The sequence below is a fragment of the Rutilus rutilus genome, assembly GCF_951802725.1.
Source record: "Rutilus rutilus genome assembly, chromosome: 3".
Classification (NCBI taxonomy): domain Eukaryota; kingdom Metazoa; phylum Chordata; class Actinopteri; order Cypriniformes; family Leuciscidae; genus Rutilus; species Rutilus rutilus.
Genome location: NC_140211.1, coordinates 12,792,206 through 12,864,294, shown reverse-complemented (window position 1 = coordinate 12,864,294; position 72,089 = coordinate 12,792,206). Strand labels below are relative to the sequence as shown.

At 36.7% G+C, this 72,089-nt stretch overlaps 5 protein-coding genes across 10 annotated transcripts in view; 3 read left to right on the top strand and 2 right to left on the bottom strand.

Annotated features, from left to right (window-relative positions):
• The window catches only part of mpped2a (metallophosphoesterase domain containing 2a), a 55,748-nt gene extending 54,251 nt beyond the window's left edge, over positions 1-1,497 (top strand). The window contains exon 7 of the mRNA XM_084404415.1: positions 247-1,497. Within this exon, the coding sequence (XP_084260541.1) occupies positions 247-365 (119 nt within the window). The 3' untranslated portion in view covers positions 366-1,497. The remainder of the gene's footprint in view (positions 1-246) is intronic.
• Positions 1,498-24,200: 22,703 nt separating this feature from the next.
• On the top strand, positions 24,201-43,728 carry zdhhc13 (zDHHC palmitoyltransferase 13). Its single transcript, XM_084405539.1, has 17 exons — positions 24,201-24,363; positions 25,066-25,277; positions 26,459-26,581; positions 28,560-28,637; positions 28,877-29,021; positions 29,128-29,192; positions 29,833-29,995; positions 30,476-30,601; positions 34,062-34,195; positions 35,698-35,798; positions 36,228-36,352; positions 36,713-36,775; positions 37,980-38,073; positions 38,172-38,255; positions 39,090-39,247; positions 41,305-41,402; positions 42,735-43,728. Exons 1-17 carry the CDS (start codon positions 24,340-24,342, stop codon positions 42,877-42,879), a joined length of 1,938 nt encoding a protein of 645 aa, XP_084261665.1. The 5' UTR covers positions 24,201-24,339; the 3' UTR covers positions 42,880-43,728.
• csrp3 (cysteine and glycine-rich protein 3 (cardiac LIM protein)) lies at positions 43,216-50,679 on the bottom strand. 4 transcript variants are annotated; one of them, XR_014626905.1, is made up of 7 exons: positions 50,543-50,604; positions 49,575-49,706; positions 47,361-47,529; positions 46,260-46,389; positions 45,930-46,023; positions 44,295-44,718; positions 43,228-44,107 (listed from the first exon to the last, which is right to left on the bottom strand). XR_014626905.1 is itself a non-coding variant. In XM_084405540.1 (6 exons), the coding sequence occupies exons 2-6, from the start codon at positions 49,684-49,686 to the stop codon at positions 44,645-44,647; spliced, it is 579 nt and encodes a 192-aa protein (XP_084261666.1). In that variant the 5' UTR covers positions 49,687-49,706; positions 50,543-50,679; the 3' UTR covers positions 43,216-44,644. The 4 variants fall into 4 exon arrangements, 2 of the variants coding, with proteins under 2 accessions (XP_084261666.1, XP_084261667.1); XR_014626904.1 differs by having other exon boundaries at positions 43,976-44,107; positions 49,575-49,747; positions 50,543-50,618; XM_084405540.1 differs by having other exon boundaries at positions 43,216-44,718; positions 50,543-50,679.
• Positions 50,680-53,969: 3,290 nt separating this feature from the next.
• Positions 53,970-67,656, bottom strand: e2f8 (E2F transcription factor 8). 3 transcript variants are annotated; one of them, XM_084404019.1, is made up of 15 exons: positions 66,441-66,504; positions 66,261-66,351; positions 65,863-66,114; positions 65,587-65,743; positions 65,178-65,489; positions 63,664-63,828; positions 61,115-61,252; positions 60,794-60,997; positions 59,169-59,253; positions 58,621-59,083; positions 57,481-57,798; positions 57,222-57,357; positions 56,328-56,650; positions 54,640-54,768; positions 53,970-54,484 (listed from the first exon to the last, which is right to left on the bottom strand). In XM_084404019.1, exons 1-15 carry the CDS (start codon positions 66,476-66,478, stop codon positions 54,473-54,475), a joined length of 2,823 nt encoding a protein of 940 aa, XP_084260145.1. In that variant the 5' UTR covers positions 66,479-66,504; the 3' UTR covers positions 53,970-54,472. The 3 variants fall into 3 exon arrangements, with proteins under 3 accessions (XP_084260145.1, XP_084260146.1, XP_084260147.1); XM_084404020.1 differs by lacking the exon at positions 66,441-66,504 and adding an exon at positions 67,376-67,656 and having other exon boundaries at positions 53,970-54,768; XM_084404021.1 differs by lacking the exon at positions 66,441-66,504 and adding an exon at positions 67,394-67,656 and having other exon boundaries at positions 53,970-54,768.
• Positions 67,657-70,159: 2,503 nt separating this feature from the next.
• nav2a (neuron navigator 2a) overlaps positions 70,160-72,089 on the top strand; it is a gene marked incomplete at its 5' end in the record, with an annotated part of 219,686 nt that continues 217,756 nt past the window's right edge. Inside the window, one exon of the mRNA XM_084405293.1 lies at positions 70,160-70,396. Coding sequence (XP_084261419.1) covers positions 70,160-70,396 — 237 coding nt within the window. The remainder of the gene's footprint in view (positions 70,397-72,089) is intronic.

Here is a 72,089-nt window from a genome sequence, read left to right as displayed (position 1 = left end):
GACAACCTAGGTATGCGGGGAAGGTCTCGTTTTTTAAGTTTCCTAACAAGCTGTTCACACATTGGCAATAAAAAAAAGCGATTAATACATGAAAATCCTTAGCCCCTTTAAAAATGAGGGAAAACACTAAAAATGTGTGTTTAGTGTAAGAAAAGTGCTCTTGTTTTGTTTAACACAACAAGTTAATTTATGGAAGAATTGTTCCTTTAAGTTTGGCATTTAAATGTTGCCTCTCCTTTTCTCTAGGTTACGGCATTATGACAGACGGGTACACGACATTCATCAACGCCTCTACCTGTACAGTCAGCTTTCAGCCCACCAACCCTCCCATCGTGTTCGACCTCCCAAACCCCCCAAGCTCTTGAGGCGCCTGTGCGCTATGCCATATTCTCCTTTTCTTTCCTTATGTTTTCTAACAGTACTTTGAAAAAAAAATAAAAAAATAGTTGAATGTTTCTTTGGAAATCGCCAGTCTTTTGCTAAAAGATTCAGTGGAAGTTTCTGATGACGGACGGGATCATGCGGGGTGTTTTGCGTACAGAAGTGGTGAACAATCTTATGAAAAGATCTGATTAAATCTGTAAGATAATAAGCTTTGTGAATTTGTAAAATTGTCTCTTTTTTTGTCAATATTCGAATTATGTTGGTATGCAATGCCATTGTTCATTTTGTATATTCTTTTTTTCAGAATAATTAAGCTTTCTTTTAGCTGACAGGGATATAATGCCTTAAACTAGCTTTAAGTTCCCCCGGCTGGAGCCCCTTCTTTCTGCTAGCGATGAGAAAGCGTCATATTTATTGTTTTTATCCAAAACTAAGGGGATTTATTTTTTTTTGCATTCAAAGAACACTTTCTTACAAGCGCAGGGAAGACATGGATGCATTTTAAATCATGTATATTCTGGAGCGCCTCATTCTGCATAGAAATTGGAAAATGTCTTAAAATATGAGTATATCTATATGTATGTGTGTAAACTGTAAAATCTCTAACTAAAATTGTGTTTGTTCTAAGCCTCTTGAAGAATATCATTTTGCCTGTAAGTGATGACTTAAATGTGCGTAAAGCGCACACATGCTCTTTTCTGTTTTCATGAAATGTTCCTACTTTACGGCGTATTGTTCCATACAATAAACGAGTACTCAAGTTGAAATTATGTACAATCTCAAAGGTTGTTTTGTTTTTTTCGAACCTGCCGAACCCAGGTTTAGTTGTCCTTTGATATCTTGCGTATAATAGTTTGTTTTTCTCTTTTTCTTTTTGTAATTTTGCACTGTGTAAATGCAGTCTTGCTAGCACAAAAAAAATGGTTGCCAATAGTTGTTTCATCTCTTGCCACTGTAAATGCCTTTCTGCTTTTCTTTCAGTTACAGTTACAGTCTCATTCCTGGAAAGGTTTAGATACAATTATTTTTTTTTTTTTTTTTTTTTCTTCAGGTTTCATTGTGATATATTTAGCTGCCTTTATATGCAAATAAAATTGCAAGATTTTTACTTCTAAATGTTTTGTCTGGTTCATTCTAGCCTCAAGTCTGGCTTTGTGCAATTGATGTCTACAGGTTTGTACTAAAAACAGAAATGTTTTTACTTTGCATTTTTGCGCACATGCGACAAAGTAGTCAAAAAGATCCCTGTTCACACGGATCCACGAAAACGACTAAAAACGCTGTATTATTCATGCCAGGCCAGTAGTTGGCAATGTCACTTTGTAAACAAACACTACGCGTCTATAGACTAAACACGTGATGCGCATGACATAAACGTTTTCACAAATTCGCATTTTTGTAGTTTACACGGAGGCGATAACGGTATCGTTTTCAAAAACTTTGCACTTTGAAACCTATTTTCAAAAGTTTGGGTTTTTAGGCTCCCAAACAGCAGTTTTTGTGTAAATAATTAGTCAAAATGCATAAAAGGTTTTATGGTTTTAGTTGAAAACAGTGTTGTGTAAACGGCTCCTTTGTGACATAAAATTAATTTAAGTTTAAGTCATTTATATCTAAATAAATGCAATTCAAAGAATTACATTTTATTCTCTTTGAGTTGCTTTTTTCCTGTCACCTACGAACTACATCATGTATCAAATTGTTGACGTTTTCAACCACTTTCCTCAATACGAAGCCTCAAAAGATTTTTCCTCCATGCAGTTGTCTTCCAAAAAAGACCTCCAGTGAATGTAAGTTTTCACGCTGACAGAAACATCATTCACATTTATCTCTTTGTAATCCAATTTGAGATACACATGAGCCAGTGGAATGTTAGGAGAAAGAAATCCAGCAGCGCTCTGGCCTTGGAGTCAAAGTGGGATCTCTTTTCGTCAATTTGAATCCCTCCAAGGCCAAAAAAAAAACTGAGAATACGCACTTTTCCACACTCTTAATATAACCCTCCCCCATCCGGCTTACCAGCAGTCACATCAAAGGCTCCAAACCAATTAACACTTCCCCCAAACGAGAGCATGAAATATAGCCCCGGACCAGCTCGTTGGCATAATCCACATAATCATATTAGTGTAACCCTGTGAGCTGGCAACCTGGCACTGACACTTTGTTTTCTCAAACCCATTTACAGAAGCACCTACAGTATCTGTGCTTTAGCCTAAATGGACAATGCGGATATACTACTTTTTACATTTTCTTTAGAAATTGCAGTACTACCAGTGCAAAACTCGCCACCACAATGCCGGTGTGTTTTTATCAGGTTATGAATAAATTCTAGCATTTTGCTATGTTGTTGCTAACGTGTTCTGTGGGGATTTTAGCATATGCAGTTTCTTAGACACCTAATTCAAAATATATTTTTGTAGAATTGTTGCTGGAAGTAAAAATCCTCAAACAAACACCCTCAAAAATAGTGGAGGACAACTAGCTGAAAGTAACGGTGTTAGCATTTAGCTGCATTAGCTTAGCTGCAATCAAAATAGTGTATTTTATTCGGTAGCAATGCTATTGGTGTTTTTTGCCTAATTATTTTTCTCACACAACCTTACATCTAAATGCGATGAGCTCTAAAACATTTCTCTTCTGTGTTCATCAGGTGTTTTGTCCTAACCAGCCATGATAGCAACAAGCAATGATCAGCATTTCATTTTGTTGGTTGTTTAGTTTCTGTAGAGTGCAACAGTCAATCCCATTCATCTTCTCTAAAGGTTAATTGATTTTTAATGATAACTTACGAACCTTAAAGACAGGCCTGTGAGCTATGAGGTTGTAAATCGATGGTATATGCTTTTAAGCAGTCAGTCACATTATCATGTTTAACAGTGGAATTCCTGGTCTAAATCTACATGACCCATGATTCTGCAAAGAAATCTCCACCAATATAACAATCAAATGAACAGCAACGGCTGTGTTCTGTAAGTAAAAATCCCATTAAATTTCTCCAAAGGGAAATACAGACCTAATGTAAGCTCTGAGGTCGTTGGTTTATGCTTTTCTTTAAAGCCATCATCTTTAAGCCGTATTTTTTAAATAATTGTGTTTTATAGTGGAATTCAAAAATACATTACCCATGATTCTGCAAAGAAATCTCCACCAATCGAAACAAGGGATGCATTTAAGTAACTTTTTTTCCCTTTTTTGCTTCAAATCAAAGTTGTAATGTTGTGATTCACCTCATAGCTGGTTGATTTGGTTCATGAGATGTAACTATTTAACGAAGACTTTTTAAAAATCCCTATGGGAATAATACTTCTGGAACCAAGGCCACGGAAAAAGGAGGGCATGCACTGTTGCTTTACACCGGGTAGCCACACCCCACAATAAATTCTCATTGGACTGATGCCACTCCTCATGTTTATTAATCAAACTTCCTGCTTTCAAATGTATAGCTTTAATGTAGCCATAACTACATTAGCTACAGCAACGGTTTCAAAGTAGCTTCTAGACACACCAAAGCATCAAGCTTTCTGCCTGCTGTCCCTGCCTCAAATGAAGGTGAAAGTGTGTAGGCTTTGTCAATCTAAATTGTGTTGGGAGCATGTGTGAGTATATTAATTACCTCGTCCTGCAGCAGGAGCCGGGCCTTAATAGGTGCCCGTGCCCGTGACAGGGACAGCTATAACCCTACGACGCCCCGACAGCTTCTATTAATATTGGAAATTTGTCAACTTAGCCTTCGTGCCACTGTGATGGATGACGCGCACCTCTGAAGGCTAATACAAACCGTCCCTACATGAGAGAGAGAGAGTGTGTGTGTGTGTGCGTGTGTGCATATAGCTGTATTAAACAGGTGTTGATGCCATGTTTATTACAAAAAGTTTTCACATGGTTATTTTTTCCTATTACCTCTAATATAGACTACATGTTTACAGGAAAAACCTCTTGTGGATTCTCAATTTTTTTTTTTTTTTTTTTTCAATTCCTGTGGATTTGGTGGGAAATTTGGTATAGATTTAAAGACACAATATGTTATATTTTTGGATTAAAATATCCCAAAAAAACAGAGGAATAATGTTATATTTGGTGACTTGTGTACTTATATCCCAATTGTTTCCAACAGTGTTTAAATCCAGAGAAATCCGCAATTTTTAACCAGTGTAACGGCCCATGTCTCTCGATTTCCGGTTTAACTTCCGTAGAAACCATGGAAACACGCTTTAATATGATATTCTAATATCGATCAAACTTACTGCAATGTGCAACAAGTAGAGTAATTTTTACCAAGTAAAACAGTGCTGTGTTGCCCGGGAAAAGATGGATGCATCTGTAGACTGCTTTCGAAGGAGCCTTCGAATTGGGACAGCCTTCGTTGCACCGCTGTGACACTATGAATTGGTGACCTCTAGTGGCAAAAACTTACATACTATGCCTTTCAATGGATAGTTCATCCAAAAAAAAAATCTAAAAGAAATGTTGTGTGTCGAAAAAACAAAAGGCAAAATTGTAAAGACTGCTGATTGAAAGGTTTCGCAAAAGATTCGTCCAAATAAAACATCCAACTAAAAGAAGTTACCTAATTCATTCATGAATATGACACTGCTATTTCTCTAAATATCAGTTAATGTAAACGTGTACAAGTCTGACTATGCTGCCGGGAGCCCAGTATGGAGTGTTTACACTCTCCTAATTGAACCCAGCCCTGCTGTTATTGTAATCTGGATTTCATTTGGGCCGCACTTGAATCACCCATAGAATAATGAAGTAAAATCTAGGGTAAGAAGAGAAGTGTTGAGTCCTTTTGTTACCCATTTCCTCGTTGTCCATGTGTTGCGAATTATCAAAGAAATCACTGTAATATTATTTTATTGTTTCAATTATGATTAAAAGATTATTCCATAGCTGGGCTGGAGAAACGAAAACAACACCAGCTCAGAAATGTCCTGTTCACTTATAAACACACACCCTCTCTGATGCTAGGAGACATTACGTGTCCTCATTACATTCGAAAAGTGACTCTCCGTGGATTTCTGTGATGAATGCTTCACTATTTTGAGCGACAGTATTTTTCTTGTCTTGATGTGTCAAGATGAACTATTCGCCCTCTTTTCCTCATGCACTTATCCACACACAACAAAGTGAATAGAGCTGAATTCCTTTCACTCAGTCTTTGCAGAAACACAAGCAATGACCGTCATGACAGCACATTTTAATGCCTTCAAAACTTATTGCATTTCATGTTGTTGGTAACAAAAAATAGGAAATATTTTCTTTCTCTTACTTTTTTTTTTAAATATCCACGTGGTACACAATAATCCCATTGAAATCTAACTGATAATAAGTTAGGTCAAAAGTAATCAAAAAGTAGTCAATACTCTACCTAAAATAGTAATTGTTAATAACTAAAAAAATGTGTCATGTAATTTGTAATCAGTAATGGTCAGAATATAATTTGCAAGTGTGTGTGTGTGTGTGTGTGTGTGTGTGTGTGTGTGTGTGTGTGTGTGTGTGTGTGTGTTTGCAAAAATGTTATATTTTTTATATTTTTAATTTCAGATTTAAACGTTTCACAACAATTCTCAGTAATAATGTGTAGCGTATGTGTAAATATATGTGTTTATATATAAAAAAAATATATATATATAAAAAAATAATATATAGGCTATATATATATATTGCATACATTTTATATTTTTAATGTCAGATAGCATTTCACAACATTTCTCAGTAATAATATCAATGGACATTATTATGAGTATAATGCTTAACAGCATTAGCATGCTTAGTATTGGTTAAAGTATATATTCTGTCACGAAATTTACATTTTTATATATATATATTGATATTTGAAGGAAGAGAAGCCCAGTTCATTTGTATGCCTTTTTAACCAAAGTTATTAAGTGTTTCAATTTTTCACTTAGAATTCCATGCAACTCAGATATTCTGGTTTTGTGCATCAAGTGCCTTTTAGTACCAGGCTGAGTTCTGATGATTTGAGTCTTATAGTTGTTTTCAATGAAGCTGTAATCACAAACATCACTTGAAAACCTGTGATGCAGCAACAATAGCTCAACCACGTCGCAGTCTGATTATGAGACGAAGGACTGAAGTACACAGGACTGTGTCGAGATCAAGATGAGGGATAATCAAGACTTCTGCAACGTGTCTGAATCTAGTTTGAATTCATATTGTCAGTTTGTACAAATTGGATGATAATTGGCACTTATTCAGTTGACATTAATTTCCACCCCCCTGAAAAATCAGAAACAAATTATCTTAATTATGAGCATCTTACATCACACTGCCTTGTTGTTAGATTGAATAGAGCTTAATTGATAATTTAATATGAAAAATCTTAGTTTTGAACTGGTACGTCAACAGTACAAACAGCAGCTAAACAAATATTAGTTTGACATTTAAATGTATTTACATTTTGATATGTGATATTATGTGTTAAAATACTCCCATTTGAGAAGTTGCAACATTATAATTAAATTCTATGTGCAATATTACAGCTATTATTATTATTATTCATAAGATTACTAGTATGAATGTTTATGTTCCACTGCATTTTAATTGTTTTTCTGTGTAAAATTCTGTAAAAAACATCTTTGTCTGTTACTCACACACACACACACACACACACACGTGTGTGTGTGTGTGTGTGTGTGTGTGTGTGTGTGTGTGTGTGTGTAAAGATTCTTATGGAAGAAAAGGTTTCTTTATAGGAGGATAGAAAGATAAAAGGATAGTAGAGATGGTAATGTCTCAGATTGTGTTGGGTAAAATCAATAGACACTTAGGCCTCGTTTACACCAGGTATTAGCATCCATCTCAAATTCATCTCTTTTGACCTCCTTTGATTAGATTTAGTCAAGAAGATGATCTCTGATTTTGTGACTACTGTGATAGTGTTACTGCATGCCTTCAAGCACAACAAAGTAAAAAAAAAAACGGCACAAAGGTTATTTATTTATTTATTTATTGAGATATCGGTTTTACACTTGGTGATTGGTTTGCGAGATACAAATACCAGGTGTAAACAGGCCATTTTCAGACATTTTTCAAACCATCCCAGGGTCACTGACACATTGTAACTATTGCACGGTTCCAGAATCCTCCGGAAAACACTTGTGTGGTATAAATCGTGGATCTTGCATCTCACAGCAGAACACAAGTGCAAATCAGTTGATTTAATAGCTGCGGTTGATTTGGGAATTAGTGCCTAGCATATGACGACTAAGTGGCGCCACACAACATGACATCCTCCGGTTCTCCATCCCCACAGCTGCTGCTGTTGGCACTGTCCACGGAGATAATCGAGATGTCCAAATGAAATACATTCACTGTAGAGAATGCATTGTGTGCATCAGGAGAACAGATAGCAGTGTTGCAAAACTTTCATATTGAGCTGTGGTTGCTTGTGCTGGTTTTGCAACATTGTACAGATTCGATCACACAAAGTTCAGCTTTTTTATAAGTAGCTTTTTAGAGCTCATGTGAAATCTTTTTAACATTGTGAGCATAATATTTTTTCCAAGGACGGAACCGCTTTTATTCCTGAACCCAAAATTAAGGATGTCAAGTCACACAAATCAAATTTTTTTTTTTTTTTAATGCATAAAACTGTTGGACTGGTCCATTAATTGCATTTTGACACTTTTACACTCTCCTTCTCTCGTTTGCCTTTGTCTTTCCTTTTCTGTTAATGGATGAAGGTCCGATCGGTTAATTAGAATTAATTTATTTGCAGCATAATTGAGGACATTTAAGCAGGCCTTATTTAATTGACTGACCCTCGTTGTAATTATAGTTATCGTGAATGTTAAGTGACAGCATGGCAGCTGCTTTTCTTTCTTGCTCCTCATCTTTGTCCTCCGGCAGGGGCATGTGGGTAATAATTAGTAATGGTGAATGCAAATCCTCACTTATATGTAAGGTTAGTGATTTGAAAACCCAATAAGTATTAAACTTTGGTACAACTAATGACTGAAAAGCAATGCCCTGGAAACCAACCAGAACACCCTAGCAACCATACAAAACACCTTAGTAGCAACCTCATAGCAACACCCTGGCAACAATCCAGAACTCTCCAATGACCACCAGAAACATCTTGGCAAACAACTCAGAACACTCTGCCACAGCATAGCAACACCATGGCAACCATTCAAAACACCTTAGTGACAACATAACAGCAACCTGGCTACCACCCAGATCACCCTGGTAACTGCATAGCAATCACCTCTCCAACAACCACCTAGAAACACCTTGACAACCCTTGACCAGCCAGAACATTCTAGCAACACCCTGGCAGCCACCTAGAGCACCCCAGCGACTGCATAGAAACAACCTAGCAACAACTTAGAACTCTCTTACAACCCCCAGGAGGCACCCTGGCAACCCTGGAACCATTTAGAACACTCAAGCAAATGCATAGCAATGTCCTGGCAACAACTCAGAACTCTTACAACCACCAGGAAACATCCTGGTAACCCTGGAACCACTCAGAACACCGTACAACAGCATAGCAACACCTTGGACTTGAAAGGACCACTTAAATACATCGTGGCAACCCTGAAACCACCCAGAACACCCTGGCAACCACCCAGAACATCATAGCAACTGCTTAGAAAAACCCTGGAAACAACTCAGAACTCTCTATAAAGACCTCCAAAATACACTCTGGTAACCCTGGAACTACTCGGAACACCCTATCAATCCCATAGCAACACCTTGGCAATAACTCAGAACTCTCTTACAACCACCCAGAAACATCCTGGCAACCCTGGAACCACGGAACACCATAGCAACACCTTGGAATTGAAATGACCCCTTAGAAACATCCAGACAACCCTGAAACCACCCATAACACCATGTCAGCCACCTAGAACATCCTAGAAACTGCATAAAAAACACCCTGGAAACAACTCAAAACTCTTAAAACCACCAGGAAGCACCCTGGCAACCGTGGAACCGCTCAGAACCCCCTAGCAACCACATAGCAACACCTTGAACTTGAAATGGCCATTTAGAAACATCCTGGCAACCCTGAAACCACCCAGAACACCCTGGCAACCACCCAGAACATCCTAGCAACTGCATAGAAACACCCTGGCAACAACTTAGAACTCTCTAAAGACCTCCAAAATACACCCTGGCAACACTATTTTCTTCTATACTTCATGTGAATCTGATGTAGTATGTGACTGGCATTCGGCTTAATCTGTACAATATACAGTACGACATGAGACCCCCAAACCTTCTCTAGTCTTCTGAATGTGTTTGATGAAAAATGTTATTGTTTCAGCGCTGTTGTGTAGGGTTTCTGTTAACACTGATTGCTGCGGTGCATTGGAAGTCAGGGTTTCTGCTGGTAGGGAGAAGGGGGCGATGGGTGATCGCTCCACAGATGGGTATCACGTTCCTTTTGTTCCCTGTCTAATTAAAGCACTGCTAATCAAGGCTGTTGATGAGGGGAGAGAGAGAAAGTGGGGAAAAACAGCAGGATATGCTTTCCTCTGTTGGTAAGAGCTGCTCATCATGTTCATGCGATTAAAGTCATACCAAGGGTCTCTCTCCCTCGTCCTCGCTCTCTTCTCCTCTTTCTTTCATCTCTGTGGTAGTAAAATGACATTTGCATTGAACTACATTTCCTCTGTATTAATCTTTCACACTAGAATCAGTGCAGGGGATCCAGGAAGCTTTGAGATAAGACTGTTTGATATGCCAGCTGCTTACCACAGCTGAACAGTACAGTACAGACACTCTTTACAGCTTCAAAACAAGTTTGGAGAAATAATAAAAACACTTTAAAGGGTTAGTTCACCCAAAAATGAAAATTCTGTCAGTAATTACTCACCCTCATGTTGTTCCAACCCCGTAAGACTTTCGTTCATCTTCGGAGCACAAATTAAGATATTTTTGATGAAATCTGAGAGCTGGATCACTCCTCCATAGGCTTCTATGGGATAGAAACTGAAAAGTTAGTAAAGACATTGTGAAAATAGTCCAAGTGACTACAGTGGCTCAACCATAAGTTTATCAAGCGACGAGAATACTTTTTGCGTGCAAAAAACAACAAAAATAACGACTTTATTCAACTATTCATTTTCGTCTGTGTGGGCCTGAATGAATTCACGTAGTGTAACATCACAGCGCTTCTGTGTTGTACGTCACACGCATCACACACGACCAGCATCGGCCAATAGTGAGCCTACGTGGTGACGTACATTTTAATCTATAAAAAATGATACGATTTTAATCTATAAAAGCCCATATATATATATATATTCAGACACACAGTGAAGAACTGTTTTACTGACCTTGTGACAAGCTAAAATTGCCTTTTTATTTTTTATACAACATACCTTGGAATATTTTTGTAGTATGATTTCTAATTTGTTTTTTGGGATTTAGGAGTGAAATATGACCCAGACAAGTTTTCCCATCTTAATATGCATGTCCTGTTAAGGTTTTAGTTTCATTTTCATGGACTTTTAGGGTACACGACAGCAATGTACTAAAACCGAAAAAAAATGGTTTTTCACATACAGATGACAATATAGTCAAAACAATCCCTGTTCACACGGATCTGCGAAAAACGACTAAAAACGCTGTATTATTCATGCCAGGCCAGTAGCTGGCAATGTCTATTTGTAAAGAAACACTACACGCCTATACGAACACGTAATAAGCACGCGCATGATGTCAGTGTTTTCGCCAAATTGCGTTTTTGTTGTTTACATGGAGACGATGACAGTATCACCTGATACTTGTTTTGTTCATTAAGTTCATCATATATATTGCCCTCAGTGTCTCTGTTAGTTGTCTGGTGTTGAATGTTTCGTTACATTCACCTATTCTCGTTATAGATATTGTCTTTTGGTTTGTATAATAAAAGTATCGCTGCAATTAGATTTGCTTGGTTTACCTCGTCTTCTTCTTCAGTCTGAACATGACACAAAGGTAGACAGAGGGTAACCCGTTTGAAAACAGTAATTTTTTGCTATTTCATTCAATGCCATAAAAAACGTAACACACTTGAGCTTTAATGACAGCATGTTCTGGCTTTGACACAAATGTGTCTATATGTGAATCTTTCAGAGATTCTGAAATCTTAGCCCCGGTAATCGTTTTGCCCACAGTTCCTCAGCAGCCATGTTCACTTTTGAATGCTAAGTGCATATGAAGACACTCTGGGTCTGATGTTTTTCTCACACTGACACATCTCTCCCCTCCTCCCTCTCTCTTCATCCCTGCAGCTATCTCTCCGTTCCACTGGATCACTATAATCAGAGAGAAGACAGCCGCATATATCGTCAGATTCCAGAGAGAGAGAGAGAGAGAGAGGGAGCATACATGGATAAATTTTGGAAGGCGGCAGAGAATCAGAAATGCTTGAGCCACAGAAAGGCAGTAAGAAAAGTTGGCAGATCTCATAGCTGTAATCCAGTGTCCACAGACACTGTGTGACAGATGAAAGATACAGAGTGAAACACACACTCACACTCCAGACTGAGAGGAAGAGCTTAAAACACTATGTCGCCTACTCATCCGTGTAGTGTATGAATTTTATACGGTTATTTTGTCATTCAACATCAGAATCTGAAAGCCCCTCCCCCTCCGCTACGTAATTAAAGCTGCAACAGTTGAGTGCATGAAGTATCCTAATTGAAATATGTAAGTCTTTTAATCTTTTCCTTTGATATGTAATCTTTTCTGATTAGTTATAAGTGTGTCTTCTTTTTTTTTTTTTTTTCTACATTGTGACTGTTTCGTTCTTTGTTTATATAATGTTCTCAATAAAAAAATGAAGTGTCCAACATTTCACACTCTTTTTTTCTGTTAATTAAGTGCATCACCCAGGTATTTAAAGTGTACTTTTTCTATGTGGAATTTTCAGTGTGAACAAACTTCCCCCACTATACTAAAAAAAACGTCATAGAATAGTGCATAATTATGCGATTTGGGACACAATGCGTTTTTCTTAGTAAACATGCACTAGACGTAAGTTTTTTGACCGTTTCACTCGCGTCCCGCGCATGGCAGTGTTCTTTGTGCGTTTTTTCATTCCCCTGGCCCGCGTCTCGCGTTCCATTATTGTTTTTTCTAGAGCACATTCACTGGACAGGACACTTCACGAGAGAGGAATTGTAGATGGCAGTGAAGTGATGTAACTAATGCTGGTAGGTCACATGACAATGACAACATGATAAATCAGCATGACTGGATATGTCTGTCTGTCATTCATACACTCAAAAAAATAACTCATTGGACAAACTCAGTTTAATTGAGGGCAGGATTTCCATCCAATAAATATGTGTAGCCCCAACTTATAAAAAACTAATTAATGAAATGAAATGTAATTAAGTTGGTCCAACTCAATTTTGACCTCATTTTGACCAACTTAAATGAGTTGGTCCAACTCAATTTTGACCAACTTAAGTGAGTTGGTCCAACTCAGTTATGACCAACTTAAATGAGTTGGTCCAACTTAGTTATGACCAACTTAAATGAGTTGGTCCAACTCAATTTTGACCAACTTAAATGAGTTGGTCCAACTCAATTTTGATCAAATAGTTTAGATGAAATGGATACATTTATAAAATTTGTTTTATGCTTCTTAAACTTAAATAAAAAAATTTCACTGAAAAATCAATTAGGAAATCCTTCTTTTGTACCCCAAAGAGACAAGAGACAAATCTTGATCGAGATGTTTTTATTTAAAACTCAATAGTGCAATAGTTATTTAATGTGAAAAGTTCTTAGAAAAATGCAAGTACACATTTTAAAGCCTTTTTTTCCAGTCTGGAAATTTGCCTTTGTGGCACATGGACAGTTTATGGAATTCCGAAGTCAAAAACTTGACTATTAAAAACAAATAAAATAAACTTGACTCTAAAATAAACTTCAGAATCATACTACATATGCATAATGGCTTGTCTTAAAAGGGACAAATGGAAATTTTGTCATCATTTACTCATCCTCAGGTTGTTCCAAACATGTACAAATGTCTTTGTTCTGTTCCTATAGGCTAGGCTACTACACGCACATTATACTTTTTAACGGTCATGAAATACTTAAAAGAGAGTGACTTATCAAACGCAACCATACAGTCATATGAATACAGTCTGCATGTAGGCAAGACATATCACAAATGAGATCTAGGAGAGCATTGTGATTAAATGGAGACTATTTGGAAACGTTCTTAAATATCTTTATTTTTCTAATGAAAAGTAGATCTTTGGGTTTCTGAAGAGATCTCAACAGTGCCTCAATCTATGCTTAGATTTTACAAGAAGATACCATTTATTTTCAAAAATCATTTTATTATACACTTAAAGAAAATTTCATTTCTGCACAAAGTCTCCTTAGCAGTCTGAAGGAGCTATAAAATTGCATACATTTTCTTAAAGGGGTCCTATGATTATTATTATTATTTTACATGTTCAAATTTCTATAGTGTGTAATGTTGCTGTTTGAGCATGCAAAGGTCTGCAATGTTACAAAGCACAAAGTCACTTTAAAGGGAGATTTTCATTACAGCAGGAAGCACGGTTTCTGAACACATAGAAATATTCCCTCATTTAAATAATTCCCGCCCAAGGCATACGAGGCCTGGTTGAGTTGTGTTAGTTAGTAATAGCTGCGTTCCAATTCAGAGGCTGCATCCTTCGAAGGCCATGAAGGTCAGAATGAGCGTTGTTAAATGGGACGGTCTTGCCTATGGAGGATTGTTCTTGTCGCCTAGCAACTGTGAGAGCTGCCATTTAGGAGTGACGGTAACGTTTATACTAGATTTTTTTTAAAGTTATATTAAACTTCACAATTAAGGTTCACAAACTGTCTAAATATGTTTTACCATGTCCATTTCTCTATATAATAAAGAGTATAAACTATATATAATTGCATCTTTGTAAGATATATGTCAACATTTTAACCGCTTTAATGTTTTTTTATTTGAATCATTAGATATTTGAGTAAGCTGAAACCCAATACTTGTGTTTAAAAGTGAAATTCTGCAATTTGTCTCCAAAAAATCCTGTCGTCACTGTCATGCAATGAATTCTGAGGTAGGCAAGGCCGTGAAGGGTCCATCTGTTGTATCTTTCATTTCAGGGGAAACGAAGGACGCATTTGGAGGAGCCTTTGTTGTGCCGCGATGACGCAATCAGTCTTTGAATGCGCCCTTTGAAGGATGCAGCAAGTGTGTAAAAACTCATGCTCGAAGCTGTTGACCAACACACTGATTCAGCCAACCAATCAGAGCAGATTGTGCTTTTCAGAAGGAGGGGCTTCAGACAGGAACTAAACAGAGCGTTACTGACAGACTGGTAATAGAGGTGCTGCAACAGTGTCAAAATATGTGAAAAATAATGTTTCTGAAAATTCAAGCATGAAAACCTATTCTAGTAGACCCCAAAAACAAATCCAATTCTTTGAAAAAGGGAATAAAAGGTCCCCATTAACAGATTTTTTCCTGTCTTAAATTTGATCCTACTGTTTTAATAGCAGTGTCATCAGGCTTTTATGTCCTGACTATGGAGGCCCAAGATATGACCTGTGCTCCTTGGCTTCCTGAACACCTGCCTTTTTTATCTTATGTACAAAGCCTTACTTAAACATACCATGTTGTCCAGCAGTCTAACAGAAGCCCAAATAAAGACATACCAAATTTAGCCCTTTATAAGTTTTTCCAAATAGATTTGCTACTTTATATCACCCCAGACTTAACATCCTTTTTTTAATGGCTGCTCTCTACAAGGCTAGGATTTGTGAGTTTTAAAAAGAGACCGAAGTAATGAAAAACAAGAAAGATAGAAAAGGGAATGGATTCATGAAAGCCTGAGTGCAGGGTTCCCTTTCTCAGAAGAAGAGAGGTGAGTTCTGAATAGATGAATGTCTGAGAGGGCAAGGTTCTTGTGTTATGGGTTGACGGCCCTGTTGTCAGGAGGCAGGTTCGTTTAATGCATCCTGGGTATTGATTCTTTCCCGCTCTAAATGTAGAGGACATGCCTTTTTATTAAAGTAAGCAGCTGGTCAATGGGCCTAACCAGTAATGGGAATTGACTTTCTGCTAATTACCCAACGCAGAGCATTAATGCAGCTTCATAATGGAAAAGAAGCACTTTAAACCTCGAGACGGTGTGTACAATTTGAAAGATCACTGCTCTTTCCTTTTTCCAATCTTTCAATGAAAGCTAAATGCACTACATATATATATATATATATATATATATATACTGTAAAAAAAATACTGTAAAAAATTATATGAGCAATGTTTTGACAACATATGGTTTTACATTGCTTTAACTCATCAAATTAAGTTAAACAATTTTCTACTTTTTTATGTTATAACTGTTTTTTTAAGTCAGTTTAATGTAATTTAAGTTGGAATGACTTAAACATCCAAGTAGATTGTGCTTAATTTAAGGCAGCAACTTTTTTTACAGTGATAAATAAATATATATGTGTGTGTGTGTGTGTGTGTGTGTGTGTGTGTGTGTGTGTGTGTGTGTGTGTGTGTGTGTGTGTGTGTGTGTGTGTGTGTGTGTGTGTGTGTGTGTGTGTGTGTGTGTGTGTGTGTGTGTGTGTGTGTGTGTGTGTGTGTGTGTGTGTGTGTGTGTGTGTGTGTGTGTGTGCGTGTGCATGTATGTATACGGTTGTGTATTACTGATTAATCATCCTGGCCCTAAAATTGTTGTTGTTGTTAATTAATGTGGGTTATAGTTGTGTTTACAGTTTGGTATAGTGTTATCTAGAGATATATTGTTTTTTCTAACTAAGCTAATGCTTGTTCACAATCAGAAGTTTCTAATTTATTAAACAACTGTGCAGCAAACAAGAGCCATTTTCTAACTACATTAGCACCTGAGAGCTAATTACTCTTTTAACATTCTGCATGTGAATTCTTTGTAAAACATACAAGTTAGTAATTTAAGTTGAAAAAAGACCATTTGTAGCCTGATGTATGCAGGATTTGCTCACTTCACTTCATTATGACTGTCAAAATATAATAATAATAATATTCAATTTGGCCTGTATCAATTTGGCCTGCAATCACTTACCTTAAATCTAGTAAAATCTTGTTTTTCAGTCTAGTTTACTGAATGCATAACATAATATGAGTTTCTTCATACTGTGTGCTGAAGTAACAGGAGAAGAGCATCAGTGAAGATGCATGTAAGTTTAACTATCGTTGGTCTCAGTACGTAACCTTGGCCAGGGCATGGGAGGGAGAAATTCAGTGTGAAGGCCTTAAATTATATGTCTGCGATCCACAAGAAGATTAAGTAGGCATTAGCCGTTATTTATTATTTAAACAGGTGTCTGAATCAAGCGAGTGTGTCCTGTGGTCTAGCAGGCTAAAATCCCATAGCCGTTTCATATTAGCATGCATGAAAGCCTGTTAGCTTTGGCAAAGCGGCATTACCACATGCAAGTATATTTTAGGCATGTTTTCATTTGCTGTAAAGGGTTTAAATCTATCTATAATACTCAAAAGTTTAGTGGATTTATATTCATATATATATATATATATATATATATATATATATATATAGGTCAAATCGCAATGTCAAATCGTAATGAACATTCAACCAAAGGTAAAGATACAGTAGAAGTACAACTTCGGTTCCTATAGAGTGGTGCAGGTATGACGTAATAATAATAATAATAATAATAATTTGTTACATTTATAAAGAGCTTTTCTGGGTACTCAAAGTGCTTTACATAGAAGGGGGAATCTCCTCAGCCACTACCAATGTGCTACCCTGGTAATCCAGAGTTGAATTTGCTCATTAATCTTTTAGATTTAGGTCTGGATTTCCAGGCTACCAATGTGCAGCATCCACCTGGATGATGCGACGGCAGCCATATTGCCCCAGAACTCCCACCACACTCCAGCTTATTGGTGGAGAAGAGACAGAGTGATGAAGCCAATCAATATATATGGGGGTTATTATTTAGGAGGCCATGATGATGGGCAGAGGCCAATGGGAAAATTTGGCCAGGATGCCAGGGTTAAACCCCTACTATTTCCGAAGGACATCCTGGGATTTTTAATAACCACAGAGAGTCAGGGCCTCAGTTTAACGTCTCACCCGAAGGACGGACGTAAAACGTGTTAGCATTTTAGCACTTCCGGTTCCATTGTCCCAAAGTCAATAGTTTTTTTGAGGGGGCTTTTGGTTAAATGGCTGGAATGAGGTATGTGGTGAACACAAGCTCAAGGCACTTTCACGTTTTATTCTACGACATAAAATACATCAAAGTAGTAAAAAATAAAATACATCACTTGAAAAAGGCGGTTGCTAACAAGTGGCTAAATGGGACAACAGAGGCAGTCGAGGAGATTAAACGTCATCACGCCCAAAGGGTAAACTCAGTCTGCTTTTACGGCATCGTTGTGGTTATAATTATGCTCTTATAAACTATTCTAACTCAAACTTTCTGAGCTGTTTAGTGGTGGTGACGCTGAAGTCGTGTTACCGTGGTGTATTTTTATAGCCTATACCATTAGCTTTTTACCTCTGGCGACTGCATTTAGGCTTCAAAATTCACCTGATAATTATCTTGAAGGACAAAACATGCAAGTATCATAAACTTTTGTTGATCACAGAGCTTGTTTTTAGCGATTATCCAAAAGCCTATGGAAAAATCCTATTGCACACGTGCAATATGTGCAAATTCTTATGAGAATAAGAGCTAATATCTCACACCGAGAGGTCTCCTAGCAGACTATTTGCATGTCTGAGGTTTTCTTTCTCCATAAAGATAAATATTGGCAGAAATGTCATTACAGTACTGGTTGAGTTGCTCTTTTAGCTTTAATCTGATCCCTTCAACAAAGATTTATGACTTGACCAGGAATGGGGCTCAACTGTGAAACGACGACCAGATATTCAAACAAATGTGGGAAATTTAGTACTAAAACAGATATAAAAAGAAGCAATAACATAACATGCATAGCATAGTGATGTTTAGGCATCTGTATTCCTTGACAGAGATTGCAGATGAATGGACGGCCCAATGTGCCGCACATGAAAATGTCTCTCTATGTTTTGTCTGGCTTATTCAGATGTAAATTTCCTTCCTTTCTCTGGGGGTGTGGAGGAGGGTGGGAGGTTGTGGGGGCCGGTCTGAAAAATCTACCCCAAATTGAAATGTCAATAGTAATTTTTGGCATACTGGAACCTTTAAGAGTCAAGAGGCTCCCTTCCTAGTGAAGAGAGAGAGCGCTCGTCCTCTGGGAGTTGATGTCTTCTTGACGGACATGCTGAAATACCAGGGAATACTACCTTTTTAATGGATTGATGAATGAGCTTTACTGCCCTTCTCCCCACAAGCATGTCTGGATAGTGGTGAATGCTGATGGTATACATTCATTCATTTAACATTCAGCTGGATATGTTTCTTATTAGGGGTGATTGGGGTTTACGGTTAGAACAAACCACTGTCCTGATGAAGTATCACCGTTTATAACTTATCCTGCACCAAATGTGCTAAAGACATGAATGATGAGAAGAGGGGTGCTATATTACGTTTCTAATTCACCTGACTTGTTTTGTTAATAAAACAGATGGGGAAAAATACCATAGACTTACAATGAAGGAGTGACCTTGGTCATAAAAAAAAACTAAAAATCTTTAAAACTTTTATGGGACCAGTAGGCGAAATTCCCAGCAACTGAATAGCACCATGGCAAATACATAAATGTGTCTCTCCATAAATGTTTTTGCATGTATGTTTTCTTAAAGCTCCCAAAAAAAAAAAAAAGAGTCAATTCACAATGTACAAAACGATTATAATTAACAGTTTGTCGAGTGAAAGAAATGACATGCCAAATTAGTTTTATTATGCACTATAGTACGCATTTATATACATATTTTAAATGAATATAATTTGTTTATACTTGTTATTGTCACAGTTATGTTCAGTTTCTCTTAGTTATCATGGACTTTGTTTTCATTCATTCTCATGCGTTCCTTTTGACTTTCCCGCCACTCCTTTGTTACCATGGTCACCATCATTATGAGTTCATGTGTATCATCTGTATATTGTTGACCTCATTTGTATTTACTACTTAAGTTTGTCCTTCACCATCGTTCAGAGTGTCCGGTCACATCTAAGTTAAGTGTGTTGCTTCTTGTTGGCATGTCATTTGGATTATTGTTAGTAAAGCTTTGTGTTGGAACATTCTTCATCTGTTTACCTGTATACCTGGGACAGGTATAACTTTTAACTGATATTTTGATCTGTCGAAGTTGATTATAATCAGGGATGGGCAGTATTTCAGATACCTGTATTTAAAATACGTATTTGAAATACAAAATACTATTTTGTATTTTGTATTTTAAAGCCTTTGGAAAAAATCAAATGTAATTTGTATTTAAATACATTTAAGATGAGTATTTTTGTATTTTCAAAATACATAAAATACTTTTTGCCACTCAACCTCTTTATCAGGGTATTGATTTTGTGCATCAACTAGTTCAGACATTCACTTGCTCAGCATTGGATCGATGTTTTTTTTTTTCTTCTTTTTTATAAGGTGAGAATGGCATGATCAATTCTACTTGTTGATTAAAGTTAAAATAGTGCATTATTCACTTCAGTTAACATGAAAGAATAAAAGAGCACAGACAAGTGGGAAAATAGCGTTAGCCAATCAGTCTTGACCGGTTGTTGATTTTTATCAACTAGCTTGTCAAATGTGTTTAAAGCATTACTGCATGTTAGGGCTGGGTGATATGACACTACATATCATAGCGATGAAATAAAGTGTGAATTGATGGAACTTTTTCTAAATCGTTTACATAGATAGGCCTATTTGCGGGGTAAGCAAATTTATCCGTGCAACTTTAGTGGGCAGGAATTATTGGAACGTTGGAGTGGAAAAAGAAGCACTGATGAATGATACACCACAAAAATCTCCAGCTTTTAGTTTTATTGTACATAAATAATAATCAAAAAGGGGTAAATAGTGTCAAATGAATCTAAATTAATTCTAATTAAAAATTTTAGATACACTTTCTAATTTTAATAAACTTATAGAAACATAAACTTTAACTTATAGAAACAAATAAACACAAAATTACTTAAAAAGCATTGGACTACCTGCATAAAAAAACTCAAAAGAGTTTGAAATTCAGTTTATGCTGTGGAATCAAAACTAATATTGAGAATTTTAGTCATATCACCCATCTGTATTCTTTGCTAGATAGCAGAAAAGGTTCCCACAGTTTTACATACAGTATGATTTTTTTAATAGTGTTCACCACAAGTAATAGACTACATTGTAACCTAAAATAAGTATATAAATGGCTGCTATTTTGCATAAGTTTATTTGTAATTGAAAGAAAGAAAGAAAGAAAGAAAGAAAGAAAGAAAGAAAGAAAGAAAGAAAGAAAGAAAGAAAGAAAGAAAGAAAGAAAGAAAGAAAGAAAGAAAGAAAGAAAGAAAGAAAGAAAGAAAGAAAGAAAGAAAGAAAGAAAGAAAGAGATGAGGTTTAGGAATTAAAAGTCAGTAGGCCTATGTAGTTTCTTCATTCACTGTGACCTATACCTGCACTGGATGGCCAATTTCACATGTATTTTGTAAATTTGTATTTAAATACATTTTTTCACACAGTATTTTGTATTTGTATTTTAAATACATTTCCATATATTTATGCCCATTTCTGATTATAATTATGTATAATGCCCTAAATGACCTTTTTAAACTGAGCATGTGCGGTCTGTCACAGTTAAGTAACAAGTTCTTTATGTGGTGTTTAAAATGGTTTCTTGTGCTAAGTGACCTAAATGTTGGCTTTTGTTCATTACATTGTTCAATCAACTGTTAAAATAGTGTTTGTCTATCAATTTAGTTTAAGCAGTGTATAAAAGAAAAGCCAATGATGACTTTTTAAATTGCTGAATATTTATAATCTCTTGTTGCATTTATTTTTCTGACTAGGCTATATGTTCGAATGAATGGAATGTTTCTGGTCAATGTCAATCTTTTTCTTTGTAGATTCAGTATGGATTAGTTTGGTCTTGATGTGATCTTGGGTCCCAATATAAATATAATGATCAGATTATCTTAATGAGAGGGGAAATCATCACGAACATTTAACCAAACAATAAAAAAAGCTTTTGAACAAGAAGAACTTGGTGGTGGTGGGGGGGGGGAGAGAAAGCACTTGAAACCTTATTGCAGCTTTGGGAGGCCTTGACATTCTTTATTTTCAAGTCCATAGCAAATGGCCTTCAAATATTGATTTTGATGTCTGGGCAAATTGCCCAGAGTTATGTGTGTCCCCTTTTATCAAACCAGCACAGCCCACACAAAACTCCATTCCACATAAAATGGATCACCGGGCTGATTATGGTGAAGTATGAATGAAGAGGGATGATACATCAGCCATTGAGGATACAGATGCACACAAACACTAAGCCGAGACGGATCGTTTCGTGTGCATGCGCGTATATCTGTTTGCTTACATGCACCTCTAATAAAAATCTAATCTCTTCTAGCAGTGTCTCTTTTTTAAGGCAAACTTTAAATTTTCACTCACATTCAGGTTGAAATCTGTCAATGAAAACAAGGCATTATGGTGTCCTAATACATTTTAATTGCAAACCCCTCCACAAATTATGACGCATATTTTGTAAGCTTAAAGTGGAATGCGTGATGGAATACAAAAAAAGTTCAAAGTGTGCAGACCTCCATTTTTAGCTCATTAGTTGATGTCTGCCGCACCACATGCTCGTGTAAGAGCCCTAAACACACACTAGACAGATGGAGACAAGAGCTCAGCATCATGCCTGCAGACATCTTTAACCCCTCTGTACTGCCATTACATACTAATGAGATTACATGAACTCGGCTGGTTTTGGGAGGATTATAAAGTGTGAGGTGGAGGAATATGTCTGCTGCAGGAAACTAATATGTTTTTGTTATATTAGCGGGCCGTCCATTGGAGTTGTGGAATGGCTACAGATGCCATCCATACTTGGGTGTTTTTGTCATTTCGATACGGCTGCTCTCCTAGGCTCTCATAAATCCATAATACATATATCCTTTATGACAAAAGGGCCTTGACTTCAGGGACGTTTTCACAATGGTTTGAATGCTGGCTTGCATACATTACCGTTAATGAGGCTAGAGAACAATGTAAATACATCAATCTCGTCAATGTAATTATGTTCTCTCAGCCCTGGAATAAAAAAAAAGGAGAGAGATTACACGGAGCCCCTGCTGATTAAATTAATTATGCTAATAAACTGTTGGTCTCCCATAGGTATTAATGAGCTGTATATATGAAGACTGACTACTATACTTACTCCAACTCTGAAATCAACCTCATAAACAGGTTTTTACAGATGCATACAATTCAACAAATCTGTAAGTCTTCAAATTAGATTCTTCAATTTAAATATCAATACATTTTACATAAGAACACACTGAGATGGATGGATAGATGGATGGATAGATGGATAGATGGATGGATGGATGGATGGATGGATGGATGGATGGATGGATGGATGGATGGATGGATGAATGGATGGATGGATGGATGGATAGATAGATAGATAGATAAATAGACAGATATCTCTGTTCCTAGTTTAGTTCCAGTTCAATGTGGTTTGTGTAAAGTGTGAAATGATGGATCTCTTCAGGCTTTGATTGATCTGTGGCAACATAATCAATAATACTGTACTGGCAACAAAATGCTGTGAGGTTTTTACCGAGCTGAGGGGCTTCCGTTAGTAACTTATAGGATATGCTGCCATCTTGTGATCACTATAGGTCCATGATCTTGGAATTAAATGTTTATATCATTTTACTCATGTTTATATTCCACACACCTTATGTCCTTGATGAAGAATTGCTCAATTCTTCAAACTCCCTAGCTCTGTGTTTTATATGATCTCATAAAAAAAAGTTCAAAGTTATTTAATGAATGAACAGTGTACAGTATTGTTTCTCGAGACCTTAGTTGTCTCATAAAAAAAAAAAAAAAAAAAAGGAGCCACACTGCTGCTTTTGACCTGACAATATCACTGGCTAAACCTGGTGCAGTTTTAGTCAGCATGAGATAATCCTATTTTATTTTTATTTTTAATTTAGTTTTTGTAGGATAAATATGATGACAGTGATAATCCCACACAAATTGGTTTTATGTGTATATAGTAATCACACTATTCCTGAATATTTCTTACATAACAACAACAATGGCAAAATCTTTTTCTTCTTTTTTTTTTAAATGACAATGCAAATTCAAGAGTGATGCATATGTAAAATGAAGGCAAATATAAACAAATGTTTCTGTATGTAGGTTTTGGGGACATATCTGGAAAAAATATATAAAAAAATAAAGTAAAAAGTAAAAATGTACTTATGTACACATTATAAAAATACAAGTTTTCTTGGGGTAGTGTTAGGGTTTAGGGTTTTAGACTAGGCTACTCAAATGTAGGCTACTTCAAAGAACCTCAATGTGCGTCCAATAATAATAATAATTGTCTAAACATCGTAATGCCATGGTAATATCCAAATTTAGTATTTGCATGGGATAATGTACTAAAATAGTATTTTTGTTAGCTATGCAGACAGCTGGAATAGTTTAATTTGTTATTTTAATCGTGCCTGAAAAGAATGTAAAGAAAAATGTCATTCATATGTGTTGGCTTTCACAACGTTTCACAAACTCAACTGGAACAGCATGTTTAGCAGGTATACACTAAGTGTGTAAATCTTGATATAGGCTAATGGCTCCTGTCGGAATGCGCTCTTAAATGAAAGGAAATACAAATAAGGTAAACCAGAGGAACGTCACTAAGGCAAAGCGGCCAATCAGAGCGCAGGATTTGTCACTCGTATCGAGGAAGTGGAAGATGCGTTGAACGCACGCCCGATTTCAGTATCTGACAGAGTAAATTCTTCATGTTAAATCACGTATAACCTCGCTCAGAAGTGATGGATTGGTCAGAAGGAGACGGAGTAAGAGAGAAAATGTTTCTATTATTTTTTTGTTACGTCGTTAGATGGATTTATAAGAACGGTTAAGCTAACTTAGCATCTTCTGCTAACTGATCACCTGTGTGTTTGTGCTAATCGATTCAAGGCGCATTGAATCATATGATTAGATTTGACCTGTAAAACAAACCGTGCCATGATCATTGCCTTTAATAATCTATTATTGACCATAAATATGGGCTACATATTGAACATTGGTTTTGCAGGTTTGTTTTTAGCTCATTGGAAGGATAGATCGTCAGATTCCAAGTCAGTTGTTTACTAACAATAACAAAATGCTGAATTGAACAAAATTGCTGTCTGTTATTTAAATGTGCACTTAATATTTTTTGCTCATTTAAAAAGTTTTACATATAAAGGAAATAATTAAATATTATTAAAATGATACATACTCGACATAAAGACTCCAGACCTATCAGTCTTCTATAAAAATGTTTTATTTTACGTTGAGAGGGTCTCTTCCTCATGGGCGCTGCCATGTTGTTATCACATGACCAGCCTTGTCATGCACTTGTTAGAATAACAACTACTACTATTAGTATCAATAATAAAAATACGTTTGCCCTTTCTGTCATTTATTCAATTGGTTAATTATCACAAACCATTTGCATTTTGTGTTAATTTTTAAAATCAGTCAGAAATAGCCTGTAATGTTTTGTTTTACAGTGCCACTCCCATGGTCACATGGGTGACAGTTGCCATGGACACGGCGGTGGCCACTCCCACAGCCACGGTCATGGAGGTCCTGGAGGTCCTGGCTTTGGTGGTTTCATGCCCGGCAGCTTCCAGGGCCCGGGACCTCTTGATTCCACGCAGCAGCCGAGGAAGTTCTCGCACCCTGAGGACAGCAGTTCCTGGGATATCGTCAAAGCAACACAGTAAGACTTATTCCCTTGAAATGCAATAAACATTAATGGGATTACACTTTCGCATCACTGGGAATACTTAACAGCTGGTGATGTTATTAAGATACCCTGGAGAATTTTGGGCACAGCTGTGGAGTGTGGACTCAAAGTATTTGTGCAATTCTGTGGATTAAAGCATAAAATATGATGTTCAAGTCAGGATAGTCTTGTCAAAAATATCGATATTTCGATATGTATCGATTCTGAAATATCTTGAGACGATTCCAATACTCCTTTCTGCTGTATCGAATCGATACACTGATACCAGCTGCGCTTTCTTGCTCTCCTCTCCGACAGTGAGTTGACACACACCCGCCTCCTCTCATTCACTCCGGTTAAATAGTGTTGATGTGACTGGGTCTGAATTTCGGCACGGGATTGCGCATAATTCTACTCATTCCCGCAGATTTTGCACTCACATCCGCAGCGCGCACATAATAAAGCCGCCTCTTAAATACAAGTGCCAAAATTAGCTCTTTTTCGCGGCTTATTAATGGTCAAATACATGGTCAATAATGTCACAATGCCTACTTGGTGAGTATTATTATTTTATTACTATTTACTTGTCTTTTTAAAATTCAATTTACCATTTGAAACCTAGCTTCCTTGTGCTGTAAGCTATTGCAACATAATTACCCCATTGTAAAAACAAATACATTGAGTTAGCAAATATTTGTGAGGTAATTGTAATGGTAATTGATCAATGTTATATATGAAAAAAGCTTAAAATCTTTATCATATAAAGTGATCTCTTCAGAATACATTTTTTATTGCCTAGACTTTCAATAGATGGACAAAAAAAGACATAGTATTAAAAATATATCTGTATGACAGTATATGCAGTGTTTTTTCCCTGTGGTATTGAAAATGGTATCGAAAATCGATACTTTTCAAGGTATCGTATCGAAGTTAGAAATGCCAGTATTGTGACAACACTAGTTCAGGACATGTTTTATGTGGATTTTGTAATATCTGGGTTTCTAACTCAAGAGTTTGTTTGTTGTCTCACCTGCATGCTTCACACTGCTCAAATACTTCATTTTCATTAGAGGATGCATATCTTTTTATCACTTGTTCAAGCAGAGAACCTGATGTGTATGTGTGTATGATGCAAAAATAAACAAAGTTTTTCCATTATTTGTTTTAAATTGCAGGTTTGGTGCTCTTGAGAGGTGTAAAGAACTGATAGAGGCTGGGTATGACGTCAGGCAGCCTGACAAAGAGAATGTTACGCTGCTCCATTGGGCTGCCATCAACAATCGAGCAGATATTGTCAAGTAAGATTTGTTGTTTCATGCCTTTTTCATGGAGTTATAAGTTAAGAACTGCATGATTCTGGATAAATTGATCACAATTTGAACTAGAGATCGCTATTCTCCCACGATGTTGAATAGACAACTAAACAAAATAACGTGATTTACTATAGGTTCGGTCTAATTGAATTGCTGCAGTCCATTTTAAAGATATTTAAAGGTGCAATGTGTAATATTTCTGAGGATCTATTGACAGAAATGCAATATAAGATCCATAACTATGTTTTCAGTGGTGTATAAAGACCTTACTTAATGAACCGTTATGTTTTTATTACCTTAGAATGAGTCATTTATATCTACATAACCGCGGGCACCCCCCTTCTATGAAGGTCGACATATTGTGACGTCATGTTTCTACCGTAGCCGTCAGCGAACAAACAGCGCTACAGAGCGCGTTTCGTCACTAACTTGAATGAGAAGCAGGAGAATACTCAGGTTGTCCCTGACTCTGCAAACGTGGAGAAAAACATGCTGTCTGAACGACGCCTCGGACATCGTAACGTTAGCTATTTCCCCTTACCTAGCTGCTTTGATGCTCTTATCCATAGCTCTTATCTTATACTAACTAGCATGGAAACAAGCTATGGTAAAGTCAGTGAATAAAAGACTAACACAATGATGAACAAGTAAAAAAAACAATCGCAATAACATGTGGTTTTAGTGAATAATTAAGTAGATATAATTTAATATAAAATATAATATAAAGAAACCTCATTGCTTGACTTGCTACTCTCTGCTGACTCAGACGACGACATCTTCCGATCCTACGTCGGCCACCGTAGCTTCTCCTTAGAGTTTGCAAAGGGAGGGATAGGCCGTGAGTGACTGACTGTTTGCAATTCGCAAAGCTCACCACTAGATGCCGCTAAAAATTACACACTGCACCTTTAATTAATTCGATTTTTTTTTTTTTATCGGTTTGAGTGAATTATTCAATGACTTGTTTCATTACTAAATTAATCTTTTTTTTTTCTTTTCTTTTTTTTTACGAATCTCTTGAATGAATGATTCAATGGCAAATCAAATTTAAGTCACTTGTCACCACCTACAATTTAGATAATCTTTATTTGAAGCGTAAGTTACTTTCAAAGTGTTTTACTGTTTTGATAGATTGTGTAGACATTAGTGTTAATATCTTCTGAACTATAAACATTTATCCAAGTATTTCTGTGATAATTTGAATGTTTGTGGTTAAAAAGGCTGTTTGTGAAGCTGTTTGACACCTATACATGATAACTGCTCTCTCTGAGTCAGCGACAGCACTAATGCGGATTTGAAGGTTGCAGTGTGATCGTTCTTCTCAAAGGTTTAATAGACATAGATGAATCATTGTCATTTAGGAATAAGATTGCGTGGCTGTTTTAATCGAGATTGTGATCCTTTAACGATTAATCGTGCAGCTCTAGTTCAAGGTTATAGATCACTTTAAAATAGGGATGTACAATATATCGGCTATCATATAGGTATCGGCCCAAATATGTTCATTTTTAATGTTACCGTTATCGGCACGATGAGTAAATTTGTCCGATATCTTGAAGCCGATAAATAATGGATTATTTCCTTCAGCTGAGACACTTCAGATGCGAATATATATCGTATATTATTCACCGTGATAGTTTTGTATTGCTTGAAATATGATTGAAATCACTTCAGAAAGAAAGAAATCGGTGAAGTGCAACATTATAATTGTGTGCTTGGGGTTTTTAATGGTGAGTCTTTTGGTTTTTGTAATCAGGCTCTCAAAAATGTTGATTGTATTTAGATTTATCAGCCAATATATCTGTTATTGGCTTTCATATGTAGAATTATCTATTATCGTTCCAGCCAAAAGGTTAATATCAGTGCATCCCAACTTTTAAATGTTATACCAATTCAAATCAATTCACTGGAGTTTATTAAACCTGCTCTTATTTGTATGCATACGTTCTGCTGTATTTCATAGATACTACATATCTAAAGGTGCTGTCATAGACCAGTTAGGCGGTGACCTGAATTCTACACCACTCCACTGGGCCATACGGTGAGATACATTCCCAGCTGAAATTGAGATCATTTTGCAATGACACACCATAATGTCCTCTTCAATGTAATGATAGAAGAGCTGACATCCGCATTCATACATCACACAAGTCACTGAAATTCCAGTTGGTTAAATGTCATTGCAAAAATGGCTTTGAAAAATGTTGATTCTAGCCGCGTTTGCTTGCACTTGACAGTGTTTTATATCTCCCGATGGTGTTCTTTGTCACCTCTGAACAGGCAGGGTCATTTGTCTATGGTCATTCAGCTGATGCGTTATGGAGCTGATCCATCATTAGCAGATGGTGAAGGGTATCGCAGTCTCCATCTGGCTGTGCTCTTCCAGCATATGCCCATCGCTGCCTACCTCATGGCCAAAGGACAGGTGTGACACACACACACACACACACAGTGACATTTTAAATGACAATAAAGGGTTTGAATACTGAGTAATGCCGTTGAATACACTTCTTGTTCCTGTCTTGTTGCAGGAAGTGGATACACCGGACATAAATGGACAAACCCCACTGATGTTGGGGGCACAAAAAATCATTGGGTAAGACGACCAGTTGAAAAATGATACAATTAATACAAAGTCAATGGTTTCCTGTATTATAATTATAATATTTCCTTTGGCTTTAGTACAGTAACATAGTCAATTCTAAAAGTCAGTTATTTCATTTTGCAAACATTGTTATCATGTAATATCATGTGTTTGTTTTAACTTTTTATCAAAGAATCTTGGATAGGTGTGTCATGGTTTCCGAAATGGTTTCAATACTGATAATAATCAGTAATATCAGCATATTAGAATGATTTCTGAAGGATCATGTGACACTGAAGACTGGAGTAATGATGCTGAAAATTCAGCTTTGCATCACAGGAATAAATTAGGTTTTAAAATATTAAAATAGAAAACAGTTTAATAATGTCAGTATTATTTGTCTTAATATTTCACAAAATTACTATTTACTTTGTATTTTCATGTTTTATAGTCATCTTTTTATGTTTTTCTGACATTTGGCACTTAGCTAGTGTTAATTTTAGAACCTTCACTCAAAATGTCTATCATGAAGTATATCAGATGTGGCCTGGCTGACAATGTGTGTCTTGATGTAGGCTGTAGTTAAACTCTTTCCTGTGCTGGTGTTTCTCTCTTTTCACACACCTTGTTGCTGTGGTTTGCTGAAACACAGACCTGAACCCACAAACTTCCTGATAAAGTGCAACGCTTCAGTGAACGCGGTGGATAAAGTGAACAGAAACTCTCCTCTACACTGTGCTGTACTGGCCGGCAATGTGGATGCGGCCCACATCCTGCTGGAGGCTGGAGCCAGCGTGGACCTGGAGAATACCAATGTAAGTGTCCACACACACCCTTCAGCTTGCTTACATTTCATGGAGGGAGAATGACGTTATTACATTTTTTGGTTGATTTATTATTTATAATCGGGTCAACTTTGATTTTATGTTTCCAGTATGTCACGTTATCTGTGCGAATAAGATGACAGCAGTTATAGGCTGGCCTTGAAGAGGACCTATTATGGCCTTTTATAATTGTTCACATATTTTACATTGCAGCACCTTTCTTCCCAGTCTGTCAGTAACGCTCTGTTTAACAGTTATTCCTATGTGAAAGTACTTGCATTCGTTCCACATACATCTTAAACGTTAGTTATTACATGTCCATCACTAAATCCAAAGCTGTTATGATGCTGTTTAAACCAGCAGAACAATAGCTGTAAACTGGTTTTGAAGCAGTGCTCTTCACTCACCTGGCTGTTCAGTTTGTAAGTTGAGCATTAGCTTGTTTTGCTGATGTGGTTGTGTTGTTTTCAGGGTCACACTCCCATTGACCTGGCGCACCAGGTGCACAGCCCTCTGCTCATTCACACACTCAGTGCGACGAAGGCGGAACGAATCAAAGCCAACTCCACATGTTTTAAACTGCTCAATAGATACAAGGTAACCTCATGCTCACACATGCCAAGTTTAAACCCCTTTATGTTTAAAATATTTAGAAATCACGTTTCACTTCATGATGTAGATTTGATGCTCTAAAATCTGGAGTAATATTCAGATTATTTAGGTATTTTGGATTTGAACAAACCTCTAATTTTAACGTAGTATTAAAGGTAGGGTAGGTAGGAATTGTCTAAAAAACTTATTTTCCAAATTTGTTTAAACTTTATTTATATATCAATACATAATTAAAATGTAAGTACTCTGAAAAAGAAAGTATAAAAATCGAGTGTCTGTAGACCTCTCACGACTGTTTTAAAGACAGCTCATTATTTCCATTCACTCCACCCCCTCCCTTCTGGGCTCCTTCCAAAGCCACGCCCCCAAAACACATGAACGTGCGACTCCGACCGCTGAGCTGGAAGACGCATTATTTACCTGAGACGAGCGGAGAGGAAGGAGCACAGTGCATGTAGTGACATCATGTCCGAATCACATGTAATAAAAAAATCTAACTTTATCATTATGAATATAAACAAATAAGATGTATTTTAGTACTCACTATCAAGCTAGCATATTGATATTGGTAAAGTTTAAAATATATATTTTTTGATTCGCTAACGAGGTAGTTATATCTATAAGGCAAAGCTAAAAACAGGTTGCATTGATACACGTTTTTCCATTACCATCAGTTACATTGTGATGAAGATGAATTTCGTGTAAGATTCATAACATATATGGTGTTCTGCATGTAGGGGTGGGAGATATTGACAAAAATGAATATCTCGATATTTTTTCCCAATATCTCGATATCGATATTCAGGCGATATTGTTGCCATCCTTCAAAGAAATGTGTGCAAACTGGCAAAGAAGGTCCAGTTGGTCTTTTGACTTGCTGCATTTGACCTATTATTGTAGGCTTTAGAAAAATAAAAAACAATAAAGGATCCGAGCTAACTAAACAGAATCTGAGGTAGCCCCTACTTTTTCCACTCACTAAAAAAGAAAAGAAAAACGGAACTAGGTATCTCTTGCAACAGTGATTATTAAATCAAACAACAATATTGTTGATGATCAATTCAAAGTAAAAAAATATATATATATTTTCAAAACGCTATAAATCCATCCATTTTTTTCCCCAAAACGCTATAAATCCATCTTTTTTATTTTTTCAAAAATGTATGGTTTGTCTTTTTAAAAAAGTCTTGCATTTATGAGGAAAAACAATATTATGTGACAGTTCTCCATTATGGACGCGAGCGTACTGAAAGCGCACTAAAAGACTTTCAAACTTTCACAGAGACCTCAAAACAGAAAGCACAAAGCCTTTCTTTAAAACGAATTTCGTTTTGTTTTAATTGTATCTTAATTTTAATATTTTTTTCATTAACCAATTTCCTGGATTTATTACATAAAAGTAAATATATCAATCACAACATAAGGTGCTTGAACTGGAGATTATATCATCACCTCGCCTCACAGGCCTAAAAAATGTGAAATATATTTACAGAAATCTGGTTCTAAACAAAACCATCCAAAAATAAAATAAAACTATGTAATAAATGTGCATTTCTCCGGTGCGTTCACTACTGCGAAGATCGCGAGTCAATAGCCTATCGTCAATTTCATCTTTGCAGCCGACACAGAAATTAATAAACAATTAAAATGTCTTATTGCAATATTTTACATATTCATAATCATTACTTTTGCTGGTTCTTTGAGGCAGCTTTTTAGGTTTATGGCGTTTTGGAAAAGAGCTCTTCACGTAGGCTACAAACACCGTTTCACCAAGGCACAGCAGCCCTTCAGCACATAAGAAAAAAAAGAGAAAAAGCACGGACTTACTAATTACGAAACTTTGATGTGGTTGAACATGTGAAACAGTCACAAATTCCTCTGCAACTCAAACCTTCTCAGTACGAGTTATGAAGGAAGAGAACAGCATTACAGTTTTCAGCGCGTCCTCCTCTGATTGCGGTGTTGTGACTGGAAAAGTGCGTGCAGAAGCACATGCAAAACGTAGGTTTGTAAAATGTCCTTTTGTCTTTCTTTTTTAGCCTTGTTTGCTGGTAATGTGAATTTTGATTGCTCTTTCTCTGCCATTGTTTTGCTCCTAGGTTCCGTGCCTTTTGAATTCCTCAAATCAAACGTGCGCGCGCAAGTGGGCAGATCCCGTGGCAAAAGGGTGGTTGCTATGGTTGCGAGAGAGAGTGACAGTTGCCTAAGCCAATCCTTTGTTTCGTCCCGAATGGAAATAATGAGCTGTGTTTAACACAGATTAAACGGTCTAGAGTCACGCGATTTTTATACTCTTTTTTTTCAGAGTACTTACATTTTAATTATGTATTGATTTATATAGAAAGTTTAAACAAATTTGGAAAAAAGTATTTTATAAAATTCCTACCTACCCTGCCTTTAAGCATTTGTGTTATAGATAGAACTCAGAATTTATTAGATAAAATAAAATAAAAATTAATAAAAATAAATGGTAAAATTGTCTATTTTAATATACTCATTATTATTATTGGATATGATGTGAATGTTATAATATATGGATATGATCTTAATTATATTAATTTAATGATATTATATTAATTTAATTATATTAATTATTATTTAAATAAAAAAATTCATAGTAAAATTAGTAATATGTAATAATTAATTACAGTAAATTTCATAGATTAGAATATTTAATTTATAAACATTATTATTATTGAATATGATGTGGATGCTATGTTATTGTGGATATGACCTCTAATTAAAAATAACTATTATTATTATTATATTATTATTATTATTATTACTGAATTGTTTTGTAAAATTATCTATAAAATGTGTCTACACATTATTATTATTATTATTATTATTAATATTAACAAAAACATGAATGTTTTTATTAATTTAAAAGTGTAATGTTTTAGATATTGTTTCAAAAAGCTAATGAATGTTAAAAATATGAATAAATGTATAAATATAAATAATCATAATAATAATTCACATTCATAATAGTAAATAACATTTTCTTAAGAAAATGTAAAGCATAAAGTTTAATAGTAAAAAAAAAAAAAAGTGTTTCATTGCATGTGGATCCCAGTTTTATTTGTTACAACCGTTTCAGGCAACACACACACACACACACACACACACACACACACACACACACACACACACACACACATTCCCACACACACCACTCTCACTAACCTTATTAAGGAAGACGCGAGGCGATTATTTGAAATCCCAGGGCTGTATTTAACCTTGAATTAAGCTTTCAGAAACAAAAGCAGCCAATTTCTCATAATGTGTGTTTGGCCCTGGAGAATTCTCCATTTTTAGGTTTTTATTAAACAAGAAAATAACATTCCACTTATTCTCTGACCCACATTCCTCTGCTGTAACCCTGAGTTTTCATTGCTGTTGAAAAGAGTTCATTATTCAGAGTGTGTGTGCTTGTCTGTTTCAGGTGTGTCTACAGTCTGTGTTCAGTGTTGTTGCGGTCGGAGCCATCGGTGCCATATTAGACATGAAGAGCGAGTCCTGGTTACTGAAGGGTGTTCTGCTGGCCTGCATCATGGCTGTGATCAACCTCACGTCAAGGTGCAACAAACACACTGCCTTTATTCATTCATTTTTCATATAGATTTATAATGCCCTGTTGCTACAATATTTACCATTTTCACAACAGACGCATTTGCGTTGGATATGATGTGACTGTTTGTATGTTTTAAGTGACTAAACACAAATTGCTCATATAACATATTCACAATTAAATTTTGTTCAGTAAAACTATGCACACCATATTGATAGTTTAAAATCAATTGCATGTTTCTGGCAGAAAAGAAAAGATGTGAATGGTCTTTGTTGGTTAATTTTGTAATTATTGCCTCAATTTGTCTGTCTCCATGGCAAAGCAGGTCAAAACAAAACAACAACAGACAAATTAAAGAATAATTTAATAAGCAGCTACCCAGAATACCATAACAACTGTTTTTTTTTATTTTATTAAAATGTATTTAAATTGTATTGATTATTAAATATTATTATGCAAATTTCAGTATTTATAATAAGTGCAATTTTTTGTTATTTGTCTTATTGAATCTGTTTATATAATTTGCGATGCCATTGCACATACATCAGATAATTAAGCAAATAATTATTTTAAGGATTCAGATGAAAGAACAGACTGAAACAGATGGTTAAAGTAACCATTAAAGCAAAATGGACAAATTTTTTTTTTTTTTTTTTTTTTTATGAAATAGTGCAGCATTTTCATTAAAGATCAAAACAGGTCATTAAAGATCAACAACATCTCTTCTCTGATGATGTGTTAACTGGCGCGAGGGCGGGACAACCTGTCACTCACATGACATCGACCAATAGCAAACAACAACCATCCAATCAATTCCTGCTGGACAAAATCATGTCTCGCCCTACATGTTTTCTCGTTTGAAAAGCCGTTTTACTCTGATGTACTTCTGTAATGTATGTAAAGAGAGAAAGGAATTCCCCCCCCCCCCCCCCCCCCCATTTAAGCAAATGCAAATATGTGAACTAGTCAAGTACGAGTGTGCAATAATATTTAGTTCCTCACGAGGGCGCTGTAAGCTCAGTAGAGCTGCTCTGTTTAGCCTGACAGTGCTACTTGCAGGGATAGTACACCCAAAACTGAAAATTCTGTCATCATTTACTCACCCTCAAGTTGTTCCAAACACGTATGAGTTTCTTTCTTCTGCTGAACACAAAGGAAGATATTTTAAAGAATGTCGGTAACCAAACAGTCAATGCTATTGACTTCCATAGTATGGAAAAAAAATACTATGGAAGTCAAAGGCTGCTGTCAAATGTTTGGTTACCGACATTCTTCAAAATATCTTCTTTTGTGTTCAGCAGAAGAAAGAAACTCATACAGGTTTGGAACAACTTGAGGGTGAGTAAATGATGACAGAATTTTCAGTTTTGGGTGTACTATCCCTTTAAATGTTACAGAGACTGTTAGAGGTCAGAACAAAAAGATCAGGAAAGTTCAGGAAAAAATAAGTTGAGCTGTTGTTTCCACTCTTGAAAGTGTCCTGACAATGCTGTCCTGTTTGTGTCTGTAGGCAGCTGGCGACTGTGGCGTTGCGGTCTTTGATTCCCTCGGCCAGTCTCATGGCTTCTATCTTCTGGATGGTGGTCACATGGGGCTTGTGGTTTCTACCTGATATCCTTGTATAATACACATACAACACTCTCTCTCACACACACACACACACACACAAACACTTGTAAATGTGATTTTCTGTTTTCTAACTGAGGGCCGCAAGGAAGTGTTTGGAGGTCCATAGAAATGTTATATAGAAATGTGGGGTAAAAATATATATAATATAAATATTTTAATAATAATAAGACTAATTAAGATTAATAAATAATCAAAAGATAGATTAAAATAAACAAACACATTATATTAACATACGAACTAATACAATTATATTTAGACTTTCATATAAATTTTGTTTTGAATTTCACAGAAGAATTGGATTTCATTGATAGGACTAAATGCTTTACGAATAAATCTAAATGTGAGAATGACAAATTCATTGTTTGAGGGAAATACAAGTGATATCTCGTAAAGGCCTTAACGTGCATTCACATGACCCCAGCGCTACAGTCCAGATACTCTTCACAGTCAACATCACAGCCTTACTGTACTACTACCTCCGCTCCTGCAGGACTGACCCTGGGATCATCAAGGCAACCGAGGAGGAGAAGAAGAAGGTAAGGACTGGCTGCGATTGGCTGGTGTGTTGCCACACTCTCATGGGACGTGAGCCAAACAAAAAACAAACAAAAAAAAATCTAATTATTTTTTTCCAAAGATGGTTTCTGTCATTTTAGGTAGTTCTTATTACACAGACATACAGTATATTCAAGTGTTATTTATATGTATCAGGGGCGTTGGATATGATCTTCTTGTTTACACATTAAGTGTAACTGGGACATAAATTTACGTTTGAAACTATGAGGACATTGCCTCCTCATTTGATTTCATAACAAGAATAATATACATGTTGGCCTAATGATTCATTTAGGCTCTGTGAAGCTCTTTTTAGTCTCATGTGTCTTGTCTCTCTGTAGAATATCGTGGTTCTGGCAGAAGCGGGCTGTCTGGATCCCAGGATATTTTGTACTTCATGTATGGTAAGTTATAATGTCTATTAAGTTATAATATATAAAGGACAGGTAATGATGAGAAGATAACCAGATTGGGAAATGAAACCAGGGGTGCGTTCTCCGAAACTACCTTAACGCTACGTCGTTCTTAAGTTGTACCTTAAGAAGTACCTTATCGTTAATACGTGGTTTCCGAAACCTTCTTAGTTAAGTATACCTTCTGTAAGTCATACGTTCGTAAGGTTGGTCTGGAGCGCTCTTAGCTATACCTTATCGCTGCTGACGGTTCATACCGCTAGTGGCCACCACTACGCAAAAAGCTTTTCTACATCGCAGTTTAATTACACATAGAAAATGTTATATGAACATTTAATATAAAATCTGATTTAGTATTAAAATTACATTTTTACTTTACTTTAAAATTTTACACATAAAATACTTAAGTTGTTATAGCCTACACCCAGTGTATGGAAGTGTTTTCATTAATAAAGTTTCCATACACTAATGGTTGTTAGCTTTTTTAATTACTATCCTAAGGCACATCAGCTGGCGAACCATTTGACAGAAAAGGCTTAGGAGTCTATATAAAGATAGCTTTATAGCTATGGCAGCGAGACAGCGAGTAGGCTACTTGTTTTAAATCAAAGACGTCCGCGGAGCCAGTTAGTGTATGTCAACTACATGGCTGGTGGATAATCAGCATACGTTGTGGAGAACATTATGGCCGTGAGGGTTTGGGATTGCACACTTGCTAAATTATAAACACATAGGCCTACTCATATTTATTTCTGCATGTACATATTTCAATGAGCCCCGATAAATGCAGTTTGTACTATTTCTAAAACGCTTCTTTATAAAGAACATTGTTTTCTCAATACTTTACCTATACCGCTGTGAAGGAAAGAGCGCACAATCGATCATCGAGGCATCGATATCAACCTATTCAGCGCCTCCACCATGGACGGCGCCTGCTAAGGTCGAACTTAAGAAGGTTTACCTTAAGCAACATCCTAAGGTATAGTTCGGAGAACACACGTAGGAAATGTATACCTGTAGTTAAGGTGTACCTTTTGAGTCTTCGTAGCGCGCTAAGAGACAACGTTATCGGAGAACGCACCCCAGATCAATTCACGCTTGTGTTACCTACTAAAAGTGTTAAGACTGATTGAGTCCCAGCATGTGCTTTCTACAAAGTCTGATGCCAGGTTATTTAAAAAGCTTGTTTTTACAGATGAGGAAGCCAATGAGAGCCAATCACTGCTTTTACTGTAATGCCTGTGTTGCTAAACAGGACCACCACTCCATTTGGATCAATGGCTGCATAGGTAACATGCTCAAACTAAGATGTTTAATGACACGTGTGTCTTTCTCTTTCATTTTTTTCTCTCTCATTATGTATTATTCATGCTAACTTGTTCCACAGGTGCCAGAAATCACCCGTTCTTTGTGCTTTTCCTGGTGGCTCTGAACTTCCTCTGCATATGGACGTTCTACGGCAGTATTAAGTGTAAGTCACCACTTCAACTCAGATGTACAGTAAACTACCGTTCTGAAGTTTGTGGTCAGTATGAGTTTTGAAAGATTGTGCTGCTGACAAAAACTAATTTGATTCAGTAAAACAATAATGTTGTGAAAAATTATTATTCTTTAAAATAAATAACTGTTTTGTATTTTAATAATTTTGAAAATGTAATTTATTCCTGTGATGTCAAAGTGGAATGTTCAGCATCATTACTCCAGTCTTCAGTGTCACATGATCCTTCAGAAATCATTCTAATATGATGATTTGCTGCTCAAGAAACATTTCTTATTATTGTTATCAATATTGAAAACCATTGTGCTGCTTAATATTTTTGTGGAAACTGTGATACATTTTGTTTTTTCATGATTCTTTGATGATAGAAAGTTCAAAAGAACAACTTTTATTTGAAATAGAACATTTTCATGAAAATATAAATATATTTGCAGTCACTTTAGATCAATAGAAAGTGTCCTTTTTGAATAAAAGTATTAATTTATTTTTTAAAAATCGTACTGATCTTATTAATTGCGTTATTTATTAAAGCCAAGTTGCAACAAAGTTTTAAAGTTTATGCAGTTTTAAATATTCTTTACTGCTTTAAAATAAAATAAACTACAAAGATACTGTAAAAACACATTTCATGTATCTTCAAATTCATCTACATTGCATTACATTCATCATAGGTTTCCATACAGGGTGATTTGCGGACCAGTGTTAGTGTAATGAGCCATTCATAGCGTTAACTTTTCACCAGTATCCACTGTCACATTATGCTCTAGAGCAGGATGATAATAATAATGTGTGTTTCTCTGTGTGTAGACTGGTCGAATCACTGCCCGCTGCACTACACGGAGGAGGGCGTGTGGGGGGTGGTGACCGCTCTGATGGGATGCTCTCCCTGGGTGCTTTACATCTTCTGCTTCGCTTTCTTCCACACATGCTGGGCCTCCATCCTGCTGCTGTTACAGCTCTACCAGGTCAGTGATGGAGATCATGTGCTTTAAGATACAAGTTAGGATATAAGGACCAGAGAGAACAGCTGTATCATTATTTTTGTGCTATAGCTGATGGCTGATACAATGGCATATCTTTTTGGCTAGTATAGGTGAAACTCGAAAAATTTGAATATCGTGCAAAAGTTATTATGGCTTACAGCTTATGAAAACCACAAATTCAAAATCTCCGAAAATTTGAATATTACATGAAATCAAAAAAAAAAAAAAAAAAAATTTAAATATAGAAATGTCACCCTCTGAAAAGTATAATCATGAATATGTATGCAGTTATATATGAAGAGTTCAGATGCAAAAGACTCTAAGTGCCATCTGAAATTTTCTCCTAGAATGATCATTTTTATCAAGCTCGTATATTTAAGTTCAATAATTTCACTTAAATGACAATTAAAATGACCTATTATTTGTCATTTAAGTGAAATTACTGAACTTAAATATACAAGCTTTATAAAAATGATCAGTCTAGGAGAAAATTTCAGATGGCACTTAGAGGCTTTTGCATCTGAACTCTTCATATACTAAATATATTAGTTTTCACCTTTTAATTTGAGTTACTGTAATACAATTTTTTTTGCACGATATTCAAATTTTTCGGGTTTCACTTGTATTTTACGTCATGTGAAATCAGGCATCTTCATAGAATAAAAAATAATAGAAACTGTTAATACTTTTACAACCTAGAATAAATGAATAGTTTGATATTTAAATTATGCACTTATATTATATCAGTCTAATATTGACCTCAGACCAATATTTATTAGCTGTGTTTCCATCCACCTATTTTTATGGGCATTTTGGGATATCGCATGTTTAGGCGGATACATTTTTTTTGATCCTATTGGAAGACATGTGAATAAACTACGATGGAAACACATTTACCGTATAAATCCCTCAAGGAGTACCAAAAATCTCACGTGACTTTACTTCAAAAGAGGATGTGATTGAATAACTAGCGAACCAATCGCATCGCACAGCATCTCAAGCGTTGGTTTGATCATTTTGAAATGCCTGAGCCAAAGTCTGTCATCAGAATGATTTGGTTTAATTCCCTCTCAGAAGTGTCTGACATTAATGCGTTCCTAAACACCAGCATCCGAACTCTACATAATATGACAGCGTTTATTGTGTTTCGTCTGCGCTCTCTGAGACGCAAGTCATTTATGATGCTGGAAAAAAGAGCCACAGTTTCTTCCCCGATTGCTGCAACTTCCATTTGTATTAGATATTTTGTTCCAGGTGACGATTTTGTTCTCTTGAACACATGGGATGGAAACAAAATGATTTGTGCAATATTGCAATTTTGCCCATAAGTTAAATTCACTACTTTAGATGGAAACATAGCTATGGTATTTTGTGGCTCTTTGTTCAAAGCTGCCGTTACGTTTTTGTAGAGAGTAAACATTGCTTAGCGGTCTTATTAATGAAGTTATATTTCCATTACTAATACCTGTGTTGTTATTGTTAACTGAAACTATTAAAAAGCATTTTCGATAATTGAAATAAAGCCGAAATAAAATTAAATACTAAATAAATAAAATAACTGAAATAAATAAGTTTAAGCTGAAGTACAAAATTACTGAAACTGAAATAAAAATAAAGCTAGAAAAAAAATGCACATAACAAAATGACTAAAATTAACTTAAATATTAATATTATAATAGTATATAAGTGATACTAAAATAACACACATATATATATATATATATATATATATATATATATAATTTTTTTATATATTTTTTTTTTTATAGTATAATTGAATTAAAATGAACAAATAAAGGTGTGTAAGTCTTTTAAAAGGTGTAACTAATGATTTCCTCATATGTCTGTAGTGTTTCAGCTGAAGACTGTATTTCTCAAGTTGTTCTCACATGATTAGCATGGTGTAAAGAGGCATTAGGAACCTGTTCTCATGCCCTGACTTCCTGTTGGGAGTTAATACTGGTCAATAGTGTAAAAGTGTTCATTTTGTCCTGTGATGCATGGACACACTCTTTATACTTTGCTTTGTTTCCTCACAGGTTGCGTTCCTTGGACTGACGACGGTCGAGAGAGCTAACCTGACACACAGGCAGAGAAAACTCCCTCAAGCCTCTTCTCTCAGACAAAACCCATTCAAGTAAGCTTAGTTTAATTAGTTTATGGCTCATAAATGGCAGCTTGTTTCCGCCTTGGAATAAGGTATTAGTGACTTTTTTTCCCTCTGAATTGCAAGTTTATATTTCGCATTTCGAACTTTATAACTCGTAATTGCAACTTTTTCACAATTCTGAGAAAATAAATTTGAATTGCGAGATTTTTCCTGCAATTCTGACTTTTCCCTCACAGTTGTTAAATATAAACTTGGAATTGCGAGAAAACAACTTAATTAAAATTTTGCAATAACGAAGGTAGTTGACTTTTTATCTCCAAATTTAGTCTTTTCCTTGCGATTGTGAAGTTTATACCTCACAATTTGGACTTTATAACTTGCTATTGCCAGTTTATATCTCGCAATTCGGACTATTTCGAGGTTATAACTAGCAATTCTGACTTTTTTTTTTCTTTTCGGAATTGCGAGTTATCGAGTCTGAATTGTGAGATAAAAAGTCGCAATTACTTGACTTGTTGTCTTGCATTACAAGTTTATATCTCGAAATTCTTACTTCGTCTCACAAATGCGAGTTTATATTTCACAATTCTGACTTTTTGAATTTAGAACTCGCAATTCTGACTTTTTCCCTCAGAATTGTGAGATTTAAACTCAAAATTGCGAGTTATAAAAATCCGAAATGTGAGAGAAAAATTTGCAAATACTTAACTTGTTTTCTTGCAATTACGAGTTTATATCTTGCAATTATGGCTTTATTTCTCGTAATTCTGATGTTACAAATCGCAATTCTGTTTTTTTTCTCCGAATTTTGAGATATAAACTTGAAATTGCAAGTAATCAAGTATGAAAAAATGTACAAATACTTGATTTCTTGCAATTCTGAGTTTATATTTTGCAATTCTGACTTTATAACTCACAATTGTGAGTTTGTATTTCACAATTCTGAGAAAAAAATTTGAATTGCGAGATATAAACTAATTCTGACTTTTTCCTGCAATTCTGACTTTTCCCTCACAATTGTGACAAACTCTGAATTGCGATGAAAAAAAGTCAGAATTGTGGGATATAAAATCACAATTAAAAGTAATAGCAACTTTTTATCTCACAATTCTGACTTTATTACTTGCAATTGCCAGTTTATATCTCGCAATTCTGACTTTATTTCAGTTTTATATCTTGCAATTCTCCCTTTATAATTCACAATTGTGAGGTTATATATTCTGTTTTTCTCAGAATTGTGAGATATAAACTCACAATTACCTTTTTTTTATTGTTTTATTCTGTGACGGAAACAAGCTTCCAGTGATAACGCTCATAAATGTGTGAGTTTTATATTTAATGTGGTTTCTTCTCTCATAGTCTTGGAGTGGTGAAGAACCTGGTGAACTTCTTCCAGTGGCGGTGCTGCGGTCTCTGTAAGCCAATGGTGCTGGACTGGACTCAACAGTATCCGATGGGTCTCAGCAGAGACCATCCCATGTTCAGCGGTCCCGATGCGGTTTGACCACCAGAGGCCAGTCACCCACTCAGGGACAGCCATTGGTTTGATTTTTAATGCCTTTTTAATGATGAAAAGGAAGAATAGACTGAATGCTAATTTGGATAATCTTTTGTTCTATTTGCAAGAACATTCACCTTTTATATTTGAGCGAAATATATATGTGATGTGCATTCATGGTAATGATGGAAAGATTTTGCCTTACAGCTTAAGTTATACATAAGAATGTTTATAAGCATACTGATATATTTTGAACTGAAATATTTTGTAAGGTACGGTAAGATCACATTGTTTTGGGTTTTACTCCAAGTCCTTTTACAGGAAGTGACCACTATCCTCTTTGTGAACAAATTTGTAAATCAGAGCAATTTTATTTCTACAAAACAAATAATAACTAAAAATGCGCCAAATTACAAATTCAGTTGCTGATATTGATTATTGGCTGAAAATCTGATTTCTTGTAATTTTGAGAAACGTACATCCCTTGATGCGTCAAAATGCATTTGAAATGACTTAATGCTATGATCAGATGCGCCACCACTCCCCTGAGCTACCACAGCATTTATAGCATTATACATACAAGATTAATCACATAATTTAATATATTTCATTAGTTATTAGAATCACATTGCCCTTTGTACATTTTCTGAGTAATCAGTCATATTTTCTGTGGCAGTTGATCTTACTTTTTAGCCTTTAATAACCACTGTGTAGTACAGGCTCATGTCTGATGGCATCATCATGCTGTTTGCTGCAGTTATCAATAATATTCATTATACTTTATCACGCAGTATGCCATTATAAGGGAAATGTGCTGAATCCTGCTCTGTGCTTTGGAATAAATCACTTTCATAATTTGCGGCTCAAGAGTGTTTCTCCAGTTCGCCGTATATTTTGATGTTTATTATTGGTTGCTGGGCTAAAATAACAAGTTAATATTGAGTAGCTTGCATTATAGCCACTATTATCTAATAACGAAGAGTTTTGGAGATACTTTATTACCCTGAACTGATTACTGTATTTTACTGTGTGAATGTGCATTAGTTGATTTATAAGATTACTATATTTAAAGTGCTTTTTCTTGGTTACAGATCGTCGTTTAATCAATGTTGGATGACTTTATTTATTCTTTGTATCCCATGTCATTGCATAAAAACAGTTACAGTAGACCGGAGTAATACGTTTGATTTATGCCGCAGTCTGTGTGCATAGCATCAACATGAGATGTTTAAAGCTGAAGTGTGTAAAAATAAGTTTGTTAAAATACCCTTTCCCAACCTAAGCTATTGGTAAGATGCGTTTCCCAAAAGTGTAAACATTTGGCACCATCACAGCATTACACTGCTTAAGCGTCCCCATATATTTGTGCAGTTCTGTTTGGTAATGGCAGAAATCACACACTTCAGCTTTAAGTATAAAGCCACCTTTTCATTGCACACGACATTCCTCGTTAATTTCCCATGGAAAATCGCGCAGAGGCAATGCGTCATGCAGGTGCGTAATGTTTGGATCCGGATTGAGCTTTGGATGCATTAATAAATGCGAACGTAAGAGACTGGATGCAACACGCAGCATATGGTCTAATCACAGGAGATATATATTATATAATGTGTGTTTTTGTACTAATTTATTCATTCCACCATGGTGAATGCCTTTGTTGTTGCTCTCCTTCCTTTACTATTACGACTGCCACTAGTAGGCGATTTCCCACAGTTGTATTCAAATGTTGTGTGCAGTGAAAAGGAGGCTGGACTGGGTTGGTTTAAACTTGTCAATCAGTGTCCTCGACCACGCCCATGTTCCCAAGGCCACGCCCCTTTGGACCAAAGTTTTTGGCATAGCAAACTGAAAAGAAAAAATTAAACGGAGAAATCAGATGACAAAAACTTTAAGAATAATAAAATAAATCTTAGGTTAAGGTTCGACTGGTATTCAGCAATATTCCATAATTACCAATATTTTTCAGAAACACTTTACAATAAATGATACCTGTGGTCTCAAAGCTGAATTTTCAGCATCATTACTCCAGTCTTCAGTGTCACATGATCATTTGGAAATTTGCTGCTCAAAAAACGTGTATTATTAATGTCAATGTTTAAAACAGTTGTGCTGCTGCTTAATATTTTTGTGGAAATGATAAAAAAAATTTCAGGAATCTTTGATGAATAGAAAGTTCAGTGAACTGTCATTCAATTTATTAAAGCATTTATTTGAAATAGAAATAAAAATAGAACGTGTAACAAATGTCATCACGTTTGATCAGTTTAATGCATCCTTTATTAATAAAAGTATTCATTACCCTCTCTCTTTTTTTTTTATCTTACCACAAATATTTGAATGGGATCATTGCTTCCACAAAAATGTTAAGCAGCTGTTTTCAATAATCAGAAATGTTTCTTGAGCATCAAATCATCATATTAGAATAATTTCTGAAGGATCATGTGACACTGAAGACTGGAGTAATGATGCTGAAAATTCAGCTTTGCATCACAGCAATAATTACATTTTTAAATGTATTAAAATACAAAATGCTTATTTTAAATTGTAACAGTATCTCACAACATTACTGTTTTTACTGTAATTTTGATTTAATAAATGCAGCCTTGGTGAACACAACAGACATTCTTTCAAAAACATAATTTTTTTTAAAGTTTCCAAACTTTTGACAGGTACTGTACATTATTAAAATTAAAAGTTGTATCTGTTAATGATATTTAATGGAACCGAACTAACAATAAACAGATACATTTTTACTAACTAAGGTTAACAAAGAAGAATAAAAACTGCATTACTCATTGTGAACTAATGGGACCTTAAAATGTTATTCTCATTCTTTTATCTTAATATTTAATGCAAATTTCATCATGTTCAAAGTTCATCATGATGCAACTAACACACATCACTCAGGCTTTAATCACTGCAACAGTATTTGTTCTCTTGATTGCATCGACTGGCCTGCAATGGCTGTTGAACAATAACTAGGTCTATCAAACAGACCATCTATTGATTGGTTAAGTGATATTAGAGATTGTGCTGGCTCTTTTGATTGATCGTACCTTTACAGTAGAGCTCTCCGTCTTTATCCGTCACCGTGGTGGACTCCAGGCTCTTCCCACACAATAAACAGCGGAAGCAGGTTTTGTGCCAGGGCTGTTGGATCAGAACCAGTGACAGACTGATAAAGTACTACGGTAAAATCTGCTTCACACAGCACTGACCTGTGACAGCAGCATATTGCAGGAGTGCTGAGATTGGAACAGTTTCTCAAAATCTGCTTATACCGGCGGTTAAATGGTTTAATATTAATACATTTCATATCATAACACAGCATATAGTAGCAAAAACTCTGAGCCAGCTTCTGGCTTTCATCGTAACTGCAGTTTTACCTTTCCAGCGCCCATGACTTTCTCCGCTGCATAGACTGCTTTGGAGCAGCGGGGACATCGATCCGTACTCCCAAATTTCTGCGCAAACTTGCTTGGGTTCGAGTTCGCAGATGTCGGACGAGCTTTAGGCCTTAATATGTTAAACACACACATAAGAAACAGTGTAAAAAAGTCTACATTTTCGAAAAAGTAAAAAAAAAAAAAAGAGTCTACATTCTTCGGGGCCGTTTACGCGACACCACTTTTAACTAAAACCGGAACGTTTTTTGGCCGTTCATTTACCCGACAACAGCATTTTGGTGGCGTGAAAACGCAACATTTAGAAAATTGTTTTCTGCGCAAGTTTTTGAAAACGATACTGTTATGATCTCCGTGTAAACTACAAAAACGTGAATTTGTGAAAACGGTGATACGCATTAGTCATAGTGTTTCTTTATAAAGAGACCGCCAACTAGTGGCCTGGCATTACTAATACAGCGTTTTTAGTAGTTTTCGCGGATCCGTGTGAACTAAACTTTTCCTACATCGTTGTCTTGTAAACATACCCTAAGTCAGTTTAAATTTTCAACATTAGCAGTAAATGAAAATCACAGCATTATTCAGGATACATTTGCACGACAGCGATGCACTAAAAACAAAAACGTTTTTCACAGGCGACAAATGTGGTCAAAACTTTTCCCCGTTCACACGGATCTGCAGAAACGATTACAAACGCTGTATTACTCATGTCAGGCCAGTAGTTGGCGATGTCACTTTGTAAAGAAACACTACGCGCCTATAGACTGAACATGATTTTTTTCACAAATTTGCATTTTTGTGGTTTACATAGAGACGATAACGGTATTGGTTTCAAAACACTTTGAACCCGTTTTCAAAAGTTTTTGTTTTCAGGCCCATTTGTCATGTAAATGAACGGCCAAAACACATTAAAATAATTCTGTTTTTAGTTGAAAACTGTTGTGTAATTGACAAGGTTTTGTGTCACTCCCTCACCAGTAATGATTTAAATAATTAGTTTTTAGGCTAATTACATCATTGTCTTGGAAACTGCACTGCTGCTGTCTCTACAAGAATCATGAGAAAGATATTTTCAGGACATACTCTTGAGGCTGAAGTTCGTCATTATTCACCGGGTCAGAACTCAGCGCTCCGGCACCCTGGCCGTACCCGTAACCTTTGGGACCGTATTTCTTGCCGTAGCAGGATTTGCAGTAAATCTCAGACTCGTGTGCTGCAACTGTTGTGCTGTCCAAACCTTTACGACAAACCACTAAAAAACAAAAACAAATCTGTGTTAAAATATGGCATAAATACCATATCAAATACAAATATGTACATGAGAATAAAAAATATACACTAACATTCAAATATTTCTGAAAGTCTTTTATGCTTACCAAGGCTGCATTTATTTGTCCAAAATATACAATATAAACATTAATATTGTGAAATATTCTTACAATTGAAAATAGCTGTTTTCTCTTTTAATATATTTTATAAATGGCAAGCTGAATTTTCCAACCTGATCTCATGCTAATAGCAAACTATTTTACAAGGTGGCAATTTCGTAAGAATGTATACAAAGTAAATCGTATGAAAACGTGCAGTTTTTAGAAAAAAAGTGAGCGTCCCTAAACATAACTGTCTCTGGGGCGTCAGCAGATCATACAATTCTTTTTTTAGAAATGATATTTTACGGATTCATATGAATTAGCACGCAATTCACCAAAACATAAAATAGTTACAAATTGAATTTTCAGCATCATTACTCCAGTCTTCAGTGTCACATGATCTTTCAGAAATCATTCTAAAATGCTGATTTGCTGCTCAAGAAACATTTCTTATTAATATCAACAGTTATGCTGCTTAATATTTTTTTATGGAAACCATGATACATTTTTTCAGGATTTTTTGATGCATAGAAAGTTCAAAAGAACAGCTTTTATTTGAAATCGAAATCTTTTGTAACATTCTAAATATCTTTACCGTCACTTTTGTTTAGTGCATTCTTGCTGAATAAAAAAAAAAATCAAATTTGAATTATTATTATGTTCATATATATATAGACTAGTTGTATTGAGACCAGCAAAACTAAAAAATACAGCATACTACATTCAACACAAAATCTCAGATTCTTCAATCTGATATGAGAGAGAGAGTTTAGAGTTGTCCCATGATCTCCCAGCTCCTCCAGAGGGCTGTCATCTCCTGTCTGTGCTCCTCAGCTGCTGCACTTTCAGCCAGGACGGCTCAAGAGGCTCATGGGAGCTTGGCTTTGTGTCTAATTTTGGGCTGGATGAACAAGAGGCTGTGAGAGAGCGAAGTATGGCGGCCGCTGTCGTCCGCAGCAGATGGAAACAGGCCCTTGAATGGTTGAACTGCAGGGGTGTCAGCTCTACCAGTGTCACCAGTCTCGACACCCCTCCTGGCACGACTCGAGCGTTTAAGAATTAATGCTGTGCCACTGAAAGCTGTCTGCTCACTGGGAAACATTTCAAAGAGCACTCTTGATATTGATGGGAGTTAGTTTTGTTTTTTTCGGGGGTTTTCTTCAACTAACTTATTCTGACATAACCAGATAAATTAATAAAAGAATGCTGAGTGAAAGTTTATTGCTCTATCCAAATATGTATTGTTGCTACTGAAGTAAGTATTTTAGTAAAAGGTAAATCTGTTTTCAAGTGTAATAACAGACTCAGTGGAAAGAAAATGCACATTTGCTCAGACAAGCGATAACTTTGGACACACTAATTAACTAGCTGATGTTTTGTGATCTATAGTGAAAGAATTGTATTTTCAGTCTTCTATCCTATTATCCTTATTTTGCTCTAAAATATCTGTGCTTTTTAAAATTCATCAAGCTGGCTAACACACAAGTTACACAAGGACATTTTTTTTTTATGGAATATTTTAGTATATATTATAAATGATTTATCCATGCATATCATTATTTCAGGTACCCTCATAATCTTTAATCAAAATAACTTCCCCTCCCTCTTGCGGCGACTTCTCTGATGACGTGTTTACTGGCATAAGGGCGGGGCAACCTGTCACTCACAAGAGGTCGACCAATGGCAAACCACAACCATCCAATCAATTCCTGATGGACAAACTCAAGTCCCGCCCTACATGTTTTCTTGTTTGAGAAGCAGTTTTACAATATATGTCACAATAGGGAAGAAAAGACAATCACAACTTCCGTTTCATGCCAACTATAACTCCTTCGGAGGCGCTTAAACTTTTTGATGCTGATACCTTTCATTTTTACTTTAGTAAGTAAGAGTAACAATTAATGCCTGAATTGTACTGTGGACTTACTGCAAATGAAGCAGGTTTTGTGGAAGCTCCGGCTGTTGCACTGGATCTCCTCAGCATGGTAAACCGTCTTCTCACAGGCCGAACATTTGGCTCCTCCTCCCCAATTTGGCATCCTCGGCTCTGGCAAAGATTCTGACGTTTACAGGGATGGGAAGAGAGACGATCAACCAAAACTGCCAAAAAAAACATCAACTTAAAGGGATGAGTGTTACAATCAGTTTACTAACTGAAAATCTATCACCATTTTTTGAAAACGAGGAGAAACCTTCATTTATGTGATATGTGATAGGTCAGATATAAAAATAGATGTATCGTATCTATCTCAAAGGAATATGTCATTTAGTCTCTATCTCATCTCTTTAAGCAGGCAGAATATCACCTCACTAGTGTGGAATGCCACGATAAGAGTCCAGAAATAGGTATTTTATTAATGGCACTGCCAGATTAAAAGAAGTGCCTGCTTTGTGTGGCTAAAGGAATACATGCCATTTATTTTTTTTATTTATTCATTCACATTGTTATTATTTTGTATGCATTTCAAAATCAAAACATAATTGGATCGCTCTGCTTTGTAAGAGAGAAAACATTACGGATACTTTAAGACCAAAATATTAATCAGTAACACTTGTTAAAAAAAGTCATTATACAATGCATATCGAATAATTAATTAATACATTTGTTTCATGATCTTTCTAACTATATAAATGTAGGCTACTATTGCTATCTGCTAAATGACCGTGTAATAATAATCTGATCACTTTAAACCTGATGAATTCTTGTAGAATCACTTCACAGGCTTATTTAAATAAAAATCAATAGGGGTGAATTCAGGCTGATTGGGACACTTTTCATCCCACAATGGCAAAAAGTGTCCCAATTAACATGAGTTCACCTCTACATTGTCAGTACAGCACAAATTATGAAGCCATGGTCAGACATTAAAATAGAAATGTTCAAATTCTACTTACACAATCTTTTTTTTTCTTCTGGAAATGATGTTTTCTCCTCTGTCCCTGATGATGTCCATTTCTGGCCCTCTATGGTAGGTCTTTATATAGGCTCCTGGATGTCACTCCCTCAGCTCCAAACACACACTCATCATTTCAAGAGGACCAGAGGGTGTGCTGACATTCAGATTAGTCCATCCTCCTCCTAAATTAACAGCTGACAATACACAAATGCAATGTAGCTGCATGGTCTCCAGTCCTGAGAGCAAAATATTCTACGAACACCACAACATTTGTTCCCCATTTTAAAGGCGTGGGTGTTCGGCTGCACAAATACATTGAATCTGTCTGTATGGCTGAATATTAAAACTGATTATGACAAACGACTTGTAACCGTCATATTCTCTATAATATTAATTCAAGTTTTTATAAAAGGTCTGTCCTTGACTAGCATCATTTCTATGATACTTCTAATGCTGGAGTCTCTGATTCAGCGCATTGCATGTCTTGGTTATGTGGTTTTGTGCAGTGGTGTTGCTAGCCTATGTGTTGTGGTGCCTATGCCAGTGCCACCTCGGACTGAAGCTTGGCCACCCCTGTTGCGAAAGCATTTTAACGGCTTTAACAGCTGACTTTTCTCGGTTCAAAGAACTACTGGCACAAAGGCCACATACACACTCCAGCTGAACTAAGTTCTCACTTCACCGTTTTGGTCCGTTTACACTTACACCGTTTACACATTTTTTTTGCCACCCCAATAAAATCACTGGGTTTTACCTGGCAGCCACCCCTGAAAAAAAAGTTAATGTTCCCATAACCAGACCACTCCTTGAACGTTTTGTATATTTTATCATTTTGCACTTATTATGAGGAAGTTACTGTTAAATGTTCTCTGAACCATCTGAAAAGAAGTAGTAGGGTATGTGGGGGAAAACACCTCCTTGGTGTAAAACGCCCCCCCTACTATTTTTCCCAAAATAACCAATAGATTAAGTCATGATACATTTTTGTTGTTGCTATGCACTAAGCTGACAAGAGTGATGTAGTGAAGTATTCACTGTGAAGCTTACACTGGCGACGTACCTGAGAGAAAACAGGTTTCACGGTAAGTGATCTAATTTTCAGCAGTAAAAAAAAAAGAAAAAGTGTTGCTTCGCAGAATATCACAGTTATATGATGTATAGTAAGGCCTGTAGTTAGGGAGTACATGTTATTTAATGAAAATATAGGCTAATTATATTTTTAGAATCATGACATAAAGAAACATTTAAACCTAGTCTGTGGGGTAAAGTAGTACATATGAAAGTGCTAGCCTATATAAATGCCTCATTCATTCATAATAATTTGTTACATTTATTTAGGCTAGTGCTTTTCTGGGTACTCAAAGCGCTTTACATATGGAAGGGGAAATCTCCTCAACCACCACCAATGTGCAGCATCCACCTGGATGATGTGACGGCAGCCATGTTGTGCCAAAACGCCCACCACACACCAGACAGAGTGAGGAAGCCAATCAGTTTATATGGGGATTATTAGGAGGCCATGATGCACAGAGGCCAAGGGAGAGCAGGGAGTTGACATGCATGTGCTGGGTGGGGGTGAAAGGAGGCAACCGGCAAATCATAGCGACCCGAAACAATCAAAACCTTTGTTTTTCCATCAAATGTAATCTAACTAGGTGGTTGAATAAAAATATTTGGACTTTATATTTAAAAATGACCTCAAGTTAGCATCAGCTACCAAGCCAGTTAGCATCAACTAACTAATATTTTTCAAATTGGCTGATTTTCAGCATGGTTCATTAATACATATTCATATTTATCTATCGTTATTTTAACATGTCTTTTTAATTTTAAGCTAAAATTGCTTGTAGGCTACTCTGATTTTGCTGTAAATGTAGCTATAAAGCAAATTGCTTTTTTCAGAATGGGGACAATGCCCCATTGGTACAAATTGAGCCTATAAAAAAATTTAAGGCACATTAAGGTTTTGTTTCACAGAATGTTTTTTTTTTTTTTTTTTTTGCACAGTCCTTAATGTGGGTATTTCCCCCCACTCTACCCCTAAGTAGTAACAACAACTACTAGTAAAAAAAATGTTACAGAAAAACGTTACATTAATGATGTTTAAATATCCTAACTTTTTTTTTTAGACTGTTTTGAGAACATTATAAAAAGACAGATGACTTTGAACAACATGCCCTGTTAGCTGGGCTTAATTGGTACAGGATTAATTTGCCCAAAGATAACCCCATGTTAACCAATTCTATTTTTCTGATGGTAAACACATTTTTTTTTATTATTGTTGTTATTATTAAATTGTGTTACCTGCTTACCTGCTTTTTTAAATTATGATTTTAATTACGAGACTGAAATGCTTTGGGTTATGCAAGTAATCACTGAACGAGAATAAACAACACCCTAATAATAGACCTTATTCAGAGCAGCGCCATGACAGGTATGAAAGCGAGACTATAAACTTACCGTGTTTTCAATGGCGTCCGCTGTAAAAAGCTCCTAGATCACTTATAATTTTCCACAGCTCATATTCTAGACTCTAGAGTTTTTTTTTTTGTCTACTTAAACTTCAAAGATGTGACTGATGTGATCAGTTTTACCGACCGGCCTCGTGGCCTAATGGATAAGGCGTCTGACTTCGAATCAGAAGATTGCAGGTTCGAGTCCTGCCGGGGTCGTATCTTTAGTGAAATATCTTTAGGGATTGTTATAGTAACTGGGGAACTAAATTACTGACGAGTTTAGCTACAACTCCGAGTCCAATGTTTAAGTGGGTGAGAAGCAGTGATATGATAAACCAGTGAAGTGTACTAATATGCGTAAACTAAGTTAAAAAAGGGTATTACAGCTGTGATGGATCTAGCATCCACTGAACTATAATATATATGTATTTTAGCCTATAGTGAAATGAAAAACTATATCAGATGCGTTTTTTTATTTCATCAAAATGTTCTTTTATAGTATAAAGGTGGATATACAAGTATGTCCAACAACTTTATCGGTAGAAGTATATTAGCGAAGGGCGATATATACTAGCATATCTCAACTGCTTGATTGCTTGTATCAGTGCAAAATGTTAACTATATATTTTATTTGCCCAGCTCTAATCTGCTAAATGCGACTATAAGGCATGATTTTAATCAAATATACACATTGACATGATTTTTTTTCGGGAATGCTGCTTTGAAACAATGTGTTGTGAAAATAAATAAAATGTGTCTTGACTTATGCTCAAATGTTAACGTTAAAGTACATTCTCTTAACCTAGTTTAATGTTCATTGACTACTATTAGTCTGCCATTCAAGGGTTTATTATCTCCCTCAAAACATGAGATCGGTCCACTCAGATCTGTCAATCTCTTCCAGCTCAACCAATAGCGTGCGTTTGGGGCGTGGCTTCTTTTCACGAACAATTTACATAAACACAAAAGTAGAGCACATTCATTTATCTTTATTACACACAGATCCAACTGTAAAGGCAGTTCAAATAAATGATGTGCATATTGTAATATTACTATAGGTCATTAACATAAAATACAATACATCTACAATACTTTATAACACCCTTAATCTAACATTCTCCCATGTTAATACAACATATCACAATGGCCAAGTTATGGCTATTTAATAAACTGTGGTACTTTAACACTTTAAGTCACTCGCAACAAAATCTTTAAATTTTGGCAATTTCTAGAATCCCTGAAATTAGATTTTCTTTTAACATTTCATACAATTATTGAAAATTTTTTTTCATTACTTTTTTAACCCAACATTTACAGCATTTTAAAAAGAGCAACCTGAATTATATTTTCATTTTGCAAATAAACCCTTAACTATCTTCCTGTCAAAGAGCGTAGCACCATGTTTGCACTGCTGTCCTGCCTTCCTCAGTCTCGGCAGTGAAAAGCACCAAGAACCGCAGATTTATGTGTAGTTAATGCAGACCCTACAGTAAAGTAACAATATAAAATAGGCAAAAACATCAAAACACTCGCAGACAAATAGCAAGCACACACACAATGGCTCAAACAGAACAGTGTTTTTTTTTTTAGCAGCATAAGGACTGCAAGTGTGGAGGTCTTAGGTGTCCTCTGGACTCACATCAAGCTTTCTCTGAGGGATGTAGAAGTTTTTGGGAACTGTGGTGCTGGTTACAGTAGGGAAGGAGACGGGTGTGTGAAAGAAACTCTGCTGGAGGGCTTGACCGCCTTTAGGTGTGGTCACTAAAGCCTGCAGGAGAGAGAGCAAATATGCAAATGACTGTCTTAAACAACAGAGGACTATTCACACAAACCAAGGAAGGCTCAAAGTTACTGATATGGAAATTACACTATAGTCCAAAAGCTTGAAGTCGGTAAGATTTTTAATGTTTTTAAGTCTCTTATGCTCAGCAAGGCTGCATTTATTTGATCAGAAATCCAGTAAAAATCTGAAATATTATTACAATTTAAAATAAAAGTTTTCTATTGAATATATTTTGAAATGTCATTTATTTGTGATGGCAAACTGAATTTTCAGCAGATATTACTCCAGTCTTCAGCGCAGTGCTGGGTAGATTACTTACAAGTTGTAGTCCGTTACTGAATACCAATTACATTATTAAAATTGTAGTTAGTATTGTAATCTATTGTTACACATTTGATTACTTTTTGATTGCTTTTAGATTACTTTTGATGTGACTTGTTTTAAACAAATAGTATAATTTTGTAGCATATCGATAACATTTTTTTTTTTACCAACATCATGAAGTGCATTAAATATTATATTACGTCAGGGTTTCCCAAATAATGAAAAGCTAATAATTGATTAAATCTTAAAAATTGCAAAATAAAAACAATACAATTAAAACACGAACAAAAAGATGAAATATTTTATTTGTTAATGCTGTGTGGCCTCTCAGTTTTCTTTTCTTGTACATCTATCTTTATGAGGACATTCACTGACACAATGCAATCTCTAGCCGCTTACCCTAACCCTTACCCATCACAATTAAGTGCCTAACCTGAGCCTAAACCCTAAACCTAATTATAACCTTATCCCTAAAACCAAGTCTTGACCCTCAAACAGGCCTTTAAAGGGCTCTCAGAAAGTGAGGACCGGCCAAAATGTCCTCACTTTACTCTCTTTGTCCTCACTCCAATGGTCTAAAACTCAAACTGGTCCTCACAAAGATAGTTGTACAAGTACACACACACACACACACACACACACACACACACACACACACACACACACACACACACACACAACCCAGCACTGCTTCAGCGCCACATAATCCATTAGAAATAATTCTAATAAGATAATTTTATATGTTGATTTGATATTCATCATTTCTTATTATCAATGTTGAAAACAGCTGTACTGGTCATTATTGGTCATTAGGAAATTCAAAAGGGAAACATTTATTTGAAATGAAAATCTTTTGTAGTTGTCACTTTAACGCATCCTTCATCCTTGCTGAACAAAATGATTTATTTCTTTGGAGGAAAATAAAATCTTACTGACCCCAAACAGGAAAATACTACAGGCACAACACAATTTGATATTTTGTTATTGGCCAGTTTTTATTAAATATTTATTAATTGGAAGCAAAAAAAGGTTTTCAACAGTTTTCCATCTAGTCTAATGTAGATTATACTATTTTAACTCATTATATAATGAATTGTTAATATATATTGTAATACTAATTTACATTATATAATTTCACTCATTTGTATTTTTTTTTGCAACAGTAACTTGACTGTACATGATCTCTTACACTAAATGTTATTGCGTCGCAGTGGTTGTACCTGTGGTATGCTGATGAGGGTGACGGGCTGTCCGTGTATTGAGGCCGGCTGCAGAGCTCGGGCAGGAGACAGGGGCTTTACAAAGATCATGCCCTGGTGAGGGAGCCCTGGGTGGGGAGATGGCAGTGTGCTGGACGCCTCGGGGGTGGAGTTTGGTGTGCCGGTGCCGGGGATAAGGCCCAGGTTCTGCAGTGTGAAGTTGAGAATAGCAGGACTGGGGCTGTGGATGCGATGGCCGTGAGAAGGAAAGGGGGACATGTGCGGTATCCGGTGGAGAGGGAGCCGGGTGGGGGTAACTTCTTGAGGAAGATGGGGTCTGGAACCTGGAAAGAATGGGAATGGCTGTATCAGTGATTGTTCAATTCATTACATGTAAGTTTAACTGTATGAATACCGCTCTGGACAAGAACCCATATGGCTTGGTTGGTCACTGTGATTTTTTTAGTCACTGGATATTTTGTTGATCCTGGAACAACACTCCTGGTCTCAAAATTTAGTCTAACCCTATCCCTATCCCTAAACCCAACCCTACCAATAGCTTATCCCTAAAATCAGAGGGAAATGATAGATGAATAACACTGATGTAGAAGCACCTAACCCTGGTTGTAAGCCTAAACTTGACATAAACTGTAAACGTTTCCCTTTAATCTGATTGGTTGATTGGATTATTGTTCCAGGATCAACAAAGATGTTGATCCAGTAACATGTTGTTCTTTGTGAAATCAAGTTCACCTGGCTAGTCTAATGCTCCCTGATGTTTACTGTGAAACATTCTGGACTATATGACACATTTGGGTTCTCATCTAGGTTCCACTTTTTGAGCACTGAATATCCATGTTGATTCTGTGTGATTACTGGAATCTGGATAAGTACTTATCTTGGGTACTAGCATACCTGCGTTTGGGGTGTGGTAGATGTTATATGTTGGTGTGGAGGCTCTGGAGATTTCTCCATTGGAATACTGTGGATCTCTGAAGTTGAGGATGGACTGCTGAGGGATCGGAATCAAATAACCTGCAGGGATCAAAGTCTGAGGCAAACAAAAGAAATTACAGTCGAGATTGTAACTCTTATGAAAATAACAAGCAAAACACACCTAAAACAATTAGGATAATTCCTACATGAGGAATTTTTGAAGATGTGTGATTCCCACCTCTGTATGCATGGCTCCAGATGGCAGCCCCATGTCCTGAAAGGGAACGCTGATCTTCTGGGCCTGCGACTGAGGTGGTCTGACAGGGGTCAGTCCTGCCTCGTTGTCTGAGGTCTGAACCTTCTCCTCCTTCTCCAGGAAGGTCTCCACGCTGTGCTCCAGAGGCGCTGTGCTGGTGGGTACTGAGGGAGGCTGGTTCTCACAGGGCTTGGTGAACTCCAGATGCAGGGCTCTCGGGGAAGGCCGGTGGGAGACAAAAGACCCTCTACGGGCCTTTAGACGAGCTTGCAGAATCTCACACAGCTTTGGAGAACCGCTCTTAATAGGAAACAAACACCAGAAGGTTGAAATTGTTACTAAATGTAACGTCAGTACAAGAAATAGTGTTGTCAAAAGTACCAAAAGTCGGTACTGACATTTAAAAAATGTGACAATACCAACATTTCCCTCTAGAATGGAAATGCTGGTATCGTCTCATTTTTTAAAGTTCAGTACCGAATTGGTATAGAAGTCGTTACTTTTGACAACACTAACAAGAAATGCAGTTAATTTAACAGTTCAGACTGCAAAGCTAGCTAAAAAAAAAATTCAGATAGAAGGAAGAATATGTAATCATATTTATGTATATGTGTGAAATAATGAATTGTTCATCCAAAAATGAAATAAATTTTTCACCCTAATGTCGTTCCGAACCCGCAAGACTTTCGTTCATCTTCAAAACAAAAATGAAGATATTTTAATGAAATCTGAGAGCTTTCGGTCCCTCCACTGACAGCTACGCAACTACCACTTTGACGCTTCAAAAGGTTCATAAAGAGATCGTAAAACTAAATCCCTTTGAATCGAGCGGTTTAGTCCAATATTTCTGAAGAAACAGTCACTTTATATGATGAATAGATTGAATTTAGGCTTTTATTCACATTTAAACATTCATAATCTCACACATCAGTTGTGGTAAACGGAACTCAAATATGTTTGCTTGATGTGCGAGAAGTTCTCAGGAACCAATGAGGTTCATTCTTGTGTTACGCAGCACGTTTGAGCTTCAGCAAGTACCAATGAGGTTCATTCTCGTGTGTTACCATTTACAATATATTCTATATCTATATATTCTTTAGCAAACACATGAAGTAACCTCACCTTTGGCTCTATCCGCTGCAGTTTGGATGGACTTCCCACTAAGCTCTTTTCTCCACATGCTCGTTTAAGGGTCGAGGGACTTGTCGGCTCTTTACCGTGCGATGACTGGTGGTTGGTTTGGTTACTGTTAGTCGTGGCAGCCGGTGATGTCTTTGCGTTTGCACTCCCTGGGCTCTCAAATGTCATTGAACGGACCGCTAGGCTGGTGGGCTGTGGTCTTAGAGAGGTGGGGTGCATGTAAACAGCATATGACCCGCCTGTCTGATGCTGAGGAATCAGAACCGGGATGATTGGGGAACACTTAGTCGAAAGGTATGAGATCGCCCCAGCGGGCAGAACTGGGATCTGCATTCCTGAAGGCCCATAAGGCTGATGATTGCTAGAGGACGAGGATTCAGATGAGTGTGAAGGGCTTCCATTCACAGCGTCCGTCACCTCATTGTTCGGTTGAATATGATGGACCCTGCAAGCCAAATCCATAGGTGTGTTATGTCTGAAATTGGTAGTTCACTGTATTTTTTCTGCTCTAAGAAGTTATGTTTACTTACGTCGATTGTTCATCTAGTTGCTTTTTGCAGATAGCAGCCAGATGAGCCATTTTGTTTGTGTAGAACTCACTGTTTGCAGAATCACCTATCAGACAAGAGATGGATCATTAGTTCATCATTAGGCTCTGTAAGATGTTTGTGGTAATATTTTACTGTAAGGTTTTGTTTGTTAACATGAACTTACAATGAAGAGTATATCTACAGCATTTATTAATCTTAGTTAATGTTAATTTCAGCATTTACTAATACATTTTTAAGAGCAAATGTTGTATCATGCACTGTGAATTAACATGAACATTTATACTGACTAACATTAGTCAATACAGGTCAATAAAGGCTGCTTAAAATATACTGTTCATTGTTAGTTAATGCATTAACTAATGTTAAGAAATGAGACCTTAATGTGTTACCACTTTTTATGTTTTTGAAAGAATTCAAAAACACACTCATCAAGGCTGCATTTTATTTTTTTTATCCAAAATACAGTATAGTCAAGTCATCTTTATTTATATAGTGCTTTAAACAATACAGAGTGTCATCACAGTGATGACAGGAACATGATGCATTTCGGCTGTTGTTTAGCTGAAGTCAGTTCAGTGTTGAAACAGTAGTATTGTAAAAATTATTACAACTTAAAGTAAATGAAATAGTGTATTATAAAATGTAATTTATTCCTGTGATGCAAAGTTGAATCCTTGCTAAAAGTATTAATATATCTCTCTCTCTCTCGATTCGATTTCAAAGAGACAATCTCAAGCTGGGAGGCAGGAGGAAGACAAACTTGAGTCTTTTTACTATGTTGGTTCACCCAAAAATGAAAATTCTATCAGTAATTACTCACCCTCACGTTGTTCATTTCAATTTTTCATTTATTGTTTATTTGAAATAAGGGACAGTGTACATTAATCAACATTAAAACAATGTAAATGTACCCGAGTTAGCTCAAAAGTGCTAATTTTCATCGGTTCCAACCTCGTAAAACTTTCGTTCATCTTCGGACCTCAAATTAAGATATTTTTGATGAAATCTGAAATAGTGTAACAGCGCAGCGTTTCTGGGTTGTACGTCAGAATGTAGGCTCACTATTGGCACACACATCACACACATGACCAGCGTCGGCCAATAGTGAGCCTACGTTCTGACGTACAACCCAGAAGCGCTGCGCTGTTACACTACGTGAACTCACGTCAGAGGCCCACACGGAAGAAAATGAATAGTTGAATAAAGTTGTTATTTTGGGGGGGTTTTGCGCACAAAAAGTATTCTCGTCGCTTGATAAACTAAACGTCGGTTGAGCCACTGTAGTCACTTGGACTATTTTAACAATGTCTTTACTAACTTTTCTGGGATGGCAGATATCGATTACATAGAAGCCTATGTAGGAGTGATCCAGCTCTCAGATTTCATCAAAAATATCTTAATTTGAGTTCCGAAGATGAACGAAAGTCTTACGGGGTTGGAAACAACATGAGGTTGAGTAACTACTGACAGAATTTTCATTTTTGGGTGAACTAACCCTAATAATGTCTGACCTTAGTTGATATCTGAAAGTAGAAAATTCCCACAGAAAACAGAAGATGATCAGTCAGTTGCTTGCTTATGATGAAACAACAATAATGGCTCACCTGTCATTTTAACAGGACTAGAAGGTGCAGAGTTTATTTTCCTGCGGTCGCTCTGTATGCTCTTAACCAGCTTGACTAAGGAATTGTGGCGTGTAAAACCTCGCTTTGTTCCGGGGGAGGAAAAGAGATTTTTAGCACAGTTATCAACAGAGGAACGAGACTCCAGAGGCCGTGATGCTGATGATGTAGTAGAGGTCCCCACATCTGTAAACATAACCAACAACAATAAATGATATAAGAAGTGAAAAAAACATGAACATTACTTCATAAACACCGTAAGTCTGAATAAGATCATAATCAAGTCAGACAGGTCACACTCACCCTTTGGAGATGGCAAGTCTTCTGGTCCAGTCCACTTGAAAGCAGGCTTTCTTCCTCTATCCTCAGTCACATGCACTTTCTTTATCAGCTCTAGGCTGCTCAGAACATTTGCAATGTCATAAAGTCTGCGGATCTTAGCTACAAACAGAAAAAGGAATAATCAGTTCCATCTTCACTACAATGACAAGAAAATGAGTTTTAGGGTAAGTTTACATGACAAAGAAGTTTTTCCTTTGCGTTTTCCGCGTACAGATGACACCATTGTCAAAATGATCCCTGTTCATGCCAGGCCAGTGGTTGACGATGTCACATCGTAAAGAAACATTACGCGCCTATAGACCTTATGTAGCCCCGCCCCTTTTTAGCACTGCGTTTGTCTTTTGTCTTCCGGTTTGTATTTCCCACAGCGATCTTACGTATATTTATGAATGAACTTCTCGTTTTAAAATCTTCCTGGTTTACTGACATTTGTTAAGACATGCTTTAAACATTATAATGCTCGTGATAACTTTTGTTAACTCTACAATAAGTAAATCCACTTCAACAGCCAATTACTCTTGGACAGCGATGCCATTGAAATATACAGAGCTACAGCAAAAACCGGAAGTTAAAAGACAATTTTATAAAGATGGCTGCGCGCTTATTTCTCTGGAGCATAAGATCTATAGACTGAACACGTAATACGCATGACATCAACTTTTTGTAGTTTACAGATGATAACAGTATCTTTTTTTCTAAAAAGTGCACTTTGAACCCCGTTTACAGGCCCCCAAAAAGCTGTTGTCATGTAAATGAATGGCCAAAACTCGTAAAAAGTTTTCTGTTTTTAGTTCAAAACGGTGTCATGTAAACCACCAAAGCATTTAGCCAAATGAAACCTTGAGAGCGTTTTGGCAGCACAGCGTATTTTTCAGTTTAGATGCTTTGCTTGCTATGATATGGAATATCCTTGGAAGTGTTACTAGTATCTCATTTCAAAGATAGTTTGTTTCTGCATTGTTTCTATCTAAAAATGTTGATACAATGTAAAGTATTTGCTCTGGCTTTTGTTTTAAATTATTTTGTTCCGTTATTATTAGAGATGCACCGATTGATCGGCTGGTGACCGGAATTGGCCGATTTTCACGTGATCGGCCATGACCGGCGACCGGCCGGTCAGTCTGACATATGCCGATTTTATGCAGGTCAAATGCACTCGGGCTTTTGATTAACCTTTTGAGCGGTACGGTCTCATATATGGGATTTTTATCTCTGTGCCTGCCCCTGAGAGTACGGTGCCACATTTATAATGTTCAGTGACGTCGCATAACTGCCAGATTCAAACTGTGCTTTCGCGCGTTGGCTGGCGCTGAGCCAGAGTCGGACGCGTTCAGCGCTGTCATATATCACAACTAAGCAGTGTTTTCAACCTCATAATGTTTATTTTAGGCTTCATATATTTAAATACACATAAGCACGAGTAAAACAATACATTAGGAGTTTGTAAAATACACACTGATGTCTGTGGAAGCAGCAATAACAATCTATTCAAATATAATTTGCCGACATGTTTTATTCATATCAGACAAACATAGTGGAAGTAACTATAAAGTTTACTCTATTCTTCTCAGTTCACCGGCCACTTTCTTGCATTTATTTCGGGAGAAACTGATGAATTCACGTGCTGTAAATCCGACTGACAGGACAACATTGCGGCGCCCATCTCATGTTTATAGATCAAGATTATTTATAAAGGTTTTTAAACGACCAAACACACTCACTTACACGTATGTGAGAATCGGAATATCAGATAGGCTAGTTGATGACATGGTAAGCAAGTTTGTGAATATTTTGAATAAAAAAGGAAAAGCGAAATAAAAGCGACACATCTGTCATACAGTATTATTGTGGCTGCGGTGTATAGCGTGACGCGTCGCCATGGAAACATTAAAGGGAACGGTCGCCTTGAAAAAACTCACTCTGGGGGGTGGGGTTGTCAGTTAGAATATTTTAAACTTATGTGTGAAAGGGTTAAAGAAAAGATCGAAAATAAATATTTGTGTGTGCTGTAAAGTGGTTAGAAAAAAATTCAATCGGAATCGGCTAAAATCGGTATCGGCAGGTCAAACTCAATGAAAAATCGGAAATCGGAATCGGCCTAGAAAATTGTAATCGGTGCATCTCTAGTTATTATGCTTGTTGTTGTCATCTGTTGACCTTGTACAAGCAGAATGTGGTGGTTGGTCAGTGTTGTATTTGTCCCGCCCCTCCTCCACTGTGATTGGACGGTTGGGTAAAAAGTGACAGTGATGAGCGCTGTGTTTTACCCAAAGTTGAACATTCTTCAACTCTAGGCGACTGGTAAAAAACGGCAATTGGAAAAAACGCTTTGGTGGACACACACGGCCATAGACTCATAGCAGTTTTTATTAGTCGAGTACATTTGATTATGCACTTTTTAAAAGATTTGTATCTGTTTACAACCACCAAATGAAACGGAAAACATAAGTGCCCTCCACTATCCCAACGATCAGAGTGTATTTTACATGTACGATGAGAACAGCACTCACTTTTGAACTTGTTTTTGTCCTGATCCACCACGTGATCTTCACCGATGAGGATCTTGGCAGCTATTTCGAGACTAACCACAGGGGGGCTGGACACCAGGAACAACATGACGAATTTCTGACTCATCACTCTCAGAGATTTGTCTTTTCGACTATTCGCTGAAGCTGCTGGGAAAAAGCAGAGGTAACAGGTTTTATTCACGGAGTATGCATAGCACCAATCTGTGTTTGAAATCTGCGTACGAGCGTTTTAACGAACAAATCATGATTTGATTCGTTACTTTTGTACTAAAATGCATTCTAAATGTACGAAGGCTGGCATTATAACCGTGTTGAGATGAAATGTTAGACATCTTAAATGTGCAGTATGTAAAATTGACAGCTAGCGGTTGAAATGGTTAACGTTACTGCAGTCAAGACTCAACTCTCATGTGGGCTGCCAGATTAAGAACACGCAACAGGAACAAACGCAATTGACAACAGAGAGCCTTACACTGAGATGATGAGTTTTAATATGCCTCTGGTCATAGTTTTTTAGATCGATGCAGATTTTTAGGTCGGGTATAATCTGCAATCTCTGACCTCGTTTGTTTGCTGGCTTCCATGGCCGCAATATGCTGCGTTTTCTGCCCACTGGAAACTAGGTGTGTTGAAATACTATTGCGTAAATTGGCAGTGTGAGGAATCACACAGACCAAAACAAAAACAGACATTCCCACACAGAACTAACATCTCGAAGTAGAATAACTGGCTGAATGAACTGGCTAGAATTGCTTTTCGGAGAAACAAGTATGTGAACTTAGCATGTTTCCTAAATCTCTGCAAACATATTATGGTAGATTTTTGCTTTAGTACAGAAATTTTACAATCTACACCTTTAAATATATTTCATCATATACAGTAAGATAAAATGCATTACAGCAGCTGCGAGGTTTCGCTGTATACAAACACAGATTCACCTTGCATGCAAAACATAGGCAAAGTTGTGCCGGATGAGAGATATGTGAGGCCAAGTTTATTTGTATAGCATTTCCCACAAGCCAGTAGTTTAATCTTTGCTGTAAATACATTTTAGGCTTGGCATTTATCATAAGTGCCACTATAATTTGTTTGTTTAATACTTAGATTATTTTTTAATTCCCATTCTGTTGTAAATACCATTAAATATAAATATTGGTTGTGGACGGAGAGAAACTAAAATATATTTTTAATGGTTGCAAATGTTTTGTTTTATTTACCGGCATTTTGCATTATTTCTGAATGTGTTTCTGACCTTTTAAGCGACTCCATCTGTGTATTTTGTTGCTCTCAACAATGGAATTTTGACCCGGAGTGACTTATAGTCAAAATACGTTACTCCATATTAACATTAGAACAAAATTAAGAACAAATTGATGTGCGTACGTATGTGTTGTGAATTAGGTGGACGTTTTTCATGAGAAGAACACACAGTTCTCCTGTGTGTACGAATACAAAATAATGAAATGAGACCCAATGTCAGGCTGTGGCATAGTTACCTGCTTTAGGATCTGTTCCTGAAAGCTCTGCTTGACCAGAGTCTCCATCCATGTCAAAACTGGACATTTCTTCATTCTCCTTCTCCTCTCCCTCCAAGTCGAACTCTCTCTCTTCTCGCTCTAGGTTCCTTTGACGGATCTGGTGTATCAGTTGCTCATAGCGGTTCTCTTTGCCAGCCCGCTTCAGCACGGCAAGTGTCTGCGCAAGTTTCACCCGGCCGTGCCACGTGTAGCAGTTCTTGGCCAGCCGGCTGACCATGTTTAGGCTCTCGAGAACGTTCATGATGTCGTAAATACGACGTCGTTCCACTTCTGAGAGGATAGTGAGAATGGAAGCCATTAGGATTGATGAAACAAACATGATTGATGACCGAAAGAAGTAGTTTTGTTTGATCAGCGAGTGACTTACTCAGTTCTGATGCCACATCGTCGAGGCTGATTTTGTTGTTTACAGCAGGATTGGGGTAGTTTGGGTACCTTGCAAGAAATTTGTAACACAGCAAACCCAGGCTTTTGTCTTTACGGCTTATCTGGAGCTTTTCTACTTCTTCCCCTTGCTCAAGCTCCTGTGTGGCACGACAATGGAAAACACACAAAGCATTTTAGCAATACAGAGGCAGAACTGCAACAAATAGTGAGACTCTGAGTACTGTTACACACACACACAGACTTGAACTGATGATACCTGTGAGTTTTCCGATTCGCCACTGTCCCCGGCTTGTTCTTTCTCGCGGTTGCGAATCTCAGGACTGGCCGCACTGATGAGCATCTTCAGGTTGGAGGTGGGTGTCCAGGGCTCGCTAGACGGTGCCTCAAGGCCCTTAGTAGGTGTTGTCAGGGGCCCCATGATATTATGGCTCTCAAGTGACAAAGGTTCAGATGCTGAAGCCTTATTTGAGTTTTTTAGTGGTGTTTGTGGTTCGACAAAAACATGCCCCTGTTACATAGAAAACACAATAGGTCATCATGATCATAATCACACTCTTTTATTTTTCAAAAAATGCTTATTTTATGTAGTAGGACAATAATTTGTACTGGTTCTTCAAGTCTGACATTTGTTACACCAAAATACTTGTAACTGACCTCGTCATTTGTTGATGTTGCCTTCACTGGACTTCTTAAAGGCTTCTTGATTACTGTTTGACCTTCTGATAACGTACTGGACATTTTCCACCTAAAAAAAAAAACGAACACACGAGGCAACGTTTCAATAATCAACGTTCACTTACACAGTTTAAATTGCAACCAATAAATCAATCCTACCGTTTCTTCACAGCATTATACAGTCTTGGAGACAACATTGTGAAGATCAGTCACGGGTATAACTCACACACAGCTAAAACTAATTTAAAAAATGTAACAGATATGAATAAATGTGCGTAAATCAAAAAAGTATTTTGATTTCAAATTAGTGTTGATATTTTTGCGCTTAGCAATAACTGACAAGCGTTCCAACGAATGGCTACGGAGATCGTAAACGAAAACACACCCCCAACTGACAGCGGCCAATGAGAGGGCGCGAGGAGGCGGGACTTCATCACGTCCCGCGCGCCTCCACACTTTTTGAAATCTTGGCGCGGAATCTAGCAGATTGCAAAATACTTAGTCCGGAAGTTACTAACTTTCCTACAACTCTAAAGAAATCGTTTAGCTGCCCAAATGTCTTGCGCTTTTAATAATTTAACAGTCTAGATAAACTATTAATATTCCTGAGTTTTTTTAAATAAATCCGACTAAGATTACTAGCATAGGTAGCTAACAACTCATTTACTCATCTGCTATATGTTGTATTTAAATTAGAATATGGTATATAACAAGCGCTCGGGAATGAATTATGTACTTATATACGTTCGTATTTACATCAAGATTGTAGTCATGTTGGCTCATAACACTACAAAACTAGAGGTTTCACAGTCAGTTAGCGCGGGTTAAAAATCCAGAGAGCCGCCAGTGTGATTGGTGTCCTAAGGGTAATGCATGATAATATAATGAAATGAACGTACGCATTATAGAACAAAACATTGTTTTCGATTAATTTTAGTTACTAAAATGGATGTTAGTTAGGATAAGTTAAGCCAAACAATCCTGAAACTTAACCGCAAGCTTACAGCCAACTAACGTTCCCTCACATTACACTACTCTCCATTCTCCATAGAGTAAAACTACAAAAACATGACAAAATATAAAAAGCTACTCACCCAAAAAGAGAAATGTACCTCTCTCACATACTACTCGGCATCGGTCGTGCCCATAAATCCGTAGAAATAACGTTACTTTACAGATACTGTAAGCATCACACGTTTACAGTTCCTGGTTTCCAAGAATATCGGATCCAGCACTTCTGTAAGTTAACCCAAGTCACATTAAAGTAACCGTGAATAAATAAAAAGAGGACACAAACTGCCTTTGATGCATAGCTGAGGAAAAGTTGTATGTGTCCGTTTCCTAGTGAGTAAAAAAGTTTATTTGATCAGTCTGACCATTTGTCCCGCCTAGATACTGGACACACAGCGCGCTACACTCCGCCCCGCCTCCACACTCCTCTCCGCCAATCACAGCTAGGGAAGCAAGACTGGAGGCGGAGTCAGACATCCGGATGCTACTACGACAGCAGGTCATGGGGGTAAAAAACTCAGTGAACCTGGTTTGTTACTTGTTGGGGGAAATAAGCCTTTGTTTTTCATTTTAAAGTCAGAAGTTCAACATTACCTAAAACCAATAATATGTTTGGAGAAATAAGAGCTGAAAAATGTGTTTCTATTTGTAAACATGTTAATATTTTTATTTAACTCTATATCTTTTCATTTGTTAATTCACTGTTTTTCATTTATTTATTTATTTGTTTGTTTTATTTTTATGTTTATTCAATTATTGGCTGTATTTGTAATTCTTCAAAACACATTTTCTTTCAGTTGTAAGCAGGGCCTAAAATTAACACTTGGCAAGCGCCAAATGCGAGTACAAATCGGCGTTGGCGAGTATATGAAACGGTGTTACTCGCCAGTTGGCCGGTAACATTTTTATGAATTCTAACTATGCATTTTCAAAAACAATGATACTCGGGACAGTTTACGGGCCAGCGCTGCATCGTCATGAAAGCTTAAGCCTTGACATGAAAACTTGAAATTTAAGCGCAAGGAGACGCAAAATGGAGCTCATTTCGTTATTTGCGCGTGTGCGTCTCAAACAGCTTGCAAATACTGAATTGAGCTTCTTCTTCTTCTTGCACTTGAGCGGACAGATTCACACAAAATTATTTAAAAAATTAGCGAGTATCCTAGGAAACATATTCGGTTATGTCTATAAACAGTTGAGAAAGTAAATGCATGTGTATCAGTATCGGTATATTAGATCCGTGCATTCGCTCTTAAAGCGACAGCAGCCTAATATTTGTGTTTTTAATTTGATTTCTTGTTATTATTTGATTACTGACTGTTTACTTGAATGTTTTCAATTTACATTGGGCTAGTGGTTTTAGCCATGGTCTCGAATTTTTTTTTTTTCACTGGCATCTAAAATGTTGGTGTCATAACTGCCTGTTTTTGCAAAAACAGTTTCATAGCCGTTAAATATATATTTATGGCCGGTACATTTTCTAAAGTCAACGGCCATTGGCAGGTGGGGCAAAAAGTTAGTTTTAGGCTCTGGTTGTAAGTATAATTATGTGTTATTATTATTAATAATATATTTTTTATATATAATTAAACATTTTCTTTTCCCAATCAACAGTATGAAATCTAACTTTTAAATATTAAACTAATCTAGAATCATCATGCTATTGTTTATGTTGCACTGTTGATATATTGCTACCAACACCGCCTTTGTTTGCCGCTAGGTGACACTGTGCGTATTCGTTGTTGACGTTTCCATGGAGACGTTCAGCGGTATGAAGCGGCGAGAAGAGCCTAGTGTGCGCGGAATGACGTAATGTGATGGATTGAAGCTGCTGTAGCGCGCGCTGGTCCCGCGTGCACTCACTCACACTCACTGCTGCTCCGCATCCCTCAGCGGACACCCAGCGCTCCTGTTTGGGGTGAGTTGTCTCTTTTATCTTCTGTTCTATCGTCATTAAGTAGATGCTCGGTGTAAAATATGTTTAATCAAACCTCACCTATAAGGTTCGCGGTTTGAATTGTTGTGCAATGTTACATTTTTAGATTAAATCACTTAAAAACCAAAGGATCTCGACTACAATGCGAGCGCTGTGAAGGAGGGGTTGCTTGATGATGGCAGAGATATGATTTCTTAAATTAAGAGTCTTTATCCATATGCATGGATTGTGAAAAAATTTCATAAGTCAGAATAAGTATTTTAAAAACTATTCTTCAAATACATATTTGTTTGTGTGTCGCGGCTTACGTATTGTTCCCGAAATCCAACTTGCCCAATATGTCAATTCTAGGGTTAGAAAGTTTATCTAGACACGTTTGTTGTTTATTGGATGCCCTATATGAATTGTGATATAATATAATTATATTAAATAAATGTCAATGTTTGCAAGCTCGCGTTGTTCAGCAGAACACAATATAATGCACTTGCACGTGCACATCTAATAAAATGACAAATTGCTTGTACTGTATTTAGTTTAAACATTTATTCAATACTCTTGAAGTTTAGCAGTTATTTTGCCCTCACTTAGTTCTAAGTTTGCTTTGTCTTGTTTTCTTCTGTCACACATGCACCTGATTATGTAAAGAAGACCAAGTCTGGAGCAAAAGTACCTCGATCTCTGGATTTGGAGGATTTTACAAGAACCGACTGTGATGTAAAGCTGCAGGATTATGACACTATGTCATTTGAAAGATTTCAGCTCATCGGGAAAATGACTTTGTGAATACCGAAATGTGTAATTATGAAGTTGGGGTTGCTGGTCACAGGGGCCCTTCCCCCCTTCCCGATGCCTGTCACAGAGCAGCCGTGCTGGGCTTCATCTGAAGGGATGCACCATGGTGTGATCGCGCGTCTGTCCTGCCCCAGACTCAATGAATCGCACGAATGAATGGACACTACTGTGGCAAAGGGAATTAGCTCGGTTGCATAGGGACTTTGGATTCGGGAACACTGGAGCAGGTCTGAGAGCGTTGGATTTTTATTTGAAGAAGTGCCGTGGATACTTCAAGGAGTGTTTTAGGAAGATGTCTGAGTCGGGAGCCGAGGCGTCTACATCTCAGCCTCAAAAGCGGAAGCAGGTAGTTCATGGTCTGGATGATCAGAAAAAGGTGAGTGGTTTGATCTGAGATACTCATATCGTACTTTTCGAGGAGAGCAAAACTCCCACTCCCAAAGCTGCCTATTTTCCTACATGCCCCTAATATGCTTTTGTATATTCAGCTTCCAGATACTAGGATTGTGCCTGGATTTGATTATTCAGTCGCTGTTTGCAGCATTTCAATCATTTACTCCTGGTTTCACAGACAAGCCTTAAGCCTAGTCTTTGACTACAATGCATGTTTGAGCTGTTTTAACTGAACGCAACTTGCACTGGCATATCTAAAAATATGTCAGTGCCATTGTTTTGTCTCAAGATGCACACCTGGGGGGTATTCCAGAAAGCAGGTTGTGTGACATACCCGGTATGTTTAAGGTGGTAAGCGGATAACCTCAACTTTCAGGGTATGCAAGTAGCCATAGCACTTACTCTCTGAACATAACCTACTCCAGAGCAGCTTCTGTTCTGTTCAGGTAATGTTACAAGGTAATATAACTATAACTATATAATTCTCATCTCATTTTCCAACAGGACGGTTTCTATGCTATAATGTAGCATAGCGATATAATAAAATCGATATAGCGATTTTCTATAATAAAAGACATATATGATATGATATACGGTATATCTTACCTTTCAAGCAATGTGGAAGCAAAATGACAAAAAAAAAAAACTTATACAGCCATGTTATCTTTACAATCACAGACTGTTATTTAGTTTAATCAGTCTTTCTTTTTATTATGTAATTGGCATCAAACAAACGTTATAGTTCTATTCACGGTGATTAAAGCTTATTAAACGAAAAGATTGAAAAATGATTGCACAACCAGCAAATAGGTGGCGATATGCACTATGTAAATCTGCATTTAACAAAAGAAGAAGAAAGTCGTATGGCGCACTTTTTTTTTAACGTCCGTTTCCATGGCGACTCGTCGATCCGTCGCTCTGTTGAGAATAGGGGTGTAAATCGGAGCCTACATGACGATTCGATACGATACCGATTTCTTAAGCCAACGATTCGATTATTTTCGATACTTCAGAATTCCCCGCGATACGATTCGATACGATTCAATACTAGATTTTTACATGATATCTAAGTTTCATATAAATCAACAAAAATAATAAATAATTTGCCTTTTATTGAGAATGCAGAATACAATTGCATGTCGCAAAGAAATTGTTTTTCCACCTCCATGAATGAGACAAGTGTTGTTCATTATGTCGCCTTGTTCAGGTAAATTGTAGTTTTCCTTGCTTTACCCTGGTCTTAAAGTAAAAAAAGATGACTGTGAAAAATAGTACAATTAAATTAAATACATTTATGGTGAGATTACTACAATTTATTTAATTAAACGCATTTATGGTGAAATTACTACATTTTCATGTCAATCTGTGTTCATTTTGACCACGAAACATGCGCTGTCACTTTAATTCAGCGCGTGCAGCACAGCACAAATAGACTCGGTGCGGAAACGATCTCTGCACTGCTGTATAGCCTATGCACCGCAACTGGAACGGATAAACGGACCGCAACCGCGTGCAGTGTGAAAACTCTGACCTGTTAACATGGGTACGGAAAAAAATACGCACTACAAACGGAGTATGTGCGAAACGGGCGCAATCAGACAAACGGCAACTCTTACCACAGCTCCGTCTGTTTTCCTGAAGCCAAAATACATCCACACCCATGACGACGCCGACTG

Coding starts and splice junctions, on each gene's coding strand:
- zdhhc13 (XM_084405539.1), top strand. CDS start 24,340: ATGGATTGGTCAGAAGGAGACGGA. Junction 29,996..30,475: donor TGGACCTGGAGAATACCAAT/GTAAGTGTCCAC, acceptor TGTTGTTTTCAG/GGTCACACTCCCATTGACCT. Junction 30,602..34,061: donor AACTGCTCAATAGATACAAG/GTAACCTCATGC, acceptor TGTCTGTTTCAG/GTGTGTCTACAGTCTGTGTT.
- csrp3 (XM_084405540.1), bottom strand. CDS start 49,686: ATGCCAAATTGGGGAGGAGGAGCCAAATGTTCGGCCTGTGAGAAGACG. Junction 47,530..49,574: donor CAAAACCTGCTTCATTTGCA/GTAAGTCCACAG, acceptor TTTGTTTTTTAG/TGGTTTGTCGTAAAGGTTTG. Junction 46,024..46,259: donor AAGTCATGGGCGCTGGAAAG/GTAAAACTGCAG, acceptor CTGATCCAACAG/CCCTGGCACAAAACCTGCTT.
- e2f8 (XM_084404019.1), bottom strand. CDS start 66,478: ATGTTGTCTCCAAGACTGTATAATGCTGTGAAGAAACG. Junction 66,352..66,440: donor TATAATGCTGTGAAGAAACG/GTAGGATTGATT, acceptor TTTTTTTTTTAG/GTGGAAAATGTCCAGTACGT. Junction 66,115..66,260: donor CAACATCAACAAATGACGAG/GTCAGTTACAAG, acceptor TCTATGTAACAG/GGGCATGTTTTTGTCGAACC.